Genomic DNA, 72089 nt, shown 5'->3' on the forward strand with positions numbered 1-72089 from the left:
CTTTTCTAGCTACTCTCACATGCATGGATAGGATCTCAACATCATTAGCAGTATTTCTGGAAATAAAGAAAACATTAGTAAAGGTAGTGAAGCATTAGAAATCACTACAAGAACCTGGCAATGAGCTAAGCGTCTTTAAACCTGGGCAAGTACTTCAGGTTTGGGGATTATGCTTATTGGGATTTGGGGTTTGTGCTTATTAAAAGCACATCTCCAAGAGGCCTTCCCTAAGCCCTCATTTCCTCTTCTCCCACTCCCTTCTGCATCACCCTTGCTCTTGGATTTGCACCCTTTATTTATCCCACCCTCAGCCCTACAGCACTTGTGTATATACCTGTAATTTACTTATATTAATGTCCATCTCTCCTGTAGACTGTAGGTCCTTGGGGGCAGGGAACATGTCTACCAACTCTGTTATATTGTACCCTCCCAACCACTTAGTACAGTGCTCTCCCTCTTGCATCTACACACCTGGATCTGTGACCTTTTGGCATTTGATATTCATCCCACAATGCTTACATACATACAAGTTCTATATTATAAATTATTTATATTAATGCCTGTCTCCCCCTCTAGACTGTAAGCTCGTTATGGGCAGGGAACTTGTCTATTTCTGTTATACTCTGCATATACTAAGTGCTCAATACATCCCATTAATTGATCTGCACATAGTAAGAACTCAATAAATATAATTAATTTGGGGCTTAGAATTCTCAAAATGCTCCTGCCACATAAAGCCATTCTTCTCCTAATCTCTGAAGGACCAGTTTCCCTGAGAAACAGATAGAAAAACTTTAATAACTTTTGTATAAATGTTGAGTTTATACAAAAAGCCCCAAAACATCCATGCCTGTACCTAATGTGGAGTAAAAATAAAAGTGAAAAGCCCTAGTCCTTGTTCTGAGACACCCTGTCAACATTTACAGCAAGTCAGTCACTTTAAAAAGCAGCGTGGCCTAATGGAAAGAGTATGGGCCTGAGAATCAGACCTAGATTCTAATCCTGATTCTGCCACTTGCTGGCTCTATGACCTTGGCCATGTCCCTTACCGTCTCCATGTCTGTTTCCTCATTTGTAAAATGGGGATAAAATACCTGGTCTCCTTTTCTCTTAGACTAACAACCCCATGTGGGAAATGGGCTGTGTCCAATCTGCTTATGTTGTAACTATCCCCAGCACTTAATATAGTGCTTTGTGCATAGTAAGTGCTTAAATACCACAATTAATAATATTGATGGTATTTGTTAAGCGCTTACTACATGCCATGCACTGTTCTAAACACTGGGGTAGATACAAGGTAATCAGGTTGTCCCATCTGGGGCTCACAGTCTTAATCCCCATTTTACAGAGGAGGTAACTGAAGCACAGAGAAGTTAAGTGACTTGCCCAAAGTCACACAGCTGACAAGTGGCAGAGGCAGGATTAGAACCCATGACCTCTGACTCCCAAGCCCGTGCTCTTTCCACTAAGCCACTCTGCTTCTCCTATTGAAATAGTAACAAAACCAATCCTTACTCTTGCCTGCAGGCACACAAGGAATAACAATTATAACCAAGCCTCTCATAATTTAAAATGGTGTCTTTTTTTGGACTGTCAAAACTGGAGAATGCCGATTGTAAACTCCTTGAGGGCAGGAACCAGATGTTTTGCTTCTACTGTACTTTCCCAATGGCTTAATATCATTCTCTGACCACAGTAGGCATTCAATAAAATTGTTTTTGGAAAGCACACTCCAGAGGAAATTATTCATTCTCTCTATGACTTGAAAAGAAATAATGAATAACAGACTATTAAGTTCCTTCAAAGGTTGTAATACAAGTACAGCAAATAAAACTTCAAGTATAATTTTATTAGAAACTTTCCTTTGCTAGGAAAAACAATATACAACAATTTGCACATGCACCAATAACTTATTTCACTGTACAGTAGATTTTCCACACAATGGTAAAAGATATTTAGGATTTCAATTTAGATTCAACTTTGAAAAAGATTTTGGGTGAATACAGCAATAAGTAGTGTCTGTTAAGTTTTCAAGCTTTGCAGAACAGTGCATCATGTGCATCATGTGCCTAAAATCCAAGGACATCCACCCCAGTTATTTTTGAAAGGATATTAAGAATTTTAAAAATAATTTTTTCCATACTCAGAAAGAAGAAAAATCCCACCAATTTTACCCTTGTGAAAACGTTCATTTTCTTCCTTTTTAGTGCAAATTGCATTGCATTGGAAAGACTTCTTTGTGCACTTTGCACCCAGCTTGTCAGTAATGTTCTAGGCATTAAGTTGTTAGTAAGATATTGTGCATCCACAAACACTGGGAAAGTCACACAGACATAGCTCCTATTTAACTCTTCAGTGCCTAGGCAGCCAAGAAGATAATTTTTCATGTGCTTTCTGTGTTAAAATTTAAGTACAGTACTTATAAAATGAAAAAGCATTCTTTCCTTATTATGTATGACAAAAAAAATATTTGTGGCTGAAGACTTTTCAGATTTAAAAAAGCATATTACAAAGTTTTCCATTTTTTTGTAATAAAAATCTTCTTTCTCACCTTCAGTGACAAAATGGTCTCATGAGGTATAAGCGGTATGTTATTCCTAAAGTAAGGAAACCTCCCCTAACTTTAGAAAAGCTCCTCCAAAAAGTGATAATTGAAGGCCTATCACCATTGGACGGCTCTGCCTTTCCACTTAAATAGCCAGGGCTTTAATGATTGTCTAAATTAGGATAGGGTAAGTTCATGGAAAAAAAAAATATGAAAGCACCTGACTTGGACCTCCTGTGTCATTCTTCCCACCTCCAGAGAAAATATGATCCTTTGGGAGGGGATTAAACTTCACTGTGAAGAAGCATTTTTTACAATTTAAACAAAGGTGACATCAGCTAAACACTATCCTTTGTTCAATTATAATGGGTCATCAAGTGACATTTAGTATGGTACACCAGAGTCAGGGATACCAAATACTGTTTGGCTCTTCTAGACAGACATAAGTTGAAAAACATTGATTTTAAAGTGTAACTTCATTTACTTCTTCAAAACAGTACGTCCAATGTAACTGAATGGAAAACAAAGTTCTGTACCACCCTATCAAAGGAAAAAAAATTTTCAAGATAGAAATCCACAAAAATCAATCAACCCATGGTATTTATTGAGCACTTACTGTTTGCAGAACACTGAACTAAGCACTTGGGAGAGTATAATAGAGTTGGTTGGCATATTCTCTGCCCACTAGGAGCTTAAAAGTGTTCTAACAAAATCTCCTTTAATAAATATTCTTTATACTGCTACTCCCTCGTCTTGTCCTATGCTGTCGAGTTGTTTCCGACCCTCAGCAACACCATGGACACACCTCTCTCAGAATGCCCCACTCTCCCTCTGCAGTGGTGTAGAGTTTTCTTGGTAAAAATATGGAAGGGGTTTATTTACCATTGCCTTCTTCCACGCAGGAAGTTGAGTCTCCGCTTTCGACTCTCTCCCGTGCTGCTGCCTAGCACAGGTGAGTTTGACTTTGAGCAGATTGCCTTCCACTCACTAGCCACTGCCCAAGCTAGGAATGGAATGGGTAGACACTCCCTCCCGTAGCTGAGACTGGTAGAATACGGGAAACTTTTTAGGTGTGATCCTGAGAGAAGGAACTCCCTTCCACTTGTAATTTATTTTAATGTCCGTCTTCCCCACTAGATTGTATGCTCCTTGAGCACAGGGATCATGTCTACCTACTCTACTGTATTTTCGTAAGTGCTCGGGACAATGCTCTGCACACAATAAGCACTCAAATACCATCGATTGATTGCTTAATCCTTTTTAAATTGGTCCAATGAATAAACTTCCTTTAATTTTTTGAGAACTGCAACCGTGGTTCATTTTTATCATATTGTCCTTTTTACAAAAAAAATCAGTAATATCACAATTGAAAATGGACACAACCTATTATTCTTTAGAGAAAGTGCATGTTTATGAGAAAGGGCTTTCTCTACAATAATGGCATATTCTCTATGACCCATGTGGATTGTAGTGTAGGTATTTAGATGCTTTTACTGAGCATAACACAGGGCATATGACCACTAATAATAATAGAGTTCAAACCACTAAGTTTCTTTGAGCCACATGCACAACTATAACAACATATACTTAATGTGTTTTTAAAATGACATCAGTACATCTCGTTCTTGCACACTTGTGTAGAAAGGTCTTCCAAAGATAAATGAGTGTAGACCAGGTTTGATTTTTTCAGCTAGAGCCATTATTATGTTGAGATCGCCCTCTGCTGTTAAATTCAGGTCTACCTTCAAATTACGAAGAGATTTAAAAGGCCTTTTCCCTTTTTGCCTATCGATTAAACAGAAAAAAATATTGTTACTGTACAGAAATCGATCCTAGAGAACAATATAAAAATATCTTCACCTCTCCAGGCTTTTACTTACGTGTCATCTTCTATATATTTTATTAGCGTCAAAGCTTTGCGATGAAGGACAAGCAGAAACTGTGCAAGGTAAGTACTACGCAAAGACATTCCCGGTTTCAGGTGAAAAACCTAGTAGAGATAAAGATAATTTCCTTCAGTAGATTAAGTCCACTTTATAGCATACTACTACTTTGCATGTATAAAGCTTTTCTTCCAAATAAATATAATAAGAAATATTAAGCTATAGACTACACCTCAAGCTTCTCCAGAGCAGGGATCCAGTCTACGAACTCTATTGTATTGTACTCTCCCAAGCGTTCAAGTATAGTGCTCTGTACACAGTAAACACTCAAATACCACTGACTGATTGATTCCCAACTGGTTTTTCACACACTTTCAACTGTTTAGGAAGTGTGCTTGCCTTTTTCAAAGAGCAGCCAAAACAGGGTAGTTTGCTGTTTCAATGGAAGCTAGCTAAAGATAGTTTCAATTACTTGGAATGAATCACAAAGCTGACCAGCACTACTTTTAGCATTATATGTATGTGGCCAGAGACCATAAATTAAACACACCCCAGAAACATGAAATCCTTCAACATTCACAGTTACTTTTGAAAGGCTTCCATTAATACTGCCGAAAATAAGCTTCATACCTGTTTGGAAAATTATCTGCATCAAAAAACTGAAGTTACATTTTACAAGACTGTTCTAATAAAAGTAATGCAACATGTATTAGATGATTAAACATGACATTCATTCTGAGTAATCTGAATTTATAATTATTACCTGATCCAAGAAAGCTTTTACCAATGTATCTCTGTGTAGGACATCCTGAAAAATATTCCTAGGAAGAATGAAGGGAAATATGTCAGATAGTTTTAGCAAGATAGACAATAATTCTAAGATGAGAAGCAAATAAATTCCAGTTTTAGGAATTTAATCTCAGACAACAATATTACAACTAAATCATGTCATTACTGGGTCAGACCAATGGCAATCCAGCCCAAAATTCTGTATAAGTGGTAAGAACATGCTTTGCCCAAATTAACAAGTGACCCTCCATGCAAAATAATTGCATACTTTCTAGATAACTTTCTGACCTTTCAACATAACTATTTTATACTCTTTTAATACTCTATTGTTTACCTCTCAACCACAAATGTATTCAAACATTTCTTAAATCTTTATAACTTCTGCACCCAGCATGTAAAAAAAACAAACAAAAAAAAAAAACACACTGTCTTGTGATTGCTTTGAACAAACCTTATCTCCACTTCTCATCCTAACGTGTTTACTCAACACTAGTTTTACAGCTTTCTTAATCTCATGTAACATTTCCTCCTCACTTTCCTCATTCTAGTCAGGTGGTCTCCAATTATTAATTGGGGTATTTGTAGCATTTCCTAAGTGCTTTGTATTATGTATTAAGCACTGGGGTGGATATAAGAATCAGTTTGGACACAGTCCCTGTCCCACAAGGGGCTCGGAATCTAAGGGAGAGGCACAACAGGCATTCAATCCCTATTTTACAGTGAGAAAGCAGAGGCTCAGAGAAGTGACTTGCCCAAGGTCACACAATGGGCAAGTGGCAGAGCTAGAATTAGCCCCCAGGTCTCTGACTTCACTGCTATTTTTGTTCGGTAGAGATTTTCTAGATATTCCTCACAAAGTGCCCATCTCTATATTTCCAATTTTTTTTTTTAATAGCCCAAAGACATGACAGCAAAACAACCATCAGTTTGTGTGTGCACAGAATGTTTGGGACCCTGGATGCTGCATTGGCTTTTCTGCCACAACTTAACCTCAGGTGAATTTCAATCCCAACTTCCTTCCCTGGAAGAAAGAATCAGCTGTGGAACTACCAGCCTACCAGATTTCCCAGAAACCAGTAACTCTTGGAACTGCAGTATCTACTTCGGTGGCAGCCCTGTGGTTTGTGAATCAAGTTCAGCTCAGACATCACATTTGATTGAATCAACCTTATTCAACTTGTTTTGGGTTCCTCCCCAAGTTCCCTAAATTGAATAAACTGATTCAAGTGAGTTAGGGGTCTGATCTGAATTTCATTCAAAAACACTCAGGCAAACACATAGTCACACTTGCAAGAACCCCTTTCGTTTTCTACTTTCCCTCTCTCCCACCCATTCACTTTCTGGGGAAGGCAGAGCATCTCTCTTCATCATCTTTCCCACTCCCTGAGAAGCCAGCCTATCTCCAGTGCCTAAAACCCCACCTTCTCCAAGTCTTTGCCAATTGACTCCCAACAAACCAGGACTCATCAATCCAGTCACTACCTTTAGCAGCGACATATTAATACTCTTCCTTAGTCCTGGGGACATATATAATCAAATGTGTGTTATTTATTCCAACTACTCTATTTGTAAGTATGTTTATTCTATCTTCTCCAGACATAATGGTACAGTGCTCTCACCTATGGGGTGCTCAATATATACCTTTACTGCTACTTCTAGCACAAAGAATATATGCATATACACCCCCATATATTAATTCTATAAATCAGAATGATTTAGTCTCATGTTTAATTTATGATAATCTGTGTCTACTATAGATGACAACCTACTCCACAGTGGTATTGTAGGTCAAGGGACTTGGCGAACTAAATGTGCTTAGCAATTGCCAGAACTGTGGTCTGTAGATGGTGTCAAATGCTTCTCTGTCAATTATATTTATTGTGCACTTAATGTGTGCAGAACACTGTACCAAGTACTTGGGAGAGTACAATATAACAGAGTTGGCAGATATGTTCCCTGTCTTGTCAATGAACACAGGTCTTGATATTGCTCTCTGCACTTTTCCTAATCTGTCATGCTTCAAAAATCATACCTGGAGTACTACACTTTGGTGCAAGGCACAAATGATTATTATTTACAGAATTTATTAAGCATTTAGTGTCAAGCAATATACTAGGCACTAGGGTAAAGACAAGGTCCTGTCCCACAGGGGATTCACAGTCTAGGTAAGGGAAGAAAAAACAACATAGAACAATAAGAGTAAAGTGTAAATAATAGGAGCAAATTAAGAACACTTAAAATAAGCAGCTAAACTGTATTTGGAAGGGGCAGTCCTCAGGCTTCTCAAGGCTCCATGCAAACAGTCCTTGGTTACAGACTACCTCACCCAACCCAATATAGGAAAGGTTGGAAGGGAAGCATCACTTCAGAATGCTGCAGGTAAGGAGAAAGGCTGCCCCGGCCAATGGGGTGGGGATGGGGGTGGAGGGGCAAAAAAGTCTATGGTCACACATAGGTTCTGGTGGTTGCCCGCATCCTGCTCCTAATGGAGGTGGGACTTTCCTTCCACAGTATTGTGCAGAAGCAAAGAAGCTGCCCTGGATACTTCCTAAAATCCCCGATAGTAAGGAGAGACTGGCCATGAGGGACCCAGTTTCTCCCATGCTGGAATCCTTCTGGACTAACTACTATGTTTTTCAGTAGTATGCACACAAGGATTCTGGTTAGAGTGTGGCAGCAAGGGAAATTCCCCTATAATTTCCAGTCAGCTCTCTCACCTTTCTTCTTGAGGATGGTGATTATCCTCTTCGAAGTCTTGTGACATATTTTCAGTGTCCCAAATGTTGTGGAGTTTGTCCAAACACTGTAGGATTAGGTCCTCTCCTTGCTTGCAATAATGATAATAATAATAATGATAATTGTGGTATTGGTTAAGCACTAACTGTGCGCCAGGCATTGTACTAAGTGCTGGGTAATCAGGTTGGACACAGTCCCTCTCCCACATAGGGCTCCCAGTCTCAATCCCCATTTTACAGATGAGGAAACAGAGGCACAGAGAAGTGACTTGCTCAAGGTCCCACAGCAAATGGCAGAGCAGGGATTAGAACCCAGGTCCTAACTCCCAAGCCTGTACTCTATCCCCCTACGCCCTGCTGCTTGTAAATGTCTTGCAGAAATGCCATCAGATCCAAGAGTTTTACCTAACTTTCTGATTTTGACTGGACAAGTTAGCCTCAAAAGCTGGAGCTGAAGCCATACCCTCACAACATGACTGGTTTCCAAAGCTTCCAATGGGTATGATCATTGTAGTATTTCTGCTACTTTGCAAGGTGTTGCTCAACCAATTCCTGCTTTGTTGCAAGATCTGAATCATTTTCATCAAACTGGGCTTGGTGGAGTCTCCTTGCCATATGCAGTCTTGATAGCTGCTTGCTGATCTCAAAGAGATGCCTGTTCACAACTCACGTCATTACTTATATCTAGGGTTCCTTATTCCGATATGCTTGAAATGATGATGTGAGTCACTTACAGATTTTCTTCTTAATTCTTCAAACCTTGATATTTAGCTAGTTTGATAGTTTGGATGCCATTTTCCAACATAGAAATTGTAGCGGTAGCAGAAATGCATAACTTATGAGCTGATAGTCTGACCATATATATTTTGAGACCTCATGGAAGACAATCTATATGCTGTCACTGTTTACTCATATTTCTTTCATTTGCAAGGCAGAAGGCAGCTTTGGTGAGTATGAGCTGATGTTGGAAACATTCACTGAGTGGAAGGAGACTAAACCCATTAAGATGTTTCCTGTGATTTGGCATCACTATCCACGCATGAATTGAAATGCCTTATGATGATTAGTTTATCTTCACATTTTTTCCCCTCTTTGTCATTTGTCATTTTTGGGGTATGTGTACTAATAATAGCAAAGTGATTTTTAGGGTCATCATAGTCACTTATCTCTCTGGAAAACCATACACTAAGAACTGTCCGATTGCAAATCCCACACCTTGAGTCCTCACTTGGGAGGAGGACTCTCCAGAAGAAGGTGCATTCAGTACCCATCTCTTCGACTTGTGCATCAGGCTGTCTTTATTTCCATTAGGCAGCGATTGGGATCAATACCTGGCCAGATATGAAGTCAACAAGTCCAGCCTTTACGGATGATAGGTCATTGTCAATTTGTGTTCCGATGTTCCATGACCAGTTATTCTTTCTTTTCATTAGGTTATGTGTTGGAGCATTTCAAGATTAAGGTTCACTTTGTGTGGTCTTCTGGTGAGCCTCTCTGACCCTTTCCATAATCCCACTGGAGAAAAAAGCAGGGCTGTGTGGTAGAGCCAATCCTGTTCAATTCTATTTCGTCAGATTTGAGAAGGCAAGGAGGGCTCAGGACCCTGCGGTTAGAACACATTTCTGAACTAACAGAAAACTCTTCCAACCGGCAATGATACATTTTCTTTGTGGACATGGGGATGAATTTAGGGTGGGCATTGAGGGATACAGATTGGAGGAGCAGGGTAAGAGAGTGAGGGGAGGGGAAAAGAAGGTAAAAGGGGCAGAAGGAAAAAGAGGAAGGGAAGAAAATACTTGCCTTCCACTGCCTTGTCACCTGCTCTTCTACCTCCTCCACTAGCCATGTGGCAGTGGTTCTGGTCCAGGAAGTGGCCTGGCAGTTCTGAAACCTGGCTCCACGTGGTTCACATCTTCACAGTGGCTTGGGAGTCCCAAAACTTGCCATGAACCCCGAACATCCCCAAAACTCTCTGGGCTGGCTGAAAGTGAGGGAGGGGTTTGGTTCATCTTCACTGAGCAAGAGATCCAGAGGAGAGAGAAACCCATGACCCACTTCTGGAGTCTGATGAGGATGACAGGAACTCGGCAGGTGCCAGGCTTGACAAAAAAGTAGACATGGCATTTTGACTCTACTTCTGCTCCTGCTCCAGTTCCAGAGCCAATCACAAGTGCATGATGGGCCCACTTGCCCCTGTGGAGTTAGTGTCCCTGCTTCCAACCCAACAGACTATGAGAATTAATAAAATTCCCTCAGACAGTCATTCCGGAATTACTGTATGCTGATGACTGTGCTCTTGAGGTACCTATACAAGAAGGCGATCATATGACTATAAATATCTTTGTAGAGCCAACCAGTGCTATGATCTGACAATATGCCTCAAGAAAATGGAGGTTATGTACTAACCTGCACCTGGGAACACCTTAACACAGTCAAAAATATTCACTAGCAACACAGAACTTGGTACTGTCACTGAACTCTGCTACCAGGCAGTGCACTATCCCGTGAAATACTGACAAAAAAGTAGAGAAGAAAATAAAATGGATCAGCTTGGCTTCTGGGAGACTGATAGAGTTTGATGACAACAGGGCATCAAGCTCCATACCAAGTTGGTCTTTTTTAGCTACAGTAGTGTCCAACTACCTATATGGCTTGGAAACCTGGACTCGACACAGATGACATTTCTGCAGTAGCTTCACTAGCATCCCCTAAGAGTCATATGCAACCTAAAAAAGCAAGCAAGGTTGCTAACAGTGAGGTCCTGGAATGCAGTCAGCTCAACAGCACTGAAGAAATACTCAGCGCAATAAAGCTTTGCTGTGTGGGACAAAAGGAGGAGAATGTTTGACTGCTGTATTGTCAATTGGAAGTGGGCACATACAAGCGAGGGCAAAAAAACAACAAAAAAACACCCCCCAAAAAATAAAACAATTTAAAGATGTAGGGAAGCATGGTCTCAAATGATGGGATAAAGCAGTGAACTGTTGAGAGACCACCACAGTAGACTGATTAGCCTGACAGCAAACGGGAGAGGGATTCCTCTCAAGTGGAGGCTTTGCGAAAGTTTGGGACATTTCAAAAGGTAAAGTCAGGTCCTATATGGCAGAAATGGGTCAGCACGTCAAGGAATAATCCTTAAGTATATGCTGTAGGAAAGTGTGTAGAGCAAACACATAAATACAAAGGAACTACCCATATAAAAAACACAGAAGCTACCTAATCCACCCCATGTTCTATCCAAAATGCATTATGCAAGGACGTGTGTGAGTGAGAGAGATTGATTTAACCTCCAAATAAATATCCAAGATAATGGCAGAGAAAGAAGCTATTGGGGTGGCACTTATTTTGGCCAGTGGGCCGCTTACCAACTTGTCAGATCTTTGGAAAGCTGCACACAGACTCCTCTCCTCCTAAGAGTGAGAGCTAAAGGCAAGGAGGAGAGTGTTTGAATGCAGCCACTTATGTCCCTGGAGGTTCCTACTTGGTTCCAAGTCTAATACAAATGCAGTCAGCACCGTTCATATGATGCAGCCTAGAGAGTAGCAACCGGACAGTGTTGCTGACTGCGCAGCAGCCTCGGACCTAATTAGGAACTACCAAGCTAGGAAGTGCATCAGCTTCTGCAAATCAATAGTACCCCAGTCCCCAGATCTGACCCAATACACTGGGAAGAATCAATTCCTGGGCTAGGTATGATCACCATCCTGTGTACGTGGATGAATGAAATCCAAAGACAATCCAAAAACTTCAGTTAGCCAACATTTTTAACCTCCTCAACTAGACTGTTTTCCTGGGTAATTATTAAGACAGCTGATTCAAATCATACTTCTTTTTTTCCAAGTGTTTGTGGGCATGGAATGAGCCTTATGCTCCTGTTGTTTTTTCCCCCAATCATTTTGCATAAAGTATTGCACTTGTCAGTGTTCAATAAATAGCATTACTACTTTCTCTTCAGGCATGAATGACCCCGTATCTTCCCTACCTTCCCAGCTCCCTCCCACCTCCTCATCTACTCTCATCCTTCTTGGCTATCTTTCAAGAGGAGATCTGCCTTTTTCCAAAATTTATCCCCTCCACTTGGTATCTCCAACCTTATCCCTTCTCACCTCTTAAAAGCACTTACGCTCACTCTCCTCTCCCTGACTCAGCTTCAAACACTCATTTTCTGGAGACTTCTTCCCTTATACCTTCTAACATGCCTGTGTCTTACTTAACCTAAAAACATCTTCTCTGGATTCCCCTGCACCTTCCAGCTACTAGCCCATATCCCTTCTTCCATTCCTGTCCCAAATCATACCCCTGCTGCTTCCACTTCCTCTCCTCAAGCTTCATGTTTGACCCACAACAATCCAGCTTCCATCCCCTTTACTCCACTGCGACCGCTACGTCAATGACCTCCTCCAAATCTAATGGACTTTAGTCCATCCTTCTCTCTATACCTCACTCCCTACACGTGGATGCCCCTCGAGGCTCTATTCTGGGTCCCTTTCTCTTCTCAATCTTTACTCACTTCCTTGGGAAGCTCATTCATTCCCATGGCTTCAACTACCAACTCATATTAGTAATAATAATGGTATTTGTTAAGTGCTTACTATGTGCCAGGCACTGTACTAAGCACTGGGGTGAATGTAAGCAAATCAGGTTGGTTACAGTCCCTCTCCCATGTGGGGCTCACAGTCTCCATCCCCATTTTACAGATGAGATAACTGAGGCACAGAGAAGTTAAGTGACTTGCCCAAGGTCACACAGCAGACAAGTGGAGTCGGGATTAGAACCCATGACCTTCTGACTCCCAGACCTGTGCTCTATCTACTTCTGCAGATGACGTCCAAAATTACCTTACCAGTCCTGACCCCTCTCTCTGCAATCTCAAATTTCCTCTTGCCTCCAGGACATCTCTACATAAATGTCCCACCAGCACCTCAAGCTCAACATGTTAAAAACAACTCCTCATCTTCACTCACAATTTTTCTCCTCCAAACTTTTCCATCCTAGTTTAAGGGATCTTCTCTATCTCTGAAGTTCATAGCCTTGGTGTTACCCTAGACTCCCCTCCCTCTTTCAATTGTTGTATTCAGTCTGTCGCTAAATCCTGTCAGTTCTTCCTCCACAAAATTTCCAAAATCTTCCAGAAATTTCCAGAAGCAACATGGCCTAGAGGAAAAAAAGCACAGGAGTGAAGTTAGGACAAGGATTCTAATCCCACTTCTGACATTTGCCTGCTGTGTGATCTTGGGCAACTAACAACTTTTTGGTACCTCGGTTTCCTAAGTTGTAAAATGGAGATTTAATACCTGTTCTCTTAGATTTGATTAATTCCACTTAGATTGTGAGCCCCACATGGAACAAGGACTGTACATGATCTGATTACCACATAGTACAATTCTTGGCATATAGTAAACTCTTAACCAATACCACAATCATCATCAGAACCATCCCCATCTTCATCCATATGACCACCACAGTGGACCAGGTGCTTGTCATATCCTAACTAGACCCCTGCATCAGCAGCATCCTTGTTGACTACCCTGTCTCCAGTCTCTCCCTTCTCCTTTGTTGGATGAATCACTTTTCTCAAACATTATTCTATGTGACTCCCCACTCCTCAAAAAACTTTCAATAATTGTCCATTCCATTCCGCATCATCAAGCAGGAACTCCTAACCATTGACTTTAAGGCACTCGATTAGCTCATCCTAATTAAACCCCCTACTTTTCAACTCTTCTCCCACTACACCCTATCTTGTACTCTGCACTCTTCTCAAGCTAACCCACTCACTGTGCCTCATTCTTGTCTCTCCCACCACTTCTCTTGCTCATGCTCTCCCCCATCCCATCTGATAGACCACAGCTCTCTCATCTTCAAGGCCTTTTTGAAAACACATCTTCAGTTAGCCACCCCTGATTAATATCTAATTTCCCCATGTTATAGCCTTCTCTAACAGTTCTTGTCATGGCTTTCCTGTGGGATGAACTTATTTCAAACACTCACAAAAAATTCCATAGAGTTCAACTTCCATCTAGTGAGTTTTGGTCAGTTTTGCAGTAACCAATATCTCAAGTCAAAAAAACCAAACAAAAAAAAACACCCCCTCAGGTTCATTCTTTTGTTGGTTTATCTGGTTCTTGTTCATTGGCCTCTTCTGTGTCATCCTTTTCTTGTAGCCATCCCCCAAGGCTCTATTCTAGGTCCTTTACTCATTTTACACCCACTCTCTCAGGCAATTCATCAGCTTACATAGCTTCAGCTACCACCTGTAAGTGGAGGATTCCCAAATCTCTCTCTCTAGCCCTGAGGTTCACCTGACCTGCAGTCCCACATCACCCCTTTCCTTCAGGACACCTCCACTTGCTTGCCCTGTTGGCACCACAAATACAGCATGTCAGAAACTGAACTCCCTTTAAACCTACTCTCCCTAACTTGTCCATTTCTTTTCTTCACTCCTTCCAAGCCAGTCTTCCAGCTGTACTTCCCTCTCAACTCTCCTGCCTCCAACCCCTTGCTCAGACTATTTCCTCAGCTTCACAGTACCTCCCTTCTCACATCACACAGCTCTCCCCCACATTCAAGTCCCTTCTTATACCCCACTCCAACAAGCTATTCCCAATAATCCTGTACTATCCTGAGCCATACCACCCCTTTGGTCAATTCGAGCACTGATGAACTAATATATGCCTCCTTAGCACTTGTGCTTCTATGTCTGCTATTTAAAAAAAAAACTTATTGTTAACCACTCTAGTTGTAAATATTTTTGTTTGGGTCCCCCATTAGAGCACAAGCTCCTTATAGGCAGGGAACAAGTCATTTTATTGTTCCCTACTTCCCAGGCCCCTAAAAACTGCACTGCACTAAGTGGGTGATCAATGAATGCTTTCACTTCTACAATTACTGGCTTTTAACTGAGGTTATGTATTGGTACACAACTCTCACTTTAGGGGCTAACTGACCTAATCAAGATTAACACACATGAAGATACAAAGCTCTCTTGAAGGTTAAAAATAAAATAAAAATATAGTTCTCTTAACATGAAAAGTTATTTCAACTGTTTGGCTGCTAATACTAGAGATCACATTCCTTTGATGCAGCTGACTTACTATGAATGGAGAAAAAAAAATATGAATGGAGAAGCAGAGTGGCTTTGTAGAAAGAGCATGGACTTGGGAGTCACAGAACCTGAGTTTTTACCTCAGGTCTGGTACTTGCCTCCTGTGTGACCCAAGGTAAGAGACCTCACTTCTCCATGCCCCAGTTTCCTCATCTACAATAAGGATTAAATACCTGTTCCTTCTATTTAGACTGTGAGCCCATGTGGGACCAGATTTTCTTGCATCTACCCCAGGGCTTAGTACAGTATAGGACAGTGCTTAATACCATGATGATGATGATAAAAGCTGGATCTGGATACAGATATTTTAGCACATATACAGCATGGTTACTGGTGGTAGTCTAATGGTCAGTTCTATTAATGACATGCAGTTTCCCTTGATGAACACAATTTGGAAAACATTACATACAAATCAGGAGTGAAGTTTTCATCTGTGTAGATAATAGCATCTTGAGCCATCTCTTCATCTGAAGTGGCTCTCCAAAACGCTGTCAGTTCGGACCTCATGTATCGACGCTGGTTATAGATATGTTCGTGGCATGGAGGCATCTGCTTCACTGTATTGACATCCACATCTATGTGTGTAGTGGGATATGGAGCATACATTACTTGACGGAATGGCAACACAAAGCTTCCAGTTGAATCCTGTCAGAGACAAAAATAAAAATCTCTCTCCATAATCTGTAATTTAAAAAAATGTTTAATAGGTGTTTGGTCATATTTTAAGATTAAGTAAAATATTTAGGAATAAAGTTTTGTTTGTTCTAAAATTTGTTTATAAATGAACCTAATAGAATGCTGTCCCAAGTCTTCACACAGCAAATGATGGGGTTTGTAGATTCATTATCAGAAATGAGAATAAAGGATAATTGGAATAAAAGAGAAATTTAGACATCATCCCAAATTTCAAAAAGGAAGCAGCAGAATATATGGCTATGAACATGTATCTGAAAAGAAGATGAGTTTTTCCACAAAAAAAGAAGAAAATGAAAACAAAGATTTTACTATTTACCTATTGGAATAACATCTTGAGAATTTTGTCATCCTATGTTTCTCATATGTGGAAAATCCAGAACACACAGGAGATTAAACCACTTTTTGGTCTTGCCCCTAGAAATTGAAACTTTTCCCATAACCAGAAGCAGCATGGTCTAGTGGATAGAGCACGGCCCTAGGAGTCAGAAGGACCAGGGTTCTGTTCCTGTTCTGAGACCTTGGGCAAGCCACTTAATTTCTCTGTGCCTAAATTACCACATCTGGAAACTGGGGATTAAAGACTGTGAGCCCCATGTGAGACAGCAACTATGTCCAACCTGATTAGCTTCTATCTACCCCAGTGCTTAGAACAGTGCCTGGCACATAAAAAGTGCTTAAGAACCTTTAAAAAAAAAAGCATGAGATCATTCTAAAAGACATCGTAAACAACTCCTCTTATTACAGTGCTCAGCATACAGAAGACACTAAATAAACGCTGGTGCTACTGATAAAGCACCACCCCAACAGGTGTGGCTTAAAATTTTCAAATTCATTCATTCAAACAAACGTTGGAAGCCCTGATTCTCCTATGTTGCATCCATAGTTGTGCAATGTAATTTTAAGTTTACATTTCTTAAAGAATTAACACAAAATCAACTTCCAATATTCCTCACAATGGCCTAATCTATTACCATCACTTTTTTTTAAACAGTATTTGTTAAGCACTTACTATGTGTCAAGCACCATTATTAATAATAATAATGGTATTTGTTAAGCACTTAACTATGTGCCAGGCACCGTACTAAGCACTGGGGTAGATACAAGCAGATTGGGTGCCTGTCCCATGTGGGGCTCACAGTCTCAATCCCCATTTTACAGATGAGGTCATTGAGGCCCAGAGAACTGAAGTGACGGGCCCAAAGTCACAAAGCTGACAAGTGGCGGAGCCAGGATCAGAACCCATGACCTTGTTCACATGAGCCGACTTGTTCATCCCAAGCGCTTAGTACAGTGCTCTGCACATAGTAAGCGCTCAATAAATACTATTGAATGAATGAATGAATGACCTCTGACTCCCAAGCCTGGGTTCTTTCCACTGAGCCATGCTGCTTCTCTAAGTGCTTTCAAAGTGCTGGGGTAGATACAAGATAATCAGGCTGGACACAATCCCTGTCCCACATGGGGCTCACAGTTTAAGTGAAGGGATGAGGATTTAATCCCCATTTTAGAGATGAGGTAACTGAGGCACAGAGAAGTTAAGTGACTTGCCCAAAGTCAGACAAGTGTCAGAGCTGAGATGACAATTCAGTCCCCTGATTCCCAGGCCCATGCTCTTTCTACTGGGCCACACTGCTTCTCATGAATTATAGACACTAGGCATCTCTGAGATAATCCAGCTATCATGTCCTAAAAAACATACTTTGACTTCAATATTCTTATGTTATGTTAAAATTCTTGTTTAGCCTGAGTTACCTGCACAATTTGCCTATGTACATACAGTCATTATGCAGGGTGAATAGTTTCTTACTGCATTTTAAAAATCCTATCTTTTATTCTCTTTACTTCTGCTCTGTTTACATACCAAACCTATTATAAAAGAAGTGTAGCCTAGAAAGCTGTTCAAACTAGCTATTACTTTGTATTTTCTAATAAAAACAAAAATCAAAGCAACAACAACAATGCAGTTTGTTTACTTCTTTTGAATCTCTAATTGACTATGGAATTACAATCATGGATACAAACAATGACTGTTACAGCTTTGAAATTTTATTTATGTCCTGCTGGTTTCATGCAGTCACAATAACAGGAAAGGAAAAAGATTAAAAGAGAAAAAAAAAATCTTGTACACTATACAATTTTGGAAGCAGTGGTCTAAAAAAATAGTTTAAAATTACAGCAATTTAATACTGCATAGTTCATACTGGTCTAAAAAAATAGTTTAAATTACAGCAATTTAATACTGCATAGTTCATACTGCTTCAGACTTTTATTGTAATGAAAATGTTCAATTGCCCAGGTCCTCTGACTCCCAGGCCCATGCTCTTTCCACTATACCACACTGCTTCTCACCTTACCAGTGCTTCACAGAGACTGTAAGGTAATCAAGTAGAAGCCTCATGGCCTAATGGATATAGCATGGGCCTGCGAGTCTCAAGGACCTGGGTTCCGAGCAGGGGCTTGGGAGTCAGAGGTCATGGGCTCTAATCCTGGCTCCACCGCTTGTCAGCTGTGTGACTTTGGGCAAGTCACTTAACTTCTCTGGGCCTCAGTTACCTCATCTGTAAAATGGGGATGAAGACTGTGAGCCCCACGTGGGACAACCTGATCACCTTGTATCCCCCCCAGTGCTTAGAACAGTGCTTTGCACATAGTAAGCGCTTAACAAATACCAACATTATTAATTCCTACTCTGCCACTTTAACTGTGTGACCTTGGGCAAGTCACTTCACTTCTCTGGACTTCAGAGTTACTTCAGTTGTAAAATGGGGGTGAAGACTATGAGCTCCACCTGGGACATGGACCATGTCCAAACTGGTTAGCTTCTATCTACCCCAGGGCTTAGTACAAAGTAAGCACTTAACAAATACCATTTAAAAAAAAAAAAAAAGGTTAGGCACTCACAGACTCACGAAATAACCATGCATGCTTGGCAGAGCCCTCAGAAAAATAATCCTGGCTACCCCTGACTTGACTGGGCTCACTTTAAACTTCGCTGGTGCCCTAATCCCTACACTGATAATCTTGCCCCCAAAAACGTAAGGCTCCCGGAGGCCATCTGAAGCAGGTATGCACCCAAATGTGTTGGCTTTGTAGCCAAGTAGAGCCCTCACTATCTGGAAAGAGTGGACCCAACAAATCAACAGGGCATAATAACAGCAATTTTACCATAAAGAGGGGGCTGACTTTGTGATGTTTGTTGCAGGGTCAAAAGAAACAGTTTGCGAGCACATGGGTGATGGTAGAACAAGTAAATACTACAGTAAGAGATTTCCTTCATGTGGGATTTTTCAACAAATGCAACCCCTGAATTATGAGAACCAATTGCATCTACCCCAGCACTAAGAGCAGGGCCTGGCATATAGTAGGCACTTATAAAATACCATAATTATTATTAAATATTTTCAGAATTTTCAAGCATGAAACAATGTAGTTAAATTTTGGACACAAAGTATTGGTAAATGGATTACAAGGTATTTTAAAATTGGTTTCATTTGAGGAAAGGGCAAATAAATATTTTACCTTGAGCAGACCTTGTACAAAGAGCCCTGACTCATACTTAAAGGAAGATTCGGTTTTACAAAGCCTGGAGCATTTCCGTTCTGAAGGAGTCAGAAAAAGGCACAGTGTCTTCACAATCTGTGAAATAAATATACTATTTTATAGAAGAGTAAAAAATTACATTGGTTTTCCAGAGTACCAAATCCTAACTATATTTGCTAGATATTTCATTTTGATCTACCATTCCAAAGAGAAAATTTCATTATTTTATAGCAAATTATTATAGCAAAGCCAGGAAAAACTGTGCTTATTTTACTTTCAAATACAAAATGCTTCATAGCAGGGCTGAGATATTTAAGTGTATAAGGATACTGATATGTTTGTATTTCTCTCTCTCTTCCCCTTTCCCCACTTTTCCAAGAATATTGAACAACTTCAAAAACCATAATAGCACAAATTTAAATGAGAATATATTTACTGTATTGCCTTGGTCAATACTGTACTGCCCTATCTCTGGATTCAAATTGGTATTATGGGTCAGTAAAGAACAAGCAAAGTCCATTACCAATTAACGTAATTAAATAGTAGTGGAAGTGGCAGTCACATAGGTGTTCTTTGCAATCACTTATTTCGACATACTATATAACCAAAATAAAAGGACAGGCTCGGGAGATTAATGTATTTTCACTAGGTTAAACTGAATGGAAAGATATGGGCCTAGCTCTAAAGTATGTGGCTATATCTGATGTAGAAAGGACTAAAGAATTCTGTCCAATTATATGAGGACTAGCAAAACACACCCTCCAAAAGTATTGCAAATTGCTCATGCTCTCTCAGGAGTCAAATTTTTAAGAGCAATTCAACTGAAAGAATCCCTTTACAGCCAATTTTAAATTTGTAATCAATACCCTTCTTCTGTTTCTAAGACCCATGTTTTAATAATACCAGCAATTATCACTTTAAATTGTCTAACCTTCAATTTCGGCAACTTGAACTGCATTGTTTGAGCCTACAGAGTTAAGGAATTGCATTCCCCTTGGGACACTTGCTCATTACACTGATTACAGTTCAAGAGAGACTCAGAGTTGATAGAAGTAGAAATCTTCTACAGCTATCAATTATGTGTGCTACCAAGGGCTGGAGTTATTTATCATAGATAAATCAATAAGACAATCCAAAAAATCCCATTTTAGCCAAGTGTCCACCTCTATTTCCTGAAATTAGTAAAAGTGGGAAAATTTGACTTTTACTTTCTCTCCTACTTAATGTATTCTCACGGCAAGAAGTGCTAATGAGGGTCCAAATGGAAGATAGCAGAAAGGGAGAAATAGGGAGAAAAGTATTTCACAAATTGGCCTTGGAACAATTTAGAATTGTTCGTAGTTGTCATAGCCTAGAATCTGAGCTTATTCTAAAAATCTAATGAATAGAGGGGTAATGAGGTAAATACCCCAAAGAGGAGAAATGTTTATCTGCGTTATTCATTTACGGTTCAACTCTTTTTTTAAATTCCCAGTTTAATATTAATTGGGCAAATTCTATGTTGTAATTTTCATTTGGTGAATCTGGCTAGCCAGTAATGGCCTCCACTGGCAGGATGGGCCAAACATAGGCCAGAGTTCCCTTTTATAATCCTGGCTCTTTCCTAATCCATGAGGCTGAGGAACCAAGGAAGGGTGGTAGAGATGAACTGAGCTCCACATAGGCACTGACTACTATGATTAACTGGGATAGAGGAAGGATCTCATTAGGCACACAGGGCTACCACCTCATAAGAATGGAAAGAAACTGGAGCAGCACAGTGCCAAACTTGCTCTAGTCTTCTTTTATTGGCACAGCAGCTGCTCAAATCTGTCACGGATGGAGGAAAGTGAGGAGACAGGAGGGAATGAGAGAGGAAGACAGTGCTAAAAGAGGAAATGTGGGACTAGGAAAAGCAGGTTTTAGCCAACTGCAAATATCCCAGTTCCATATAAACTGATTTATATACCGAGTAAACTAAAATTGATTGCTGGAATTCAGTTGATGTACTGCTTCTCCTACATAAAAACTAGTTTGTGCCATATAAAGCCTGTTTTCTGTCATGTCTAATGGGATTTCAATCAGATTACACTGCCGCCAAATGCTATTTCTCGATGGTAATGACAAACTCCACTGTACATGAAAATACCAGAAATTCTAATAATTTAAATCCAATGTATTAAGTTGAAAAAAATGAATTACCTTATTCACTTTTTCTGCACTGCTACCTACAATTACAGAACAGCCACATGTCTGCAGGTGTGAACTGATGGCACTGTAAAATAAAGAAGATTATAAAATATTAATCAATTATCGAGCACCTACTGTGTGCAGCACACTGTACTGGGGGATTGGGAGGATTCAAGACAGTTAGAAGACCTATTGCTTTCAAGACGTTCCACTAGTTTTCTACTTTTTACACAGACCTCTCCACCTCCCTGCAATCTCACATTTCCTCCTACCTTCAGGACATCTCTACCTGGATGTCCCACCATTACCTCAAATTCAACATGTTCAAAGCTGAACTTCTCCTCTTCCCTCCCAAACTTTTTCCTTCCCTCAATTTTCCCATCCCTGTTGACATCACCACCATTCTTCTTCTTGTTCATTCATTCATTCAATCATGTTTATCAAGTGCTTACTGTGTGCAAAGCATTGTACTAACTGCTTGGGAGAATATGCTATAACAATAAACAGACACTTTCCCTGCCTACAATGAGCTTCCAGTCCAGAGGGGGAGACAGACATTAATATAAATAATTTAGAGACTGTCCATAAGTGCTGTGGGGCTGGGAGGGGGTATGAATAAAGGGAGAAAGTCAAGGTGATGCAGAAGGAAGTGGGAGAAGGGGAAAGGAGGGCTTAATCAGGAAAGACCTTTTCGGGGAGATGTGCCTTCAATAAAGCTTGAGGAATGGGCAGCCATTGGAAGTTTTTGAGGAGTGGGGCATGTGGAGAATGACATTTTAGAAAAATGACTCAGCCCCTCAGCACAGATGCACTTATCTGTAATTTACTTTGTCTGCCTCCCCTTCTAGACTGTAAGCTGCTGGTGGGCAGAGAAAAGGTTTACCAACTCCGTTGTACTGTACTTCCCCAAGTGCTTAGTTCAGTGCTCTCCACACAGTAAGTGGTCAATAAATACCACTGACTGATTACTACTACCACTTTAAGGCACTAGCTCTGAACTCTCAACTACTTCAGTTTCAGAGCTCCTCCTGCCTTCAGGGTTCTAGTCCCAGCTCTGCTACTTGTCTGCTGTGTGACCTTGGGCAAGTCACTTCACTCCTCTGTACCTGTTACCTCATCTGTAAAATGGGATCAAGACTGTGAGCCCCACATGGGACAGGAACAGAGTCCAACCCAATTTGTTTATATCTACCCCAGTGCTTAAATACCATCATTATTATTATTATTATTATTACTATCCCTGCTCGCAGGGATCAAAATCTGAATTAATCTTTCCTTCTTAAACCATCTTTTCCTCCCTACTTTCCTTCAGTTCCACTTTTCAGCTGTGTGACCGTGGGCAAGTCACTTAACTTCTCGGTGCCTCAGTTACCTCATCTGTAAAATGGGGATTAAGACTGTGAGCCCCACGTGGGACATCCTGATTCCCGTGTCTACCCCAGCGCTTAGAACAGTGCTCGGCACATAGTAAGCGCTTAACAAATAACATTATTATTATTATTATTACAGTTTACCCAGTCAATCCATGGGTATCCACAACAAAGCTATGGGTAGGACTGGGAATGTAGTTTTTATTTTTTTTGCAGCTGTGGAGCAGGTATGAATACTTTCCATCACTGTTGAAAACACCTTACCCCACAAGTTTACAATCTTAGTGTCATCTCTGACTCCTCTATCTTTCACCGCTCATATTCTGCCTCTATAGCCTGTAGGTTTTTCTGAAATAGTTTCTGCATCCACCCCTTCCCTAATGGCCAGCAATTTGGTTCAAGATATGTCATCTTCTAATTGAAGTAATACAATAGTCTTCTTGCCTTAAGGCTCTCGCCTCTTCACCCTAACCTACATACAGCTACTCAGATCATCTTAACTGCTACCACGTTATTACAATCACTCATTCTATCCCACCTAGATTACTGCATCAGCCTCCTTGCTGGCCTCCCAAACTCCTGCCTCTCCCACTCCAGTCCATACTTTATTGCTGCCCAGATCATTTTTCTACAGAAATGTTCAGGAGATATCAACCTCTTTCTCAAAAATCTCCAGTGGTTGCCTATCCACCTCCGTATCAAACAAAAACTCCTCACCATTAGCTTTTAAGCACTCTATCACCTTGCCCCCTCCTAGCTCATCTCGCTTCTCTCCTTCTACAACCCAGCCCGCATACTTCGCTTCTCTGGTGCTAACCTTCTCACTGTGCCTTGATATCACCTGTCTTGCTGCCAACCCCTGGCCCACATCCTATCTCTGGTCTGGAACACCCTCCCTCCTCAAATCCACCAGATAAATATTCTCCCTGTCTTCAAAGTCTTACTGAAGGCACACCTCCTCCAAGAGGCCTTCCCAGACTAATTCCCACTTTTTCTCATCTCCCACTCCCTATGCATCACCTTGACTTGCTCCCTTTGCTGTTATCCCCTCTCCAAGCCCCACAGTACTTATATATATAGTTGTAATTTCAATTATTTGAATTGATGTCTGTTAATGTGTACTGATGTCTATCTCCCTCCCGCTATACTGTGAGGTCGTTGTAGGCAGAGATTGTCACTCAAATGTTATATTGAACTTTCCCAAGTACTTAGTACAGTGCTCTGCACACAGTAAACACTTAATACAATTGAATGAATTGTATAATATGCATTCATATAAATGAATGACTGACTCTCAGTAAAACCCTGTTCAGAACACATCACTTCCCTCCTCCAACTCCCCAATGGCTCACCATTAAAATCTCTACATTAAACAAAACTCTTAATTATTGGATTTAAGGCTCTCCACCTGTCTCATGTCTTTCCCTTGCATAGAACTCCCTCTTCTTAAATCCAAACCACATTTTCTCTCTGCTTTCCAAACACTCCCAAAAAGCAGCCTCCTCCATGAGGCATTTCCCAACTGGTCATGTCCTAGTCAGGTTAACCCATCAGCCATCCATAACTCTCGTGCATATTTCTGTCTATTTACACAACATTGTTTTACCATTTTTATCCATGCTCGTATGCTTTTACCTATTGTGTGTTTTTGATGTCTTCCCATCAGATTATAAATTTTAGGGCAGAAGTGTGCCTTTAACTTCTACTGTACTTTCCAAAGTACCTATAGTAGGTGCTCAATAAATACTCATGAAGCCACTGCAAAAAAGCTTTTCTTAAAAATATACCACTGAATCTTAATGGCCATGGAAAACAGAATTCCATATCAATAATTCTTTGGCAAATATGCTATGTTTAATTCTGTCATGAAAAACACATGCTCAGAATCTAAAAGAAATAATGGGGGTGGGGGAAGGGAGAAAGGGCAAAGAAAATCAGACATTGGACTTCAAATATATTCCACTTCTCTTTTCCATTCCAGTTTTGTTTAAATGAATCTGGGCTTGATCGAGAAACTGACAGGTAAAGGTGTGGTTGGCCAAATGAACTTTGTGGGCCTAATGACCTTTCAAAACTTTGCATAGCAGACCACTTAAATTAGGCTATTAAACTTCATCCTTAAGGACAATTTAACAGACATAAAGCTGTGGAAGAGCAGAGGAAACCAAGAAATCGAATGAAAAGAACATTTGACTTGAATCAGAAGACCTTATGTACTGGCTCTGCCACTGCTTGTCAATTCAGTGAAGCCACTTAACTTCTCAGTATCTTGGTTTACACTCTTAAGAATAGAAGACATTTTGCCTACCAATAATTAGTTCACAAAGACACTGAGTAAAAAGTCAGACTGTGGCTGGGTAGAGTCAAGGGCCCTATGAAGATCCATGGGAACGAATAGATTACTTTCCCTCCTACCCCCACAGGATCCCTTAATAATAATAATAATTAATAATTATGGTATTTATCAAGCACTCACTATGTGCCAAGCGCTGTACTAAGCACTGGGGTAGATACAAGCAAATCAGATTGGACACAATCCCTGTCCCATGTGGGGCTCACAGTCTCAATCCCCATTTTTCAGATGAGGGAACTGAGGCACAGAGAAGTAAGATGACTTGCCCAAGGTCACACAGCAGGCAAGTGGCAGAGCCGGAATTAAAACTAATGACCTCCTGACTCCCAGGCCCATGCTCTATCCACTATGCCATGATGCTTCTCACACCTTGCCTTCACCAAAAAAAAGTGACAAACATGGAAGTACTCTGTACTTTTATGTTGTCTTGTATGCTGTTTTGTATTTACATTATTTAATTTTTCCTCACTATGCCACCAAATCCTTCCCCACCTTAGACTGTGAGCTCTCGGGGGGGGGGGGGGCACCAGGGACCATGACTAATCCTCACCCGTGTATTCTTTCCCAATGCTTAGTACAGTGCTCTGCACACAGTAAGTGCTTAATAAATACTACTACTACTACGAAGTCTCACATGGCATTAAAATAACTTCAAAATTTTAAAAATGTAAAATCCATACTTGAGAAGGAAACCTTCATGGCAACTATCTCCAATGTCGTCATCACTAAGTACCGTATCCCTTATCTAGAACACAGAAGATAAACAATTAAATTAGTTGGTCCAGAATACAGTATGGCAGGATTTTTTTTTTAAGGAAAGATTTCTTAAACTTAATAGGTTCAAGATAAACACATATGATAGTTTAGAAACTGTTGTGCATCACAGAAATAACTTTCCAAACATCCCTTTGCAATGCAGTAACATTTTCCAAAAATCACAGAGAAAAAGCTGGCTACTTTGGTTTAATAAGAAGTTCAAGAAGCACAGCTTACTCGCAAGTGCCCATCTTTATGACTGAGTCAGACATTGTCTAAATACTATGTGGCCCACCTTCTACACTCCTGTTGCTGTGATACCACTGGGTTGAGCTGCTCTTCATAATTGAACGTAATAACTATCCATGTGAGTAGGTGTGGCTAAAAAGGAGTTATGCATGACTATCAATTCATTCCATATTGGGTGCATACAAAAATGGTCTTTCACTGGCTAAGCTGCCTCTGGGTTTCCTGATGTTCAGAGAGAATAACTCCACCTCTGATTATCATGTGCCAGACTAGTATATTTGCTGCTGTTGCCTCCCAAAGTCCACTTACAATATCACATTATGTCTATTCACCCTATTGTACTTTCCCAAGCACTTAGTATAGTGTTCTGTACACAGTAAGTGCACAATAAACACAGCCCACCATTAAGTGATTGACTGTTCTTCACTATTTCTTTATATCATTTGTTCTTCCTTCCCAGCTTGAATTCACACCACGTTCATTTCCTATACAGCAGCTGCTTGGGCATTCTGCTATCATTCATTCTCCTTACAAGCTATCTGGGGAAACTGTGTGTTACTGCTACGACAATGAATGTCTGTTCCCCTTTCCCTCAGCATAGCCATAAGCATTAGTTTGCCTTAATAGCATGAAAACAAAGCAGGATTAAACTGGCCTAAGCAAAAAAAACTTAATATTTCATTGCTTCCCCCCAGCTCAGGGTGCCGGCATCCTCAATGCTTTGTCTGGGAGTCAGAGAACCTAGGTTCTAATCCTGGCTTCTGCACTTGTCTGTCATGTGACCTTGAGAAAAATCACAACCTCTTCATGACACAGTTACTTCATCTGCAAAATGGTGATTGATACCTGTTGTCCCTCCTGCTTAGACTGTAAGCTCCATGTGGGACCTGCTAATCTCAGTATGGTGCTTGACACATAGTAAATCCTTAAATACCACAATTATTATTATTAGGTTACTACATTGATAGAGTTCTGATTTTTTCTGATGCTAATTTATCAAGGGAATATCTTGTATGCCAAGCTCCCTAAACTCAAGAGTCCTTGGCCTTCTAAATTCCTCTAGAACTAGAAGCGGCATAGGAAGCAGCCTGGCCTACCGATTAGAGATAGAGATTGGGAGTCAGAAGGACCTGGGTTCTAATCCCAGCTCCACCGCTTTGTCTGCTGTGTGACTTTGGGTCAGTCACTTCACTTCTCTGGGCCTCACCTGTAAATGGGGATTAAGCCTGTGAGCCCCACATGAGACATGAACTTTTTCCAACCTGATTAGCTTGTCTCTATCCCAGCACTTAGTACAGTGCCTGGCACAAAGTAAGCACTTAAATACTGTTTAAAAAAAGAAACAAATCTAGTTTTGCCTGTTCTATACACAATGCTATTCAACTAGGCAGTCCAATCAGCTGAGAATTTTGAACCATCACTAAATGAGACTCATTCTCCTGTTTACCTCTTAAAGGAGTAGGATGATTTGATTCTGTCAGTTTAACATGTCGGACTACTGCTTAGGAAAAGTTTCTCATCCTAAATTAGAAAAGATGGCTAGAACTTTGTAGCCACAGTTACACCTCTCGAACCAATTCAAAATAAAAAGGATATACCTGACCCTAAAAATAGTGACTGTAAGCTTGTTGAGGGCAGGGATTCTGTTTCTTACATTGTCCTCTCCCAGGTGCTTAGTACAGTGCTCTGCACACTGAGAGCTCAATATGATTGAATGAATTTTCACAAAAACATTATCTTAAAATGCTTAGCCAAGAAAATGTTCCAAGTGTACATCAAAAGAGGTGACACCAAATAAAGTCACACACAAATACAAAAACTAACCCTTTTCACAGAAAGCTCAGAAGCACTAGAATAACCCCTCTAGTCTGTAGACTGTCTTCCCCTCTAGACTGCGAACACCTTGTGGGCAGGAATTGTGTATATCACCTCTACTGTACTTTCCCAAGTGCTCTACACACAGTGAACACAGTAAACACCATTGATTCATAACCTATGAGGCTATCTGGGTTGATCAGAAATTAACAGTATTACTTCAAATTATCCTTCTAAACATTCACTTCAGAAAATTACAGAAAAAATGATAATGCTAATGGCTTCCTTTTTGAAATACAAATAAGAACTTACATCAATTTCTGCAGGAACACTATGCGATTTCATAGATGAAAGGAGTTCCATTACAGGAATAACTTCTCCAGTGAGCATTGGAATGATACTCTGACCCTGCATAATAGAACACAACAAAATATCATTTGGTTTAGGAGATTATAAGAATATTTTCTAACAATAAGTAATTCAATCTTCTTGGAGCAGTGGCAAAGATTAAAATTGGAAAATCTATTTGGAAGAAAATGAAATACCTCCTATCCCATAAACAGTACGGTCTAGTGGAAAAGCACAGGCCTGGGAGTTGAGACCTGCTTTTAATCCAGCTCCGCCATTTGCCTGCTGTGTGACTTTAGGCAAGTCAGTTCTTACCTTCTCCATGCTCCAATATTCTCATCTGAAAAATGAAGATAAAATACCTACTCTCCCTCTGCCTTAGACTGTGAGCCCTGTGAGAGATAGGCACTATGCTTGATGTATATTGCATCTACCCCAGGGCTTGTCACATAATAAGCGCTTAACCAATACCACACTCATCATCATTGTGAAAGCATAATTGTCAAGGTTCTGCATTTGTCCCCTTCCCTCTTCTCATTTCAGATGCAGGCCTGCCTCTGGTTACCAAGGCAATCCCGTGCACAACACTTCACATTGTTTCTGTAGGAGTAGCTGAAAACAAGATGAAGCTACTCCTTTAGTAGTGTTCAGTGGGTCTAATCACCTGGAGAACAAGGTAGAAAACCCCACCCAAGGGGTGATGCCACCCATTCTGATGTATTTGTCCTGCATTGTACTTTGATTAAATTAGATGCTGTACTGTTATTAAAAAAAAAAAGAGCTCTGGTTTACTGGAAACCAAGCTGGCCTTGACTAGCAGGGGGAATCTCTGCTGCTCAACCACCTCTCCCTATTAATGCTGGATGAAGCGCTAGTAATAATAAACTTGTCTCTGACATACCCTTTCAAACTCAAATGCAGAGTTAGTGAAGTTTTTCTTCCACATCGTCATTATTATTATTATATGGGCTTTGAAAGAATGTTTTCAGAGATAATGCTACTAATGTTGGAACCCTACCTATGAGCACAGATATGGCTAAAAAGACCTTTGCGCAACTGACACTTCATTCTACACTGCAAGCACAGAAAGAAAGTTCATTGCTGAGCAGCTGTTAGCTATTTGTATGGCCTGATACTCCTTTTTATGACAGTCTCTTGAATAATAATGGTACTTATTGCTTACTATGTGCCAGGTACTGTACTAAGCACTGGGGTGGATACAAACAAATCAGGTTGGACAGGGCCCTTGTCCCACAGGGAGCTCATAGTCTTAATCCCCATTTACAGATTAGGTAACTGAGGCCCAGACAAGTGAAGTAACTTGCCCAAGGTCACAAAGCAGACAAGTAGCAGAGTCAGAATTAGAACCCAAGTCCTTCAGACTCTCAGGCCCATGCTCTATCCACTCTGCTTCTCTTCTGAAAGATAGTGATTTATGCTGTTGCACCTAAATTCCTTGTGAGCAGGGATCGTGTCACTTTACTAGTCTGCATTTCCCAAGCACCTCGTACACTGCATCACACCATGTTAGCGTTCAATATAACTATCACTATGTCATTTTTCAGTGATTTGTAGATTTTTTTTGAGGAAGAGCTAGTGCAGATGTCTAAAAAGTTTCCTTTTTTGCCTGTGATATTTAAGTGCTTACTATGTGCCAAAGTAATGTGCTAAGTGCTGGGGTAGAGTCTAAATAATCGGATCGGACCCAGTTTTGTATGAAGATTTCTGGGGGAATACCATCAGATCTTACTGCTTTTCATGGCTTTGCCTAAGCAGTGGCTTCCTCAAAAGTGGAGGCTACACCTTCACATTTTGGTTAATATGCTACGCTTGAAAGGACCTCCTCTTCAGTGGTGAAAGGCACGTTCAGAATATCATTGTAATGGTCTTGCTACCTTCACAAGCTTCCCTCTTGACCTGCAATGTGGGTAGTTCCTTTCATTAGAACTCAGCAGCGCAAAAGTTCTCAGCCTGGTGCCAGTTCCGGGCCAGGCACAATCACAGGGTTACCTCATCACTCCTTGCCATAAATTATGTAAGTACTGTGTTTTACAAACAAACAGCCATGTGAACGTGTTACCTGAATACCTGAAAATCCCTGCACCTTTTATTATAGCCCAATATATCGTTCAAAAGGCTGCGGAATAGAAAGGCGCACTGTCTTTTTCCGGGAAAGGGTTGACGAAGCCAAACAGAAGCCAGTACTTCAATGGTCTACAGCCATTAGCTTAGAAGCACACAAATGGCCATGTCTGTGAGCTTGAGGAAAGTATTCCTTAACTAGACCTTATCAGAGATAGAATGTGTAATAATGAGGAAGGCTAAGACAGAACCAAACATAAACTTCCATTTTCTTTGCTATATGAACAGTACCTCTCAAGGTACAACATGTGGAAAGAGCACAGGCCTGGAGGTCAGAGGACTGGGGTTCTAATACTGGTTCTGCCACTTGCCAATTGTTTGGGTTCTAATCCTCATTCTGCCACTTGCCAGTTGTGTCATCTCGGGCAAAACACTTAACCTCTCTGTGCCTCAGTTTCCTCACTTGCAAAATGGGGCCTGAATACCTGTTCTCCCTCCCCCTTACACTGTGAACCCCATGTGGGACAGAGACATTTGAATTATCTTGAATCTACACTTGTTTCTAGTAGTGTTTGGCACATAGTAAGCACTTAAGTACCACAGTTATTGTTATACTGCATAATACATAGCTTATAGATGTTAATTATTTGACCTGATAGATCAGTGAATTTATGGTATTTGTTATTATACTGAATTATTCAAAACCTCAAGGAAAAAGGTTGGCCAGTGTAAGCCTATTGGTGCTACTACTATGAAACTGATCGTCTTCCTTTAAGTCACACAGTCTTTTTTGAAGGTAAACGGATGAGATACTTTCCCTTCAAATTTTCAGCCGAGCCTCCATTTTATCTTCACAATGTTTTTTCTCCTGTTCTTGTCATGTCACTTACTCAAGCCAAAACAATTTCTGCCTTCCAAATGTAATATGAAATGTTTCTGCTCATGAAGGCCAGCAATAAAAGTTTTGATGGTGTAACTGACCCATTTATGGACACTCTTACCTGATCTTCCATTCTCTCTGTCCCTTCCAGGACAATCTTCTGGACATTTTCTTGTCTCTCCTGAACAGGAGAAGCAGTAAATTAAAAAAAAAAAAAAGGTAAGGATTGAAGTTAACTATACATTCATTTACCGAACGTAGTTATCTCTTTTTCTTTCACTGTTCCCTGTCATAGGTTACCAGTTGAATGGGAAAATTTTCCATTTAGGAGTGGAAAGAAGTAGAAAGCATTCTTTAGATGATAAAATGGGGAAGAGCATCCCTCCTATTTAGACTTGTGAGCTCTATTTGGGACAGGGACTGCACCCAACCTGATAATCTTGCATCTTCCCCAGTTCCTAGTACAGTACTTGGCATGAGTAGTAAGTACTTTATTATAATAATTGCAGTATTTGTAAATGAAAACATTAAGAGACTCAAGTTCCAGTTGTGGATCTGCCTAAAGTTAGAATAGACTGAACATGCATTTCAGAACAGTGCTTGGCACATAGTAAGCGCTTAAAAAAACCATCATTACTATTATAACATGCTGCACCCCTGCCTGCCTACTTGCTTGTTGCAGTCCATGCCTCAGCAGGAACGTGACTGGCAACAACAAAAGGGTGCAAGTGGGCCTGTACAAACCACTAGCCCTACGATCAATTCCTCTGTGCAGGTTCTCGATCCTGAAGTCTCAGGACCAAGGCTCATTTACTGTTCCTGACAGAAAACTCCATTATCATCCTCCTCCTCTTTCTCTTCCTCCTTTAACTCGTAGAGGAGTTAACTTTATTAAGTTTCACAATGAATTCATCTGTATCTTTCCCCAAAACTTGAGTATGGGGAAATAGTTCTTCATTTTAAATCATTTTGGTGCACAGTTCGGGAACAAAGTAGATAAGGCTAAAAATATTTCTATTTAAGTCTTATTTAAATTTGCATAAAAATTTTACAACTCGAAGATCATGAAAATATGAAATTAAACATTAGAGCAACACATTTCTCTAAGTAATTCCTATGACAGATTTTGTATTATTGAAGACAACTGAGTAGCAGCATGGTCTTGTGGAAAGAGCACAGGCCTGAGAGAGCTTAATACCATAAAACACACACCAAAAAAACTTGTGGGCTACAGACTAGCTTTAGTTTACCAAAATAATTTACAATATTGCAAATTAACACCAAACACTATCTTGACAAGATAGTCTTTATTTTATTTTTAATTAAAATAAGCACTTAGTATTTTAATCACTTAGTATGTGCCAGGCACTGTACTAAGCACTGGGGTTGATACAAGCTAATCCGATTGGACACAATTCATGTCCCACAAGGGGCTCACAGTATTCATCCCCATTTCACAGGTGAGTTAACTGATGAATAGTGAAGTTAAATCACTTGCCCAAGGTCATACAGCAAACAAATGGCAGGGTCAGGATTAGAACCCAGGACCTTCTGACTCTCAGGCCTGTGCTCTAACAACTAAGTCACACACTGCTTCTCAAAGAACACTCAAATTCAGTCACTTTTAATAAGATTAAAAATCAACAGAATCCTTCAATAATTTTTCATTTCTATAACTCCTAAACTGGACTAAATTTTAAATTATGAGACTGGAATAATAATGTTGGTATTTGTTAAGCAGTTACTATGTGCAGAGCACTGTTCTAAGCGCTGGGGTAGATACAGGGTCATCAGGTTGTCCCACATGAGGCTCACAGTCTTAATCCTCATTTTACAGATGAGGTAACAGGCACAGAGAAGTTAAGTGACTTGCCCACAGTCACACAGCTGACAAGTGGAAGAGCCAGGATTAGAACCCAAGTCCTCTGACTCCTAGTCCCATGTCTTTTTCACTAGGCCATGCTGCTTCTTTTAGCTCAGTGGAAAAAGCACGGGCTTGGGAGTCAGAGGTCATGGGTTCTAATTCAAGTCTGCCACTTTTTTGTTGCGTGACCTTGGGCAAGTCATAACTTCTCTGTGCTTCAGATACCTCATCTGTAAAATGACAATTAAGATCGAGTCCTATGTGGGACAGGGACTGTGTCAACCCAATTATCTTGTATCTACCCCAGCACTTAGTACAGTGGCCTGACACAGTACCTGCTTAAATACCACTGAGGGGAGGAGGAGAAAACAAAACAAAAAAAAGGGAAAGGAAAGCTTCTCATAATGGCCATGTTACAAGAAGCAGAATATAGGGAAAGAGCTCCTTGTTAACTAAATCAACTTGCCCAGGCTTCACAGTCATACTGAGAAGCAGCGTGGCGCAGTGGAAAGAGCATGGGCTTTGGAGTCAGGGCTCATGAGTTCGAATCCCAGCTCTGCCACTTGTCAGCTGTGTGACTTTGGGCAAGTCACTTAACTTCTCTGTGCCTCAGTTCCCTCATCTGTAAAATGGGGATTAAGTGTGAGCCCCACGTGGGACAACCTGATTCCCCTGTGTTTACCCCAGCGCTTAGAACAGTGCTCGGCACATAGTAAGCGCTTAACAAATACCAACATTATTACTAATAATTTAGCAATTCTATTGCTCTACGAAAATTTTACACACATTCTAATTATGGAGCTATTGAAGACTAACAATTGAAATGTTAAAGATTCTACAACAGGACTTTTGAGAAAAAACATTGGATAATTTTCTCCAAGCTCAGCTCCAAATGCATGGGGATTCTGCATCAGCATTTTCAAAAAGGGATGCCATATCTTTGCTTTCATAAAATAACCACTTGTGGACACTATCAAATTATTTTGAGACTGTGTTTATCAACAAAAAAACCCAAACCAAAAAAAGTGTCTATTGTGTGCAGAGCACCACAGTAAGGTCTTGAGAGGGCATAACAGAATTAGTAGTAATCTGTTATCCCTGCCTCAAGGAGCTTAAAAATCTAGCAGGGGAAGGCAGACACTGAAATACATCAGAAAGGAGGAAATAATAGATAAGTGCATAAGTACTCCAATGGCTTGAGTCTTACAGAATTGCTGAAATGGCAGTAAGGGATAACATTAAGTGGGGAGATTAGAAATTAATCAAGGAAGGCTACCTGAAGGAGGTATGATTTCAGAAAGGCTTTAAAGAAGGTGTGAGCAGTGGTCTGTTTGACGTGAAGGGTATTTCCAGATGCGCATGTGGTCTTTGCCCCGGGTTGCCAGTTACGGCAGAATCAGGACTAGAACCCTAGTCTCTTGATTCCCAGCAAAGTGCTCTTTCCACTAAAACAATAGCAGGTCTCATTTTATGTGTCGGCTGGGTCAGTAAGGAAAAGTATCAAAATTCCACTAAAAGGACGGGTATTATTTCTAAATAGAGAGAAATGAATGATTTTAAACAAAATCTTGAAACCTTCCTTCAAAAAAGCAGGCCTGTCTGCATTTTTTTTTTATCCTGAGTAGGGCCATATATACAGATATCAAATTAATAAATGATAAAATTCTAACAAAAGTAAATGCCCACTATGAGACTTTAGTGTATGTACATATAGGTTGTGAAGTAATGCCTTTTGGATTCATTATAACACCTCTAGCCTTGTATGATCTGTGCAGTTCCTATTACCATAAATGAGACACTTTAGAAATATGAGCTAAAGAAGTTTATATGTACTTTTCAGGATAATCTGAACAGCACAGAGTAAAACAGGCTTTCCACCAGATTCAGTTGCAATGTTAAGATCAATAAGCCCACTTGAAATGTCAAAATAACTTGCTAATCAACTGTATTTATTAAGCACTTACCATGTGCTCAAGCACTGTATTAAGTTCTTAGGAGAGTATAACATAAGACACACTCCCTGCCCACAATGAGCTTAATGTCCAAATGTAGATATTGAATAATTTTTAAAAGAACTATGTCTTCACTTTCATTAATTTTTTAAATGTGTGCTTTTTTTTTTTTTTTTTTTTTTACAGTCTCTAAGTTCTTCCCCTAAAATCAGTTAATACATTCTAAAAGGTTCTACTTTTATTTTGGAAAATTATTTTCCTCTCATTAGGAATATATACTCATTTTGGATATTTTAGGCTTTTTGGTTTTAAGAAATCTTATTCTAGCATTTACTGATGCAACTAATTACTTTCCCTGCTTTGAGGGGAAAAAAATGCTGAGAGAAGGGATAAATACACAAAAGCTTTAAAAACTTTTTTAAAAATTAGTTGACTCACTTGTTTACTTTCTTTATTCTCTTGAAGTACCAGTTTTCATTGACTACGAGTGCTGTGGGGGCATACGCTTAGAAGGAAAATGTAAAATGTCAGTAAGGGTTGTATCAAAACTCAACTCACCTTATGCATCCAGATCCTTCCTTTCCTGATGATGTGTGTTAATCTATCAACACACACTCTGTGCAGGGGGAGGTAGAAGCTGAGTTCAGCCTGGGGAAGTATTATTGACAATCCATATGTACTCCTGTCACCATTCCAGTTTCCATCAAAAATCAACGAAACAATAATCACTCCTTTTTCCGATAAAACAAAAAATTTCACATCTATGGCTCCACTCTCTGCATTCCGAAGGATTTCCCCATTTAGAGTGTGGTTAGCAAGAAACGTGATTTCGCCATCACTGAGAAGCAGCTGTTCAGTCTTTGGAGCCCAGATATGTCTTACTCTGGGGCCAAGAATATTATCCCAATATGCAAAAGTAGCTGCTAATAATGGTGAATATCCATTTAAAGCAATCTCTGTCTTGGCAACAGCAGGAGATGGTGGTGGACAGAGGGCAGACATGACTGCATTCTAATAGTCACATTATCAAAATGCTCCAGGAGTAACCTAGAGAATGACAAAGAAAATTACAGGGATTAGCTTTTTATTTTTCAACTGAGGATGTTGAAAGAGGAAGAGAAAGTAAAGCCCCTACAACATTTACATCATGCTTGGCATTGCTTCATTTTTTTTTTAAATCTCCAAAGAGGAGATTAATATGTTTACTATTTAACCACTTACAATGCACACAGCTTTATACTAAGTCTTTGGGAGAGTATGATAGAGGTAAAAACCATTACTCTCCAAGGCGCTTACAATCTAAAGCACTTTGATACTCACCCCAGCCCCATAGCACTTATGTACGTATCCTTATACTCTACTATCTCCCCTTTCTGTAATTGATTTTAAAATCTGTCTCCCACTGTAGGCTATAAGTGCCTTTGTGGACAAGGACTATATCAGCTGCCAGACTGCACTTTCCCAAACATTTAATAGAGTGCTCTGAATAGAGTAAATGCTCAATATCACTGATTGGTAAGGGGAAAGATGGACACAAAATTTTCAAATGGGGGTAGAGGGGAAAGGATTAGACAGATATGTGCTGAAATAGTAGACCACTTCTATGTCCAATAGTGCTCTGGGTGCCTGTGAGTGCTTCAGCCCTGAAGTGATAGCTGGGAGAACTGGACCTGATAAAAGCATCTTGGAGAAGATGAGATGTCTAGAGATCTTTGGAGATGGGGAGCACTGTGGTCTGATAGTTTGAGTAGGGAGACAGTTCCATGAAGGAGCAAGGAAGACACAGGTGGGTCAATAACAGGGTACAGTGAGGTTTGTTTGGGAGGAAAGAAGAGTAATAGCGGGGGTGTAGGAGGAGAAGACATCTAACAGCAAGGCACAGAGGAACTGGTCAGGTTTTGCTTGGTGGAAGAGGAATGGATATACATTGACAATTTGTGAGCGGGGAAAACGTGCTGGTGCAGAATGCCTCAGAAAAATGATCTGGGTGGCAGAGGGAAGCAAGGACTGCAGAAGGGAACAGCTGGAGTCTGAGAGGCCAGCAAGGAGGCTGATAAAATAATCGAGACAGAATACGATGAACGTCTGGACTAGGGTGATGGGCTTTCTAGTAAATGTGCCATCAACCCCTCTCCAATATTCACTAAAAGGAAATTGGGGGGGGACTGTACATTTGTCATCCTGAGAACAGCAAACTTTCTGTGGGTTAATTTTATTTTTAAAGTCACATCTCAGGGATTTTCCCTGCTGAATTATTACCCCCATAGAAAATACCTATAAATCCCTTTTAAATGAACAAAAACACACTGTGGAAAGCCATGCTTCCTTACCTTAATAGTTATAATAATAATAATGATGATGATGGCATTTGTTAAGCGATTACTATGCGTCAAGCACTGTTCTAAGTGCTGAGGTAGATGCAAGGTAATTAGGTTGATACAAAGTAATTAGGTTGTCCCACATGGGGCTCAGTCTTAATTATAGATTAGGTAACTGAGGCATAGAGAAGTCAAGTGACTTGCCCAAAGTCAGATAGCTGATCAGTGGCAGAGCCGGGATTAGAACTCATAACCTCTGACTACAAAGCCTCTGGTCTTTCCACTGAGCCACACTGCTTCTCTTCATAGTTACAATATGCTGTCACCCTAGCTGAGCGTATAACAAGACTACAGGCCGACCTCTGACGTAGGCTCAGTCTATCAGTGGTATTTATTGAGTGCCTATTTTAGTACAGAGGACTGTGTTAAGCACTTGGGAGAGTACTACGAAATTTGTTTTCACTATTCTTGCCCCCAAAGAGCTTAGGACAATCTCATGGGAAAGGCAGCAAGATCTGAGATCTCAATAACTTTTAATAGTCTTCTTGCAAATATTCTTAGCGCATTAATTAGTAATGAACAAAGGGAATTCCAGTCCAAACTGCCTTTCTGTAGATCTAAACAGACGCAGCATGGCTTAATGAGAAGCAGTGTGGCTTAAGTGGATAGAGCACAGGTTTGGGAGTCAGAAGGGCCTGGTTCTAATCCCACCTCTGTCATTTGTCTGCTGTGTGATCTTGGGCAACTCATTTCACTTCTCTGGGCCTCAGTTACCTCGTCTGTAAAATGGGGATAAAGACTGTGAGCCCCATGTGGGACAGGAACTGTGTCCAACCTGATTAACTTGTATCTACCCCAGTGCTTAGCATAGTGCTTGACACAAAGTAAGTGCTTAATGAGCACCATTAGTATTAGTATTATAGGCTAGAAGCAGCATGGCCTAATGGATAGAGCACAGGTCTGGGAGTCCAGAAGGACATGGGTTCTCATCCCAGCTCTACCACCTATCTGTTGTGTGACCTTGGCAAGTCAATTAACTTCTCTGTGCCTCAGTTACTTCATCTGTAAAATGGATTATGACCGTGAGCCCATGTGGGACATGGACTATGTCCAACCTGATCAGTTTGTATCTACCCCAGTACTCAGTACAGTGCCCGGCACATAGTAAGCCATTAAATACCATAAAAAAAGGCACTCTGCAAAGCACTGGAATAGAAACAAGACAGTCCAATCAATTCCTTTTTACCACAGGCCTCACAGTTCAAAAGGCAGAGGAAGAATATTATTTTATATTTTTTATACCCATTTTACAGGATGAGAAAATTGAGGCCCAGAGAGGTCAAGTGATTTGCCCAAGGTCACACAGCAGATCAGTGACAGCTGGGATTAGAAAGAGTCTAGGAGAAGCAGTATGGCCTAGTGGAAAGGGGACCGGCCTGGGACACAGGGAACTTGTATTTTCTAATCCCAGCTCCATCACTTGCCCGCTGGGTGATCTTGAGGCAAGTCACAACTTCTCATGTGTTTCCTCATGTGTAAAATGGGGATTCAATGCCTCTTCTTTCTCCCTCCTAGACTGTGCCCCATGTGGGATAGGACCTGTGACTGGCCTAGTTTGTACCAACCCCAGCACTTGGTACAGAACTTGGAAAGCACTTAGTGAATATCACAAATATTATTAGGTTCCTAATTTCCATTCCAATGCCCCTTCTCCTGGGTCATTAGGCCTTCTCTGTCCAAGGTCAACAGAATTCATACCACCTACTCCTGTCAACCTGCCATTCCAGAATGATTTACCTCTTGGAGGATCCTGAGTTAAAACTAAGCAACTCTGGGACTTATCCTCCCACAGTCAAGATTCCAGCCCACACTGGTTGAGACTTTTAGTATAACAATATTTATATTTAAGAGATTTTGTACTTCCTATTAAGTCCCCCAACAAGAGTTTGAGAATATCCTTTTAAAATACACATTTTTGGTTCAATAATGTCATTAGAGAAGTTGTTTATTTTCAGTGATAAAAGTGATGCTTTAATGCAAATGAGTGTGTGGGTTAACTTTCCTTCAATCTTTAGAAATCAGAAAGAGTCAACTTAAATCAGTAAAACATCAATGACAAATGATACACTTACTCATATTTACTGAGAGCTATGTGCAGGGCACTGTACTAAGCACTTGGGAGGGTACAATGCATCAGAATTAGCAGACTCGTTCCCTGCCCATAACGAGTTTACACCACTCAAGCTTTGACAGGAAATTGCATATGAATCCATGTGACTAAAAAATCCCCACACACAAGATTTAAACTGACATCAGAGCATGATGTAATGAAAAGCATACATTGACCAATTTCAATGTGACTCAAAACAGAAAGATTTGCACTTGGCCAATGTCCTGAAATATGCACTGGCCCCTATATGTGGCAATTAAATGGAAGTCTGAAAATTTTTTTCCCCCCATCTTTTTTGGTAAGCGAATGAACAGAAAATCATATATTAGAATACCCCAATATCTAACAATTTTTAACAAAAAACTATTCTCAAAAAGCATATTTTATGAAGTTAAATGGTCCTTTCCTCCAGCAAAACCTGAACAAATGAAAGGAAAACATGTTGTCCATTCATGAAATGCTTACTATGAATAAACCACTAATTACATTCATTAACAGACATACACACTATAATTAGGAGGAAAGGGGAGGGTGAGGTTCCTATTAAAATGCTTACCATTTAAGTCCTGCCAGAAACAAAATCATAAAAGCCAATCAAAAAGCAGAGAAGAATGTGAGTGGGAGGATGGTGGTGTCATCCATCACAGTGGAAGATATTGGTTGATAGCTAGTTTGTCTATAAGTAACTTCAAAGTGATGGAGCCAATAAAGCAGCATGGCCTAGTGGAAAGAGCATGGATCTGGGAGTCAGAAGGACCTGGGTTCTAATATGGGCTCCCACCCTTTGGGTAAGTCACTTAGCTTCTCTATGCCTCAGTTCCCTCATCTGTAAAATGGGGATTAAGACGGTGAGCCCTATGTGGGATGTAATGGACTGTGTCCAACCTGATTAGCTTTTTATTTACTTTTTAATGGTATTTGTTAAGCACTTACTATGTGCCAGACACTATACTAAGTGCTGGGGTAGATACAAGATCATCAGCTTGGACACAGTTCAAGTCCCACATGGGGCTCACATTCTTGTTCCCCTTTTTAAAGATGGGGTAACAGGCACAGAGAATTAAATGACTTGGCCAACATCACAAAGCAGACACATGAAGGAGACAGGGTTAGAACCCAGGTCTTTCCGACTCCCACGCCCATGCTCTATCCACTAGGCCATGTTGCTTCTTGTATCTACCGCAGCACTTAGTACAGTGCCTGGCACTTAGCACAAATATCATAAAAAAATTACGATATAGCACTTTTGGGGACTGTGGGGATTGTGGGTGCACCCATGGGGTGTCTCTCAGTCCGCAGCTCTCTTCACTTAGAGAAGCAACGTGGCTCAGTGAAACGAGCACGGGCTGAGGAGTCAGAGGTCATGGGTTCTACTTCCGGCTCCGCTTGTCAGCTGGGTGACTTTTGGCAAGTCACTTTACTTCTCTGTGCCTCAGTTACCTCAATGGTAAAATGGGCATTTAGACTGTGAGCCTCACATGGGACAACCTGATCACCTTGTATCTACCCCAGCGCTTAGAACAGTGCTTTGCACATAGTAAGTGCTTAACATATATCATTATTATTACTATTCACATTCAAACCCCTCCAACAAACTTTCCCCACTAGTATCTCGGTGCTCTGGGCCACATGAATCAATCATATTTATTGAACACTTACTGTGTGCAGAGCACTGTACTCTCTCAAGCGCTTAGTACAATACCACAAAAAGCAGACCTTCCCTGCACATTACACCCTCAGCCAACTCTCACTTAGGAATTTATTTATGCCCTAAGACCCATGTATATATGTCTGCTCTATTTAATTTTGACCACACCAGGTGCAAATATTTTGTCTCCCCCTCAGAGTTTAAGCTCCCTGTGGGCGGGGAACTTGTTATTCCGCTGTTCTGAAGGGCCCAGTACAGTGTTCATTGCACTAAGTGGGTGCTCAATAAGTGCTGCTACAATTACTAAGAGGAGGTTAATAAGTTTTTCAAGAAAGCGGAGCTAAAGATCATTACAGTTCATCTTTCCTAACCTATTAATTTTCTCTATATGCCAGCATTCCCATATATGCAATGAACACACCCTCCGACCCCCCTTAAAAATAAGCCTGTTACATATTGAGATAGGTTTTTCAGGTATCTAGACTGTCTCCTCGAGCTCACTGTCTCAGGGGACTAAGGGAGGGTTAGCTACTTTTGATGGGGAAATGCATCATGCTTTTCTTTGAAGGGTAAGGCTTAGAAACCACTAATATGTTTCAACATGTTTAGGAGCCTTGAGAAACTGATTGCGAAGTCTATAGCGGACATTTCTCCAGAAAGAGGAAAATGACCCCTTTCTTCTTGAGGCGTACATCAAGAAATCTGATTCCTCTCAATAAAGCACAGCTTGGCCACTTCATGTGCACTTGGTTGTGGACGACTGTGTCCAAGGTCGCTCCGGTTTCCACAATCACTGTCTCATCACAACTGGATGCTCCATAATACCATTATTATTTTCTTCTTGAAAGGTAATTTTCCATTTGTCTGGGCATCACTGGATGAGTTAAATCTGGTGAGCCTCGCTTGCTGGATGCAGGAAATTTAAAGCACTATTCCGATCCCTTTCTCGGGAAGGGGAAGCAATAGTAATCCTAAATAGGACTGCACAGATCCAACACATCAACTCGCTCTGCAAAATCCCCAAACCGCATGGCCTAGTGGAAAGAGTAGGAGCCTAGGAGTCAGGAGACAAGGGTTCTCAATTCAGCTCTAGTCCTTGCCTGCTGTGCCTCAGTTTCCCCATCTGTAAAATGGGGGGCTAAATCCCTGTTCTCCCCCTTAGATTGGGTGCCCCACGTGGGCCAGGGACTGCGTCCTACCCGATTAATATGCATCCACCCCAGCGATCAGCCCAGTGCTTGCCACGTAATAAGCACTTAAACACCATCATCACTACACATTGGGCACATACCGGCAAGATGAGTTCAAAGACGCTTCCGCCCCCACCACCCAGGTCCTGCCCATCTGCAGTAAGCAGGGGCCTCATCGTTCAACTCTTCCCTGTAAGAGATCGCAGTCGCGATGGGAGCCTGTCGCGCGACAGGAGGGCACATTCTCCTTGAAGCCACCTGGGGCTGGAGAAGCGGGCGGAAAGGCGACAAATCCTGCAAAACCACCCCGGCTTGTCTAGGCCACCTCCACTCACAACATGCCAAAGGAAAAGTCCCCCAGAATCGCTTGGGGCATATAATAATAATGATAATAATAATGTTGGTATTTGTTAAGTGCTTACTATGTGCAGAGCACTGTTCTAAGCGCTGGGGTCATCAGGTTGTCCCTTGCTCTCTGCACCCCCAATTCGGTAGGAACGGGAATAAATACGAGATCGATGAGTAAATTGCGGGGGGAAACTAGAAAGAAAAGCAAGTCTCCCGGCCCACCCACCTCCTCCTGCCCGATCTCTCCCACGCGCCGCCGCCAGCCACTCCGAAGGTAAGCTGGAGATCAGGGCAAATTCATTCATTCAATCGTATTGATTGAGCACTTACTGGGTGCAGGGCACTGTACCGAGCGCTCGGAAAGTACAATTCAACAACAGAGACAATCCCTACCCAACAACGGGCTGACGGTCTAGAAGGGGGAGACAGACAATCAAACAAGTAGACAGGCATCGATACCATCAAAACAGTTATCTACACTGTGATATTTACACATCATTAATAAGTAGAATAATAAATATGTACAACTATAGGCCAGTGCCGTGGGGCGGGGGGGGGTAGAGTAGAGGGAGGAAGTCGGGGCGATGGAGGGGGGAGGAGGAGCAGAGGGGAAAGGGGGGGTTCAGTCTGGGAAGGCCTCCTGGAGGAGGTGAGCTCTCAGGAGGGCTTTTGGGGGGGGAGAGCGCTAGTTTGGCGATTCCTCCCCATTTGGGGAAGGGAAGGGTTCCCCTCACCCCCCGCAAAAAAAAAAAAGATTTTAAATCCAGATCCTGCTGGCGAAGGCGTGGGAATTCCTATAGGCGGAGGAGCCCATTCTAAGGCCCCTGCCCCCCTTCCATCCCTCCACCCCCCCACCACCGTCGGAAAGCGACACTCACCCTCCGCGTGCGGCTTCCAGCCCGCCTCCCGGCGGTCTCGGCGTTGGCGGCCTCCCGGCGGCCCCGGTGGCCCCGTTGTTGGCGGCCTCCCGGCGGTGCCGGCAGCGGCCCCTCCCTCTCCGTCCCCTCCTCCCACGCTCCCTCCTCCTGCCCGCACCCTCGAAACCAACCCCGCCGCCCAACACGCTGTTTACTTGGATGGTTTTGGTGGTTTTTTTTTTTTCCTCCCTCCTACAAATTTCGTCAATGAACTTTATTGACACTCGTTCCACCCGAGCCGCGTACTGGGCGCTAGGCCTCCTCCCTCTCCATCTGCGTCCCCGCCCCACGTCGAGCTACGGAACTCGTTCGCCATCTTGAGTCTTGGCGGAACACGCTTTCCCCCCGCCGCCCACTCTCCCTTTGAAAGCGCAGGCAGTACGTTTGCGAATCGTGATATAGTAATGTAAAAAAAAAACAAAAAACAAAAACAGCCACAAAGTGGTTGGTTTGAAAGGGACCTCAGACACCGTCCCTTTGATGGAAGGAGATGTGCCAGCTATAAAATGGTGTTTCAGATCCATAATAAAATCTCGCTACTATAAGTGTGGGTAGCAAATAGCAGCTCATACACTGTTGTAATGAACATTTATAGTCATTTATTAAGCATTTACTCTGTGTCAAATGCTGAGGTGATTGGTACTGGGTTACAGAATCCCTCTTCTACAATCTATCCCTGTTTTACAGATGAAGAAGATGAAGCCCAAAGAGATTAAAGGTATTTGCCGAAAGTCGGTGGCAGAGCTGGAACTCGAACCCAGAACTTCCGACTCACTGTGACATGCTCTTTTCCTGCTCCATGCTCGCTTTTTTGGGAACCTTGAAGGAGCTCCATAAGTCTTAAAACCATCGCCCCTGCCCTCCTACCTTCCTTAACTTCTATTTTTAACCACTCAATCTCCAAGGGCTCCTTCCCCTCTGCCTTCAAACATGCCCACGTCTCCCCCATCCTAAAAAAACCCGCTCTCGACCCCACTTCCCCCTCCAGTTATCGCCCTATCTCCCTACTACCCTTCCTTTCCAAAATCCTAGAACGAGTCGTCTACAATCGATGCTTAGAATTCCTTAACTCCCATTCTCTCCTAGACCCCCTCCAATCTGGCTTCCGTCCTCTCCACTCTACCGAGACTGCTCTCTCTAAGGTCACCCATGACCTCCTTCTTGTCAAATCCAATGGCTCCTACTCCATTCTAATCCTCCTTGACCTCTCTGCTGCCTTTGACACTGTCGACCATCCCCTCCTCCTCCATACCTTATCTCACCTTGGCTTCACGGACTCTGTCCTCTCCTGGTTCTCCTCTTACCTCTCTGGCCGGTCATTCTCGGTCTCCTTCGCTGGAGCCTCCTCCCCCTCCCATCCTTTAACTGTTGGAGTTCCTCAAGGGTCAGTTCTTGGCCCTCTTCTGTTCTCCATTTACACTCACTCCCTCGGTGAACTCATTCGCTCTCACGACTTCGACTACCATCTCTACGCAGATGACATGCAGATCTACATCTCCGCCCCTTTCCTCTCCCCCTCCCTTCAGGCTCGCATCTCCTCCTGCCTCCAGGACGTCTCCACCTGGATGTCGGCCCGCCACCTAAAACTCAACATGAGCAAGACTGAGCTCCTCATCTTCCCTCCCAAACCCGGTCCTCTCCCAGACTTCCCTATCACCATGGATGGCACGACCATCCTTCCCGTCTCTCAGGCCCGCAATCTCGGTGTCATCCTTGACTCGTCTCTCTCGTTCACCCCACACATCCTATCCGTTACCAAGACCTGCCGGTTTCACCTCTACAATATCGCCAAGATCCGCCCTTTCCTCTCCACCCAAACGGCTACCTTACTGTTACGGGCTCTCGTTATATCCCGGCTAGACTACTGTGTCAGCCTTCTCTCTGACCTCCCTTCCTCCTCTCTCGCCCCGCTCCAGTCTATTCTTCACTCCGCTGCCCGGCTCATCTTCCTGCAGAAACGATCTGGGCATGTCACTCCCCTTCTTAAACAACTCCAATGGTTGCCTAACAACCTCCGCTCCAAACAAAAACTCCTCACTCTAGGCTTCAAGGCTCTTCATCACCTTGCCCCTTCCTACCTCTCCTCCCTTCTCTCTTTCTACCGCCCACCCCGCACTCTCCGCTCCTCTGCCGCCCACCTCCTCACCGTCCCTCGGTCTCGCCTATCCCGCCGTCAACCCCCGGGTCACGTCCTCCCGCGGTCCTGGAACGCCCTCCCTCCTCACCTCCGCCAAACTGATTCTCTTTCCCTCTTCAAAACCCTACTTAAAACTCACCTCCTCCAAGAGGCGTTCCCAGACTGAGCTCCTCTTCTCCCTCTGCCACCCCCCCTTTACCTCTCCACAGCTAAACCCTCATTTTCCCCTTTTCCCTCTGCTCTTCCACCTCTCCCTTCCCATCCCCACAGCACTGTACTCGTCCGCTCAACTGTATATATTTTCATTACCCTATTTATTTTGTTAATGAAATGTACATTGCCTTGATTCTATTTAGTTGCCATTGTTTTTACAAGATGTTCTTCCCCTTGACTCTATTTATTGCCATTGTTCTTGTCTGTCTGTCTCCCCCGATTAGACTGTAAGCCCATCAAATGGCAGGGACTGTCTCTATCCGTTGCCGACTTGTTCATTCCAAGCACTTAGTACAGTGCTCTGCACATAGTAAGCGCTCAATAAATACTATTGAATGAGTGAATGAATGAATAGGATTCACTGAATTCTAAAAGTCAGAAAAATCAATCCTTAACAGCATGAGAGAGCAAGATTCAGGCAACACAATTTATATTATGGTTCAGCTTTGCAGAGTTTTTAAAAGTCATGAAATCCGCAAAAATTATAAGGCCCGAGAACTGAACCTACACACGTTTCCCAATACCATCTCCTTTCTCCATAAATCACTCAAGTTATCTCCCATGAAAATCCAATGAAAGTAAAAGTATACGGAAGTTACGTTCAATAGAGTAATGTTTCAGGACTAAAGATCGATCCCTTTAAATCCACTTAGGTTGCTTTTAGGCTCTGTTTTAGTCAGGTTGGATTATTGAATCCTATCATCAAGTACTTTGGAAGCAATTAAGCAAAACATTTCTTATTTTAATTGCTTCCAAAATACTTGATAATAGCTAGAATTCAATAAAGCAGCCAATCCTGATGCTTAGTCTTTTCTACCTTTCATTCATTCATTCAATAGTATTTATTGAGCGCTTACTATGTGCAGAGCACTGTACTAAGCGCTTGGGATGAACAAGTCGGCAACAGATAGAGACAGTCCCTGCCGTTTGACGGGCTTACAGTCTAATCGGGGGAGACGGACAGACAAGAACAATGGCACTAAACAGCGTCAAGGGGAAGAACATCTCGTAAAAACAATGGCAACTAAATAGAATCAAGGCGATGTACAATTCATTAACAAAATAAATAGGGTAACGAAAATATATACAGTTGAGCGGACGGGTACAGTGCTGTGGGGATGGGAAGGGAGAGGTGGAGGAGCAGAGGGAAAAGGGGAAAATGAGGCTTTAGCTGCCCTGTACATGTACATGCCCTTTACCTGTACATGGTAAGGAATGTGTGTTTTCTGTACTCTCCCAAGCGTGTGCTCTGCACACGGTAAGCACTCGATAAATACAACTGACTGACTGGTAAAGGGCCATATAGTTTTTGACTATAAAGGCACCACACAAGTAACAGGGCACATGACATGGGGTAGATTAAGAGGCAGGGAAGGTGAGAGTGAATGAAGGGGGTTGGGTGCCACCTTCTCCGTGTTATTGTTCTACTCAAATTTTAAGGCTTAAAGCTAATAAAATTAAGGCCAAAACAGTTTCATCTTCACAGTACCCTTCCAGCTGCATAGATGTGTGGTTGTCGATTATTTTCAAGAATTCCATGCCCATCCTTCTTTCCAAGTTTGAGACAAATATAGCTTCTTAAAATATTTCAAAAATATGATTTGTACAGCTTCTGAGCCTGGGCTGAATACATGTTGATAAACTGCCATTTACCAGGATCACTGCAAATTGGATTTAACTCCGACTGGCATGTGAATGATCAAATGTTGGACATGGATGAGGGGTATTACAGCATAAGCCATAATGCATTTAATTTCCTTTAAGTAATGAGTTTTTTTTGTGGTGCCTCTGCCACTGGGGACTTATTAATGCAAGTTATGGTACATTGCCTTTATTTTTGAATAAGAACTAGCCAGCACTCACTACTGATGCAGCAACTGAGACGAAGTACACTATTGTTCACCTACTGTGGCATCAGGGGAGAAGAGCAGGGTCAATGAGAGCTTCAAGAATAAAAGATAGGAGAGGAGGGGGCAGATATGGCCATTAGAAAAAAATACTTAGATATTAGCCCCATTTGGGACAGGGACTGTATACAACCTGATTACCTTGCATCTACCCCAGTGCTTAGAACAGTGCTTGACACATAGTAAAGACTTAAATACCATCATTATTATTTAAACACGTAGTTTAGCCACTCTATCAAACCATACTATGTTGATGGCTAGCTTTGGTTGCCACGTGAAGAAAGATGAAATAGAAACTAAAGAATGTATGGAGACAGGTAACTCAAAAGATTGTGGTAATGAAGCAGATACTGCTTAAGGATAAACCAAAAAGATTAAGATACCGATTAGGAGAGAAAAAGGCTGACTGCAGGCATGACTGCATTTTACAAAATCATGAAGGGTATGGTCAGGGCATAGACAGAATAGTAGTTCACCAAATCTTACAATTCCATGAGCTAGAGAGGTAAACTTGATGATGGTAGCCTCTAAACAAACACGGGTAAACACGGCACTTAATCGATGAGAAGTGTGTGAAATTCAGGAAACTCTACAGACCCAAAATAACAGCATGCTTAAGGGTGGTTCAAATAAATTCATGGATGAGTGACTGGAGAGAATAGTTTGGAGGATTAGATGGTGATCTCTAACCATTAGGAACAGCTGTCAAGAAGGGCAATCAATATACTTTCTCTAAGCATCTTGTTGTCATAATGAGAGACAGAATACTGGGCTGAATGCACCATTGGTCTGATCCATTAAATGTCTTTGTTTATGTTCTAGTTTAATAGGTGTGAACAGGCCTCCTAACTAATCTTTGAATTTCCCCAACTGACAGTCACTGTATGGGAGACTCTTTGGTTCAGCCCACTGCCAGCCTGTCTGTACTCTGAATGGCAGTAGGAAAAAAGAGTTGGCAGCTGAAAACAGACTGACCTATAAATCGGTCAATCAGATTGACATGCAAAATTCAGGATTATTGGGACAGGCTCTTACTGGGACTAGAAGTACCTGGTTTCAAATTATCTAGAATTGGGTCCTAAAAGGAATTTTCCACTAGAAGTTTCACTGAGACACAGCCATTCCTGGCAGGATAGTAAAACCAGTAGATATGATAATTTAAAGGGGTACTAATTTTACATCATGGACTCCTAGAACAAACACAAAACACTTATGAGGCCATTCAGCCTAGTGTTTGTCAGAGAGTATAGTTGGTGTCCGGTTGGTGGGCTGTGAGGGACCTCTAGGTGGTCTATGGCTACCCCTTAACCACTGCTCCCAATAGAGTTTTTCATTTCCAGAAAGGTGTATCCCCTTCGGCTCTTGGCCCTCCAAGATATGTCCCACACTCTTATAAGAATGGGCTAGCTGCCACTCCATTCTATTTTTAAAATTACCTGCACAAGAAAACAGCAGGAGTTGAGGTCTAACAATTCTTCCCCCCACCCCTCCCTTTTGATAGTGGCTCATGGGCCTTTGAGACTTTGAGGACCACTGTCTACCTCTTAGAACAGTGTTTGGCACATAGTAAGTGCTTAACAAATGCTATAATTATTACCTCTAGTGCTTGTAGTGTTCTACTTGCAGTCATTTAAGTTAATTGTGGTAATTAAAGCACTATGTGCAAAGTACTGTACTGCATGCTAGGGCTGATCCAAAATAAGCACCTTGTCCCTGTCCCATATGCAGCTCACAGTCTGAAGGGAAGCGAGAATGGGTATTTAATCCTCATTTTACAGATGAGGAAACAGGGAAAGTGAAGTTGTGACTTGTCTGCTGTGTGACTTTGAGCAAATGGTGGAGCCAGGTTAAGAACCCAGATCTCCTGCCTCCTAAGCCCACGATCTTTCTACTAGGCCACTCTGCTTCACATGCAGTTAATTCTACTGAATCCTTTGGGAAACCAACTTGGACAGATGAGAATCCACCTATTTTCAAAGACCACTGGAAAATGAGATTTCACAACCTAGACAGCTATTTCTAATATTCGACTACCCATTCTTTTTTATTGTTGTTGTGCTAGTCTTAGTGGAGATGGAGAAAATGAGTTGGTCACAGTTCTCTGGAAAATAATAAATGAAGTAGGAAATAGTGTCTTTTGGTTGGGTATTCTAAATAACAGACTCAACAGCTTGTCAGAACAGTATGACACTTGTTTACAGGAGAGGAAGCTAAAGTTCTGCAAATCACATGACTTGACATTATAGGAAGTTGGTAGCAGAGTCATTAGTAGAAGAGGAATGTCCCTTCCACTAAGTCACCTCCTAGCCACAAAGAACATTGTTTGGCAGCATTCGAAATCTGAGAGAATTTTCACTGAGCAACATCATCATGCAGCCTGGGGGAAGTGGAAGCAGGCCTTCAGAGCTGCTAGACAGAGGGTAAATGCCACATGAACCCAATCAATCACAGAGTGCAGAAGAAATAGGATCAGGTAGTAGTCTTGCAAGTCACACTCTCAAAGTTCTTGGTTGATTTATTACTCTAAACCCAGAAATTACATTGCTGAGTTTATAAAAGGATGGCAGGGCAGGGAACATTGTAAACAAGAGGCAAGTGCATAGTTGGGCAGCAAAAGCATGGTCTGTAATTTACATATTTGGTCTTGGGTCAAATGGCTGATTTAAAGCTGATTTAAATGAGCTGATTGAGTCTCAAAGCCAATGGTAAGGAGTTTTTGTTTTATGGGACCTGATTATATCTACCCCAGTTTGTTAGTATAATCTTTGGCACATAGTAAGTTCCTTACAAATATCATAATAGTAATAATGATAATTATGTGGAAGTGGATGTGCAGTCACTGAAGATTAAGGAGTGGGGAAGTGTGGGGGAAAAAAGAAAAAGGGTCCAGGAAGGAGTCAACTTATTGCCTGGAGAAGGGGAGACCGGAGGCAGGGAGGTCAGCAAGGAGGTGATGCCGTACCCAAGGCAGAATTTGATAAAGGTTTGGATCAGTGTAGTATCAGTTTGGATTGAGGGAAAGGGTGGGTTTTAGCAATGTTACAAAGATTCCTCTTCAAAGCTGAATCTAGTCCAAATCCTTTTTTTATGTAGAAGATTTCACAATTCTGCATAATCCTTAATCCTGACAAAATTTCAAGTCATTTCATTAATTTATATCCCAACACACTATCATTCCTTCAGCATACTCAGCACATGAGAAGAATCATCAAAACTTTATTATTCTTCTTAAAGGAAATAGTGACAGGATTTCTCAAGGAAATACATCTTGATATCTTTGCTGAAAGCAATATGCAGAAACCTCATCTCACACTCAAGGCTACAAGGGCACAGCACAACAAGTTTCTCCATTCCAATTTTGTGAAAAGATACACATATAGGACTGAGAACTTCTTCATAGACCTAATAATGTACAATACAAATCCTTCAATTCATTTGGTCAGTTTCACACTGAGGATGATCTCATCCATCTTCCCAGGGCAGCACTCCTTATCAGCAATGGATAGAATGACAGTCCTGTGGGAGAGAATATTCTTGCCCTCCAAGATACAACCTTTGTCTTGGGGGAAGGCACTGCATGTGTCTACCAACTCTGCTATATTGTACTCTCCCAAGTGTTTAATACAGTGCTCTGCACACACTCGAGAAACACAATTGACTGATTTACTTGGTAACCCTGAAAGTGCTCATGCCAAGTAGCACTGATGGTGACATTTGTTTTAGAGAGGTCCAAGACCTTTTTGGATTAGTACATGAAATAGGCAACAAGATTCCATTTTTTTCTTTAATCACAGCCTATTATTGCTTCTGTTTTTTCTAGTCAACATCAGGCAGGCAGGGCAGTTTCATAAGAGGAAAGATCCAGTGTTTTTTTTATTCTGGTTTTTCAGAGATATTCCCATGAGGCCTGGGAGGTGGCAATCAAGAAAGGCTGGGTCTCCTATACCAATGTCACAGGGCAGGCACAAGCTAGATATCTTGCCTCACTAGGCAAAAGGAGGGATGTGGAAGACAGTGAGGCAGCTGAACAATGGCATAAGAAGCACAAGTCAGAGAGGGGTATCCCTAGCCACATAACATCTGAGGCAACTGGCCAGTGGAACTGCAGCAGGCAGGTTTAATAAGACAGAACCTGATGTCCTCCTCAAGTAGTCCCATCAAGAGTCCCAGTTCTAGCCAGGTTAGCTAGAGAGAACCTATCAGCAGTCACTGCTGCTGCCTCCACTGTCACTGTGGTTGAATTATTCTTTCTGGCTGAATTTTTGTCAGAACCAGGGGGGAAAAAAAAAAAACAGTCATCAGCTTGTACCAAGAACTCCTCTCATTGACCTAGAAGGGCCAACTTGCGTGTTGGCAAGCAACCGGGGCACTGTGTCAATTGATGCTGGCCTCTGGCTACCACTACAACCTATTGCCACTGCCCAAAACTCACCAGCAAGGCTCCTTATGGCCATCTACTCCTAAGCCCTGTCAGCAGGAAACACTAGGTCTTAGGCAACCATCCTACCCAGAGTATGACCTGGAGAACAGTGTTGAAAGGACATAGGGGGTAGCAGCAAACACTGGCTGACAGGAGAGAGTCAGGTGCAGGACAAAGTGTAGGTCTATCTACAGATTTATCATCCTCCCCCTCAATTCCCTGTTGTCTTCTTTGTTCATCCAACACTCACTTCTGTCCTTCTACCCCTCCCCCCCACACACCTTTTCTTAAATGACCTGTGTTAAGTACTTACTATGTGCCCAGCAATGCCCTAGATACAATATAATCAGGTTGGACCCAGTCCCTCTCCCACAAGGGAGTCACATCTTAATCCCAATTCATCCATGCAGTAACAGGCACAGAAAAGTTAAGTGATTTGCCCAGGGTCACTCAACAGACAAGCGGCGGAGCCAACATTCAAAGCCAGGTCCTCTGACTGCCAGGTCCATAATTTCCACTAGGCCACACAGCTTAGTCTTTGTTTTTTTCTTTCCCCAAGCAGTTTTCTTCCACTCTTTTCTGCTTTACCAGCTCCAGCCTCCCCCCACCCACCCTCTTCTTGGAATTCCCCAAAATCTGTTCATCTTGGAGCCACTGCTGAAGTGGGAATATATGATCTCTTCTCAAAAAGAGTGATCTTGTATGACAAATGCCCCTCTGTCCAGGTGACCTTTACATGACTAAACCTCCTTTCTAATCAATCAACAACACGTATTGAGTACTCACTGTGTACAGAGTACTGTATTAAGCACTTGGGAGAGTACAGTACAATAGAGTTGGTAGACATGACCCCCTGCTCTAGAGAAATTTATACTCTTTCAGGGCAGTCTGCTAACATAAGTCTCCCTTTTGGGGGTGGGAATCTGGCTTTGGGACCAACCATCCTATAAGTAGAAAAGTTTATGAGCAAAAAAAGAAAATAATAATAAACTTACAATTTGAATTCACCTGGAAGCAGCCTCTTCATTCTCTTCTTCTTCGCTCAGATTAACTCCCAGACCCCACTCCTACCATTCCTTTTTATATACTCCTTTCAGCTGCCTCCTATTAGTGGGAAGACTGCTTAATAGCCTAAATGTTGACCTGAAGGTCCATCTGTTTCCACTGGCACACAGAGATTAGGCAACATCTTGATACTAAGAGGAAGAATTGAAAACAGCCCCAAGCACTGTAAATGACAAAGGCTACAGCAGAGCATTGAACAATCATCACCTGTGTACAGTGTTGCTTACCTAATGGAACAAGAGTGCTTGTCCCTAAACCCCCTCATAATAATAATAGTAATGGTATTTGTTAAGTGCTTACTATGTGTCAGGCACTGTTCTAAGCAATGGGGTAGATACAAGCAAATTGGGGTGAACACAGTCCCTGTCCCTTGTTGGGCTCACAGTCTAAATCCCCATTTTACAGATGAGGTAACTGAGGCACAGACAAGTGAAGTGACTTGCCCAGTGTCACACAGCAGATAAGTGGCAGAGCCAAAATGAGACCCCATGACGTTCTGACCTCCCAGCCCATGCTGTATCCACTATGCCATGCTGCCTCTTACAGGCACCAGGTAGACTCACTTCAGCAGACATGGGGCATCCACCACAGCTATCTCGACAGTTTCGCTCCCTCCTCCTGCTCCGGCTCCTGACCTGACCGCTATTCTGGGCTAAAAATACCCCTTAAATTGCTAGGGCAGAGAGGATATGGTGGAGGCAGAGGTGACGTCATGCTCTGCAGAAGGTGGGATGGAGGTGAACTTTACCTGTAGGAGGCAGAGACTCAGAGCATAATAACCCATACCTGCAGAGTCACTTCATGGAAGGAACTGTTGGTGGCATATTGGCCTATTCAACAATTGACATGACCTATGTTTGCTATCAGCAGCATCATCTTCAAACCTGAAGCACAGCTAAATTCAGCAGGCTTCTGGGCAAATATTTCAGTTCCCAATGGAAATGCTCCATGTAAAAAATTAATTAAAAGTTGCCATCTGGATGGCATTGAATGTCAAGATGATTACAGTTCAAGTTTAGTTCAGTTTAATTTTCATCCTGTCCAGGGCAGTTTTGACTTTTTCCAACCCAGTTGGCTAAGTTCTAGTTAATAGCAATTATGGTCCAGTAAAGCACTGCACAGCAGCATAGCAGCTCTCTTTCTCGCTACATAAAGTGTTCCCAGAAAATATGCTTAGAGAGACAAATGTAAATTGAAGCATGAGATAATTTTGTACTTTGGGAATAATCTATATTTTCTCTATATACTGGAAGTAGCTCATTATTATTCATAAAGCAGAACAAGCTCCAAAGCCAATCTTCCTCTGATCTGATGAGCGTTCTCTTCATAGCCCCACCATCACTAAATTCCCCAATGGATGGGCTCATTCTTACTTTATCCACCGTAAAATCTGCTTCCTGATATTTCCAGTTTAAATATGACAACTTTATCTAAACTGCTTCCTGTTAGCCTTCAGAATGATCTTTTTTAACTCTTCAACCTTGCAACATTAATGAACTTGGATAGGAGAACTAAGCTTTCCTCTGAATGTTACTTTATGGGGGATCACTGGCAACAACACGGCTTAGTGGAAAGAGCAAGGGCTTGGGAGTCAGAGGTCGTGGGTTCTAATCCTGACTCCCCCACTTTGTTGTGTCACCTTGGGCATTCCACTTAACTTCTCTGTGCCTCAGTTACCTCATCTATAAAATGGGGACTAAGACTGTGAGCCCCATGTGGGACAACCTGATTACCTTGTATCTACTCCAGAATAGAATAGTGTTTGGAACATAGTAAGCACTTAACAAATGCCATCATTATTATTATTATAACATAAAAATGTTGAAGACCAATAAGTAAATTCAGCTTTATTCCTGATATAAAAACTGGTTGTACCAAAACACTGAGTCTCTGAAGTAACCAGACTGTCTAGATTAAGCAAGTGTATGGTCTAAAAGCGAGCTCAATTCCCTCAGTAAGTGTTTAGTACAGTACACTGCCCATAGAAAGTGCTAAATGCATACCACTGATTGATTGATTGAGAGAGCTCCCTGACTGGACATAAAGTCTTTTTATATCAATCAATCAATTAATTAATTCAATCATATTTATTGAGTGCTTACTGTGTGCACAGCACTGTACTAAGCACTTGGGATAGTACAATACAGCAATAAAGAGAGACAATTCCTGCCCACAACGGGCTCACAGTCTAGATTGGTGGGTCAATTATTCAACCAATGGTATTTATTGAGCACTTACGGTGTGCAGAGGACTGTACTATTAATAATAATGCTGGTATTTGTTAAGCGCTTACTACATGCAGAGCACTGTTCTAAGCGCTGGAGTAGATACAGGGTAATCAGGTTGTCCCACTTGAGGCTCACAGTTAATTCCCATTTGACAGATAAGGTAACTGAGTCACCAAGAAGTTAAGTGACTTGCTCACAGTCACACAGCTGACAATTGGCAGAGCAGGGATTCAAACCCATGACCTCTGACTCTCAAGCCCAGGCTCTTTCCACTGAGCCATGCTGCTTCTCAAAGCGCTGGGAGAGTACAATGCAATAGAATTAGCTGACACGTTGCTTACAGCCTAGATGGGGAGACCGACATTAATATAAATAAATAATATAATATCAGTTCCAGTTAATTCACTGGGGGTGCTCCATGTGTTTGGGAGCCAGCACAGGTTTCAGCAGTGGAACTGGAGCTACATCACAAATTGTTTCAGGAAGGTGTTTCACAATGATGCTTTTTGCCATAGCAAGGGCTTTATTATCCAGCCAAACCAAATAACTAGTGGCTAATTAAGACAGCTGAAACTCTGTCAGCTTTGGCTCTCATCCTTATGTTTGTATCTCAAGATAACTGAACAGTGGAGATGGAGCTTGCCAAAATGTCAGCTGTATATCAGCTACATGGAACAGTGACTAATTCCCCATAGCTCCAGAACTTATCTAGACTGCCATGTGTGCACTCAAGTGCACCCTGAAAACCCTGTGCCTATTTTTATTGAAATTCCTCTTGCCATTTCTTTTCTAGGTCCTGGGCATATGCTGCATTGAATGCATTGATTTGGTGGACATATACACATGTGCATGACCTTGGTTTTCCAAAAGTGATGTCTAGCTGTATGTGGATGTGGCTCAAAAGACCTATGTACAGTGGGCTCACAATTCCATATTGTGAGCACTGGAAGATACTTCTTTGCTGTACTCTTATTGTTGTTGAGACTACCTCTTGGTATTTCAATCTTCCTGTAGTCTCTCCTTGGGGAGAGCAAGCCTCTCCTGGCTGTTGTTTTCCCATCTGGTTTGCCCTGCTGCTTTTATCTATCAGTCTCATTTTTTGAGGCTGTGCACTGCTGTTTTTGAAACCTCCTCTCCCAATCCATCTGGGACAGGAACTGTATCCAATCCGATTATGTTGTGTCTACCTTAGTTCTTAGCACAGTGCTTGGCACATAGTAAATACTGAATACATACCATCATTATCATTCTGTGTTGCACCCAGTGACTCAGTGATGCAATGAGCACTGACTTAATACTAACTGCTTGCCGGTGTTCCAGATTCCAGTGTTTGTAATTCTTCCTTGCCATTTAATGTGGGGTCACAAGCAAAGAGGATTAAAAAAAAACATGTTAAAAATACAATGAAGCATAACTTCAAATGATGTAGCACAGCTGTGAACAGCTGGGAGACAATATCTGATGACTGTTGTATAGTGATAAATTGGAAAGAATTTAAGATTGGACCTGGAAAAACTTGTTAACCAACATCAGTTGGAGTAAAAAAAGGAGAAAAACCATCAAAACACATCCTTACAACAACTGTTGACTAAAGAAGCCTCCATTCAACTGATTAAAGCTGATGCCTTTATCCTGACCTATGCTTCCTCTACACATTTTGTTTGGACAGAGTCTAGCTGGGAGAATCAGGAGAAGCAGTGTGGCCTAATGGATAAATCATAGACCTGGGAGTCAGAGGGAACTGGGATCTAATCCCAGCTCCATCACTTGTCTGCTGTGTGACCTTGGATAAGTCACTTAACTTCTTTGTGTCTCAGTTGCCTCATCTGTAAAATGGGGATTACGACTGTGAGCCCCATGTGGAACAGGGACTGGGTCCAACTGGATTAGTTTGTATCTACCCCAGTGCTTAGTACAATGTCCAGCACAGAGTAAGCGCTTAATAAATATCATTAAGAAAAAGAAAAAAAAAGAGTTAGGCCCTGTTCTTCCTTACCCCAGTCTTTCCCCCATTCACATCCTTCATTTCCTCCCCATTCAGTCTCATCGCCTTTCCCCCAGTCCCTTTTCTCTCGCTGTTTATCCATCTCCTCTTCCCCATGACTCCCTCCTTCCTTATATGGTAATAATAGTATTTATTGAGTGCTTCATTGTGTGAGAAGCACTGGGAAAAAACATACCTGAGTAAGAATTAGACACGGTTCCTGGCTCACAATGGGCTCACAAGCTAAGAGTAAAGGGTGTGAGGGGACTGTTAACAAACATATAAGGAAAAATGAAACAATAAAAAACAAAAACAACATAATAGACAAGGACTATGATAAGTCCTTGTATTGTATTGTCCCAAGCACTAAGTACAGCTCTGCACACAGTAAGTGCTCAGTAAATCCCACTGATTGATTGTTTGATCTTTTGTTCAGTCTTTTCAGCCACACTTGCACCTGTGGGCAAAATTCCACTGTCAGTGGTAATATCTTCAAACCCTAAAATCAATCTATATTACAGATAGTAGTTCTGTAGTTCTAAAGACAATATTCCACATCAATAGTGATATCATTGTCTGAGATTAAATCAACGGTTGTGAATTTTCTTGCTGCTTGTTCTTTGGAAATTGCCATTTATATGGAAATTTGGGTCTTGAAAAAAACAGATTCATGATTTAAGAAAACATCAAGATTGATAGATGTAAAGGGTAAATATTGACTTTAGTTAATACAACTATTAACTATAGAAACTCTACTACTGTCAGTATTTAAATGAAAGAATAATAAATCTCCATTTTTACTTAAAAAAACTCCATAAACAAACCAAAATCATTTTGAGTTCTCTCTCTACCTTAGGCATCTGGATATCATCCCATAGTGATAATTGTGAATTTCAAAAGCATTATGATTTTTTTTTTGAAGCTAATTCTCTTTCAGGTTATTAGATGGCAAGGAATATAATTAGCATAACATGTTGTTGATTATTTCACATGGTGGGGGAGTTGTTCATTCATTCATTCATTCAATAGTATTTATTGAGCGCTTACTATGTGCAGAGCACTGTACTAAGCGCTTGGGATGAACAAGTCGGCAACAGATAGAGACAGTCCCTGCCGTTTGACGGGCTTACAGTCTAATCGGGGGAGACGGACAGACAAGAACAATGGCAATGAACAGAGTCAAGGGGAAGAACATCTCGTAAAAACAATGGCAACTAAATAGAATCGAGGCAATGTACAATTCATTAACAAAATAAATAGGGTAACGAAAATATATACAGTTGAGCGGACGAGTACAGTGCTGTGGGGATGGGAAGGGAGAGGTGGAGGAGCAGAGGGAAAAGGGGAAAATGAGGGTTTAGCTGTGGAGAGGTAAAGGGGGGATGGCAGAGGGAGTAGGGGGAGAAGAGGAGCTCAGTCTGGGAACGCCTCTTGGAGGAGGTGAGTTTTAAGTAGGGTTTTGAAGAGGGGAAGAGAATCAGTTTGGCGGAGGTGAGGAGGGAGGGCGTTCCAGGATCGCGGGAGGATGTGACCCAGGGGTCGACGGCGGGATAGGCGAGACCGAGGGACGGTGAGGAGGTGGGCGGCAGAGGAGCGGAGCGTGCGGGGTGGGCGGTAGAAAGAGAGAAGGGAGGAGAGGTAGGAAGGGGCAAGGTGATGGAGAGCCTTGAAGCCTAGAGTGAGGAGTTTTTGTTTGGAGCGGAGGTTGATAGGCAACCACTGGAGTTGTTTAAGAAGGGGAGTGACAGGCCCAGATCGTTTCTGCAGAAAGATGAGCCGGGCAGCAGAGTGAAGAATAGACTGGAGCGGGGCGAGAGAGGAGGAAGGGAGGTCAGAGAGAAGGCTGACACAGTAGTCTAGCCGGGATATAACGAGAGCCCGTAACAGTAAGGTAGCCGTCTGGGTGGAGAGGAAAGGGCGGATCTTGGCGATATTGTAGAGGTGAAACCGGCAGGTCTTGGTAACGGATAGGATGTGTGGGGTGAACGAGAGAGACGAGTCAAGGATGACACCGAGATTGCGGGCCCGAGAGACGGGAAGGATGGTCGTGCCATCAACGGTGATAGAGAAGTCTGGGAGAGGACCGGGTATATAAAGCCTATATATAAGTTGTATATAAAGCAACATTCTGTCATTGTGACCTAACTTTTAAAATGACAGAGGAAAGCAATCAACATACGTGAGAACTGGACTCTCTCTAGTCAGCAGAGTGCGATACTAGTCAGTAGGAGTAGTATATTCGGAATGCTCCAGACTCTTCGGGCTATGGTTTATAACTGTTTTCCCCTATTGTAGTTAGACATTCTATTCTAGTCATACCTTTTCCCTCACTATACTTTCTCAAGCCCTTTAGCATTTTGTGCTGCACGTAGTAGGTGCTCAAAATTGCTTGGTTACTCATCTTTCCTCCTAAACCCTGTCCTTCTCCTCCTAGCTTTTCCCTCTCTTTCAGTAACACCACCATCACCCCTTTCCTACCTCGGTGTTGTCCTTGACTCCTCACTACCTTTCAGCTCTCATATTCAGTCTATTACCAAATCCTGCCCATTCTTCCTACCCATCATTTCCCACATCTGCCCACTCCTCTCATTAACCATCCTGATTCAAGCTCAGATCATGTCACGGCTAGACTAATGCATCGGCCTTTTTGCTAACCTCCCTCCCTACAAACTTCGGCCTTCTCGCTAACCTCCCTGCCTACAAACTCTTCCTACTCCAATCTATACTACACAGGGTTGCACAGACCCACTTCCAGAAGTGCTAAGCAAACATCCCTCCACCTTCGAAAAACCTCCATTGGCTTCCGATTTCCCTATAATCAGCCAAAAGCATTTTGCAATTGGCTGTGAGGCACCAACAATCCTCATCCTACATATCTCCTCTCTTCATCTCTTCATCTGTCATCTCTTTATTCGCCCTAAGCTAATCTTCCAACTATACCTCACTCTTGAATCACCACCTCCACTCTCCCACACTGCTCCTGAAAATCTAAAAATGTGACAGATCACGGCTTTCCCTATTTTTAAAGTTCTCTTAAAATCCCACCTCCAACAAGCCATCCCCAATTAATTCCCAACATCCCCAGTCAAATCACTTCATCAGCACTTCTGTACTTCGTTCCATCCTCAGCATTTGTGTATACTTTTTAAAGATTATTTCTGCTGATTATTGAAAATATTTACATCTCTCTCCCCTTTAGAGTGTAAACTCTTTGTGGGCAGGAGATGTGCCTCTTGATTCTGTTGTACCTCCCAAATGCTTAGTATAGGATACTGCCTCCAGTAGGCACTCAATAAATACTACTACTCACTCATTCACTTGGATGCTAAAAGACATTAAAATTGTGGCAAGTGGAGACCATATGAGGCATAGAGGTGATGACTTGAATGACTCTAAATTCCATTACTAGATATGAAGGGAATCAATTAGTGGACATAATTTGGAAACACTGGCAGATATTTGCAAGATCAATCAGTGGTATTTATTGAGCACTTACTGTGTGCAGAGCATTGTACTGAGCACTTAGGAGAGTACAGTGAGTCCCTTGAGAGTCAGGGACCGTGTTTGATTCCTTCCTGTGTATTCTCTCCCAGTGCTTAGTATAGAGCTCTGCACACAGTAAATGCTTAATAAATACTGTCACTACTACTATTATGATGACAATGTAATTGAGTTGGGTATACTAAAGTTTAAGCTGTGTCAGGTGAAGCCTTTGGCTACTATAGAGAGTCCCTTAAACTAAAGGTTTGGGTCCAGAAGGCACTCTGGGTGAAATTTATATCAGCCTGTTGGCATTTCTAGCAATAATAAGGCAGACTCAGCTGACTGGAATTAAAAATTGCTGGGTAAATCTAATCTGGAGTCCCAGCACTAGTCTCTGATGGTACACCTCTCTGGGAGGGGCAAGGTGGGGAGCAGGGGAGATTGAAAAGAAACTTCAGAGGAAGTATTACAAGAATTTTTAAGTTTTATAAGAAATGCTAGACAAATGGCCCTTCTACCACACTATTCTGGTCCTGACAGTGTGGCTCAGTGGAAAGAGCACGGGCTTTGGAGTCAGGGGTCATGAGTTTGAATCCCAGCTCTGCCACTTGTCAGCTGTGTGACTGTGGGCAAGTCACTTAACTTCTCTGTGCCTCAGTTACCTCATCTGTAAAATGGGGATTAAGACTGTGAGCCCCACGTAGGACAACCTGATTCCCCTGTGTCTACCCCAGTGCTTAGAACAGTGCTCTGCACATAGTAAGCACTTAACAAATATCAACATTATTATCGCCAAAGGATACTTGGAAGAACAGTGTGATGGTCATCCTCTTTGCCATCCTAAGAAAACAGATAAGGAAGCCCAAAAGGTTGCCAAAGTTGTCTATTCTATTGTGTGAAGAAGAATTTGACAGGAACCTATTTTACATAAGGTTAAGGGAAGGAACTATGAATCTTCAGGTTACTTACCATAAATTGTTCCATTATAGTTTGACAATAACTGTATATTTTTTATAAGGCACTTCCCTAAGAAGCCACATAATAATGGTTTCATCTATATTAATCTCCTGTTTTTATGCCCTGCATCTACTATTGTGCCCATTCACCCTGATCCTGCAATAAGAAACTAGCTATTGTTGCCCTTCCTGCTCCAAATGGCTTAGCTCCCACAGTCACAGTTCCAATGTGGTGATCTGCCCCTTTGTTCTTTCTAGAAAGAAGAGGTGTTGAGAAGACTGGGACATCAAGAAGCAGTGTAGAGTTGAGTTCTGTGATGAGCTTAAAGTGGAAAATGCACTAACGTTAACAGCCTTTATGAAGAGTCCATTGAATCCTTCTGAAATCCAACCTATTCCAGGAAATTTTCTTCGGTTAAATGTTTTTTCCCCTCCAGGTTACATTCTAATTATCATCTCAGCACTTTAGCACTCACAGCCTTTCATTATGCTTTTGTACATATCAATTTCCATACTCTAAACATTTTTTTTAAAATAGTATTTGTCAACTCCTTATTTGGTGCCAGAAACTGTTCTAAGCACTGGGGTAGATATAAGATAATCAGGTTGGACACAATCCCTGTCCCACACTGGGCTCCTGGCCTTAATCTCCATTTTACAGATGAGGTAACTGAGGCACAGAAAAGTTAAGTGACTTGCTTAAGGTCACACAGCAGACAAGTGGCAGAGCTGAGATTAGAACCTAGGTCTTTCTGACTGCCTGGTCCATGCTCTTTCCATTAGGTTATGCTTCTTTTTCCTATCTCCTCTGCAAGACTGTTGTTAAAAACAGCATTCTGAGCATAGCAGCTCTTGATCTAAATGACTCTGTTTTTGTTTCAGGAAGTCCCCCATTTCAGGTGGAATGTATATCACATCCACAAATTCCAAATTCCGGGGGACAGGAGATTGCTTCTTACCCAAAACAGTTAAGGCCTGCTTGAAGAGTCTCTTTTGTCATTGAAGAAAACACACTTGTCCAAGTTCTTTTGTGATTGGCTACTTCTCCTATATGTTGCAAATAAAGGCACAGCCAAACAGGAGAGGGGTACCTCTCTGGAGGTGAACGGGCACTCGGTCATATTCCTCCCTTTTCTGATCTATCCAGCACTGTCTTTGAGTGTTACTTTTTCTTGCTTGTGTCACCACCTTGGGTTCGAATCCTCACTGCTTTTTTAGTTCCATTCTCTTTTCGAGTACAGTTTCTTGGTAACCATGAAGGGATCCTCGTGCCGTGACCAACTTCAATGCAGAATGGATCAGAGAGGGGACGGTGAATCCACCTAGCGCGCAATCGTAAGTCTAAGGGATCCACTTTTAGGGTCCAGATCCTCCCTCCGTCCTTTGACCTGGTTCTGCTTAATTAGGAGCACCCGTCAGAGAGCGGGTAAACGATGTTGTTTTCCCAGAAATAGGGAAAGGGTTCTCCTCCCGGTGTAGGGTTGGAGGGTTTCTAGTGAAAGACGTTTCACTAGGATCTGGGAGACGTCCCAGGGTCTGGGAGACGTCCTAGGGTAGGGTCTGGGAGACATCCCAGGATCCTAATTATTTAGGCGGGACCGTTGATCAGTATGGGGTCAGGTCACAGTAAGCCTAATGAGTGTTTAACTAAACTGCAGAAGTTGTGGGACGAGGGTGTCCTTCCGGTACAAAAAGGAATGACGAAAAATTCTTGCAGTGTCATAAAGTATGGACCCAGTTTCAAGATCAAACCGGCCATTATATCTGGCCTGAAGGAGGTTTGTTTGATCCGCAAATTCTCAAAAGACTCCGGGAGATCCTATGTGTCTCTTGTGCCAGGGATATGTGTTACTGGTATTTATGGGCTGAGGCGGGAACAAGAGAAAATCCTGCCAGTGTTCCCAAAGCACTAGCCACCCCTAAAACGCCTATTTTTGGGTGCAGTTCTCCTCAGCCACCTGGACTATATCCTCAGTTGCCCATTGCCCCCTCACTTAGCCATTCCCCACCGTCCTATCTCCCACCGGTGCATCCACCTCCCGCAGTCATGGCCCTGGTACAGGTATCTCATCAACAGATCCCTGTTGAGGGTGGACAGTTAATCGTTACTTCCCTTTGCTCCCATATCCCATTCCAGCCCCAGACACTGTTGTTGTGGCAACAGAATACTCCTCCCTTTGCCCAAAATCCTATGGAGGTCCATAGACGATTTTTGGGCATCTTTAGGACCCATTCTCCAATCTGGGCAGATGTAGAGGAGCTGTTGGAACTTTTTTACTAGAGATGAGAGGCAGCGTATACACGCCCAGACCGTAAAATTAGAAGGTGAAGGCTAGGCCCATGTGGCTTGGCCAGTTGTGGATCCTAATTGGAACTTGAATGTAGAAGGAGACTGGCAGCGCCTTACACAGGCTCGTCAGACCCTATAAATCGCCATTCAGGAGATAGGTAGAAAACCTCCTGATTGGGATTCCTTTAATGGGCTGAGGCAGAAGGACATAGAGACCTCAGATGAATTCTTTAATCAATTAAGTGAAGCGGCTGAGACTTTAGTACAGTTGAATTTGGATAATGACCGGGACGTCGGGGCTCTGGCTACTGCCTTTGTTAAACAAGGGAAATTTTCTAATTATTTTGATAAATTTATTCCCGGATAGAGTTCTAAGCCCCTTACCGAACTCAGAGGGATTGCTCGTCATGAGTTCTAAGCCCCTTACCGAACTCAGAGGGATTGCTCGTCATGTAGAGACTATGAAACAGCACAATGCAGCTAAGGTCCTGGTAGCCCAGGCACCCAGAAACTCCCCGAGGACCCCCCCTGAACTTGGAGAATTAACTGATTCTCTATGGAGCACAAGACCCTCAGCAATTTAACTGAGAATCCTGGAATTTGTGCCCTAGGGGCTATTGTGCCAGGACTGTCTGTACATCAAAACCTCTCCTTTTCTGGATGGCATGCCTTTGCTCTTGACCTTTTTCCCCAATGTGGGCATGGAAAGTCTCTCTCACTCCCTTTTCAATCTCTCTGCTGAGCTCCGTCTGTTAGCCAACTACACAGGAGACGCCATCACCGCCCTTCAGTCGGAGGTGAGTTCCCTGTCCCGTGTAGCCCTACAGAACCCAATGGCCTTAGACCTAGTCCTCGCCAATCAGGGAAGGGTCTGCGTGGTCCTAAACCAGTCCTGTTGTTTCTACCGGGATGAGTCTAGTCGCATAGAGACTGACGTTCAGAAAATCACAACTCAAATGGGTCGCCTGCCTTTCCAGCGCGACTACGCTTCTGGGTCCTGGTGGGATTGTTGGGACTCTCGAACATGCCTGCTTGGCTGGGAAATTTGACCAGTGGACTAATTGCCTTTGTCCTCCCTATTGTATGTGCCCTTTTCCTGGTTTGCTGTGTCATTCATCTTCTAAAGCTGTGTTTCCAAAAGGCAGCCCAATCGATCGTGCTGTTGCGCCCGTCAGGAGCACCCCTCACATGGGAAGACCTTCTCGAGATCACCCAGTGCTTGGACAAGACCTACAGCTCCCCATAGGAAGACCTATGGAAGACCTTTGTACCTCGAGGAGGTACATGTGATCTCCGCAGGGTCTGGGCCCTGCTGGGATCAAAAGGGGGGATTGTTAAAAACAGCATTCTGAGCATAGCGGCTCTTGATCTAAATGACTCTGTTTTTGTTTCAGGAAGTCCCCCATTTCAGGTGGAATGTATATCACATCCACAAATTCCAAATTCTGGGGGACAGGAGATTGCTTCTTACCCAAAACAGTTAAGGCCTGCTTGAAGAGTCTCTTTTGTCATTGAAGAAAACACACTTGTCCAAGTTCTTTTGTGATTGGCTACTTCTCCTATATGTTGCAAATAAAGGCACAGCCAAACAGGAGAGGGGTACCTCTCTGGAGGTGAACGGGCACTCGGTCATATTCCTCTCTTTCCTGATCTATCCAGCACTGTCTCTGAGTGTTACTTTTTCTTGCTTGTGTCACCACCTTGGGTTCGAATCCTCACTGCTTTTTTAGTTCCATTCTCTTTTCGAGTACACTGTAAAGACCTTGTAAACCAGGATCAATTCTGCTACATGTATTGAACTCCTCCAAGCCTTAGGTACAGTGCTCTGCACATGATAGTTTCTCAATAAATGCTACTGGTTGACTGATACAAAGTTCCTAGTGTACAATACAGACCACAGTAAGAAGAAAGCTTTTATACCACCCTAAGTCTAGTAGCAGATTGTTGCTGGCTAAAATTATTAATTCAGGGGATAGACTGAGATAACGGTTTCTCTGAATTCTTTGATAATCATAGAGTCTCAGGAATAGCCGGGACCTTGAAAGGACTTTCTAATAGGACCACATTAAAAACTCACCAAATTGGGGAAATTCTAGGCTATTTTTAAAGTTCTTCCCCAAGGGGATTACATGACCTAGTCAATGTTTAACCATAGCTACCATCCAAAACTTCTCCTTTCTATCTAACCTATTCTCATGGTAAACCTTAAACCCACTTCCTCAGGTTCTTACCTCAGTGGAGATGGATACCAGCTGTTTATAGGAGGATTTTATATACTTGAAGAATCCCAGTTACTTTCAACTTTCCTTCTAGGTTCTTTTTTCCCATCCTTTTGTGCCTCTTCTCTTAACCCTCAACAAGTTCTACCCATTCTTTTTATGTTGATTCCTATTTTGTTGTAGAATCTAGAGTTTAACTGGAAAATTGTCTTCAGTGAAGGCTAAGTTTTGTTTGTCAGGTTGTGTCCTTTTGTATTGGAGTCTCAGCACATGTAAAAGTGGTTAAAAATTCCCTTTCATCACTAAATTGTAGACCTTAGCAGTATTGATAAGGTAAATCAAGAAAGTCAGGTCACTATTCTTCTCATGGTGAGGAAATCATACAAATGCCCTTTCCAAAATATCCTCTCAACTCTTTTTCATCTTTCACTTTAATTTGGGATCCTGTTTCCTGCTGGTTTTCCTCTGCCTCTCAGACATCACATTTTCTTGTTAAGGGAAAGAATGCCTGATGAAATTGTACTTCTAAGAAGTTTGTCAGACATTTCACTGAATTTTGACTTCATCAAAAATTTCACTGACTATAGTCTCCATTGAAGACTATATTGCTTTAGGAATTATTGGTATGGAAAGCTTAAATGTGCTGGAGTCAGATTCAGCTTGCGGCCAATCCATTTCAAAATTTACAGGTTTGTGAGGGTTAGTTGGCATGCCATTTTGCAGTCAAAACCCCCAGTTCTTTCTAAATAAATTCCCAATGGGACGTGACATTTGTTGTCGAGTTTAGAGAGAGAGTTTACTGCACCACCCATTGTACTTACCCATCACTTTTAAGGTCCCTCTTAGAAACCCTATCATTAAGTATTAAAATAAAATCTTCGATAATATGGGAATATTTTTCTCTTAGGCTTTTTAGGTCATCCTCTATGAGTAGAGTGCTGGTGAAATGACATTGGTTTTGTAAGAATTTTCAGACATTTTAATGCTATTGAATACTAAAACTTTGAACCAAGATTTTGCTAGGACTCTTTAATATGATTAGTTATCATTTCCTTCTGGAGCTTTAGAATTAGCTACTTCAAAGAAAGGAACTGTGTAAGTGGATTATTAGCTTTATTTCACTTTGAATTTATGCAGCATTTTGCAAAGAGCTTCAGAATTACTTTTAGTAGTTAGCCCTCTCAACAATCCCATAAATTCTCTGAGCATCTAGGAAAATCAGGATAATAATACTATCTCTATCATCTCATACAATTATTGTGATGATGAAATCAATTCCATTGCTTTGAGTTGCCCAGAGAAAAATGTTAAACATTCCCAAATTGCAGAGATGAGATAAGTAGCAATTACTCACTTCATAATCCTCTTTAAATGCACTTTGTGACAATTACATTCTGAGAAAACACATTGGGTGGAGCAGAGAAGGTCAAAGCGGAGAAGACTGTAATTTCAGAGGAATTGATTCTTACTGGCGATTGTTGCTTAATAATTTAAGAATCTTTCAAAAGTTACAGTGAAAGAAGAGAACACTATTTAATGTTCATCAGAAGAATGCTGTTATAGTAGAGAGAGCATTATCTGAAAACTATCCTCTCCCTCCTTCTCAATTTATCTTCTCTCCTCTCTACGCCTTCCACCTTTTGTAAACTTAGATTTTTCAGTACAGTATTAGATGGTGGCAAAGAACACATTTGGCCTAAGGCCAAGGCTAACAGGATGAGAAACTCTGCTATTATCCATGTCAGGTTATTGAGCTGAGTAATTCTTGATCTACTATTTAGAAATTCTAGTAACTGTTTAGTCTCTTTGAGTATGATGATTAGTTTATATAATTTTGTTCATTAGTATCAAAGTAAAAGATACACATTCCCATGAAGGAAATGCTGTTTTGTGCAGGGAGTTTAATCTGTTGATTATAGTAATCATAATCATCATGATTCCCCATATTCAGTATTTTTCCTCTGGGTAGTATTGCAGAAGAAGAGAGGAGGACTTTTACATGCACTTAGTTTTGAAATTTAACCATACTACAAACCGATGTTGAGTATATGCATCTGGATAATTAAGGTAAAAGTGCACTTGGGCTTGAAATACTAGATAATTATGTTTTTGTACTATGCTTTCTAGGGGGATACAGGCTCCTTTGGTTTAATACATTTATTTGCAACGTGATATAAAATCCAAATACAAAGGGTGAAATCAATTTAGGGAAAAACCAAGATGACTAAACAAGTCCAAGTCACAAAAACAGTGCTTAATGCTTTACATAATAATGAGTAGTCACCCCAAGATTACTCCATGGGGCTGAAAACTCAGGTCAGAGGGATAATGGCAGTGCACGCAATGGGGGAATATTGTCTCCCAGAAGTTTTAGTCTTGAAGTCCAACACTGTAAGCTTCTTGAGGGCAATGATCATTATCTATTTACTCAGCTGTACTCTACCAAATACTTAGTACAGTGTTGTGTGCACACAATAGATGCTCAGTAATTACTATTGACTGCTTGATCATCATCTTCAAACCACAATTTAAGAACAAGGATCTGAGTAAGCACTGGGCAAAGCAAAGTGAACAGATATGTGTATTCTCTCCCAGCACTTAATACAGTGCTTAGCACACAGTAAGCACTTAACAAATACTATTACTACTACTCTATGCACTTTAAAAAGGACGACCCTCCAAATTATAAACCAGTGAAACTAATAAGAGTTAATGGCTTTAAATTGAAGCAGAAGAGATTTTGGTTGACAAAAGGAAGAACATCTTGACTATCAGGGTCTAAATAGGAGTCACAACCTTTAAGTGTGACAACTCATTTTCCAGCCATCATCCCTAGATATCTTTGTTGTCATCCTTGTCTGTGTGTTTGTGTTTTCATTGTTTCATCTTGCCTTATGTGTCTGTCACCTACACTCTTTCCTCTTTCTAGACTGTAAGTTTCTTTGGAGCAGGTAACATGTCTACCAACTCTGTTATGTTGTACTCTGCCAAGTGCTTAGTACAGAGGTCTGCGCACAGTAAACGCTCAATAAATACAGTTAGTTGATTATTCTTAGATTGTGAGCCCCTTGGAGACCAGGAACTATATCTAATTCTCATCTCTGCTTTTTTCCCAGGGCTTAATACCATACTTTGCACACTGTAGGTGCTTAATAAATACTATTATTACTGCTACTACTCAAAACTATCTATCCCAGACAGCTTAGTTGTGTAAGCATGCACATTTGGGCCCATCAGAGGAGAAATGTGTCTGTCTAATAAAAGTGAATTTAAAGTGATCAGAATTCACATTTTATGGGGACCCTAAGTGGGTTAAACGTTCTCTATTTAAAGCCCCTGGACTTAATTTTGTCTAAGATTGATTCTCCACCACAGGTTAGAGTGGAATAGAGGCTATGTGGGGAAAGTGGAATCATCATCTCTTTTCCAAATGACTAGGAAAACTTTGGAGTGGAGGTAGGAGCTCATTTAAATGATAGACCATAAGCTTATTTTAGACAGGGAATGTGTCTACCAACTCTGTTTACTGTATATTATTATACTGTATTCTCCCAAGTACAGTGCTCTGTACACAGTAAGTGCTCACTAAATACAATTTATTTATTGACTGATGGATTGATAGACAGAAATGAGCTTGCTGAGCTGGGAGGGGAAGTTCATATGTTTCACTCCATGCAGGAAGGATATCTTTATGAATTAGTGGCTCATTGAATAAGTTGATTCCCTAATGTCACATCAGGAATGTAGTAAATAATATTTGGTTGAGTGAAAGACATCCTCTTTCACTTATAACACAAATGGTCAGTGTTTAGAACAGTGCTCAGTGCTTAGAACAGTGATTGGCACATAGCAAGCACTTAACAAATACCATAATTATTATAAAAGACAGAGTGTCAGAAGTATATGCACAAATACCATAATGTTGAAGCGGGCCTAAGAAAAAGATCCTATTTTAAAAAGAGGCAGAAAGAAAGAAGATTGACTTCTCTTATTGCCATGATGTAGTCTTGTAAATACCAATTGTCAGCATTCCACTGGTGGCTTCTATTTATTTGTTAGACAGAATGCGCTGACAACATAGACATCAAACCCTGCCTGCTTTGTCAGAAAAGGAAGCAATCAATCAATCAGTCGATTGTATTTATTGAGCACTTACTGTTTTCAGAACACTGTACTAAGTGCATGGGAGAGTACATCTGTAAAATGGGGATTAAGTCTGTGAGCCCCTCGTGGGACAACCTGTTTACCTTGTATCTACCCCAGTACTTAGAACAGTGCTTGGCACATAGTAAGCGCTTAACAAATACCATCATTAATAGAAACAAGTATTTGTCTCTTTTTGTAAGGCAGAGGCTCCCTTTAACAATATTTGGTATTTCATCTTTCAGGCCCATCCTTGCATGAAGGTTAAATAATAGCAGCTCTCTATGTTTGTTATCTCACCTGTAAAATGCACTTGGAAAATAATAATTATGGTACCTGTTAAACGCTTACTATGTGCCAAGCACTGGGGTAGTTGCAAGTTAATCAGGTTGGACACAATCCCTGTCCCACAAGGGGCTCACATTCTCTTAGTTCCTAATCTACAGATGAGGTAACTGAGGCCCAGAGAAGTTAAGTGACTTGCCCAAGGTCACACAGCAGACATGTGCTGGAGTGGGGATTAGAACCCAGGTCCTTCTGACTGCCAGGCCGATGCTCTGTCCACTAAACCAACTAATCCACATGTGTCGGCAAAATAGGTTTAGAAGCAGCCTACTTAATTTATACTTTTTGGATATTTTTCCAGTGAATTACTATGAATATTTTTTCCCCCTTCCCAAATAGCATTTATTTGGGCACACCACTGGGAAGCTGAGAGTTCTCATTCACAAACTGGGTCACCAGCTGACAAAAAAATGTAGAGTGGAAAAATATTTGGCCATTTACACCATCTTGCCCTAGGTGGAATGTGCTTTAGCTTGGTTTGATAGTCAGGTTGAAGTGATTGATTTGCTTTGGTTTTTTGGTTTGATATTTGTCTCAAAGTGATCAATTTTGAGTTTTGGTTCGATATTCATCCCTAAATGATTTATTTTGGTTTAGATTTGATATTCGCCTTTAAATGATTTTTTTCCCAGTGCTTTGCCAGCACTAATGATGATTTATTTCATCAAGACTATCCAGGCTTGTTTAGAGGTCTGTTTGACATTAGGCTACCCTGGACATGTTCACAAGGCATGGTACAAGTTACTCAATTGTAAATAATCAAATTAAATGGAAGGGTGAGAAAGGCTAAGAAAGAAAAAAAAATGGAAGGCAGGCTTAAAATGATTTTACCCATAAGATTTTGAAAAATCATGCTTTTACCTCCATAAAAGTAGGCTAATTATGCCATTATTGGATTACTCAAGCTTTGCTAAAATATATACAACGTGTCTGAAGTTCTCTGTCAAGCTTGGTGGCATTGTTTTAAAAGTAATATT

The 72089-nt window shown here is 41.6% G+C and overlaps 1 protein-coding gene across 5 annotated transcripts; it reads right to left on the reverse strand.

Moving 5' to 3' along the window:
• Nucleotides 1-3721: 3721 nt before the first annotated feature.
• Nucleotides 3722-53455, reverse strand: C9orf72 (C9orf72-SMCR8 complex subunit). Of its 5 annotated transcripts, none has more exons than XM_001505231.3 (11): nt 53395-53455; nt 35690-36178; nt 31437-31496; nt 28318-28413; nt 25866-25930; nt 21475-21547; nt 19273-19389; nt 15467-15702; nt 5192-5249; nt 4426-4535; nt 3722-4330 (listed from the first exon to the last, which is right to left on the reverse strand). In XM_001505231.3, the coding sequence occupies exons 2-11, from the start codon at nt 36131-36133 to the stop codon at nt 4144-4146; spliced, it is 1446 nt and encodes a 481-aa protein (XP_001505281.1). In that variant the 5' UTR covers nt 36134-36178; nt 53395-53455; the 3' UTR covers nt 3722-4143. The 5 variants fall into 5 exon arrangements, 4 of the variants coding, with proteins under 4 accessions (XP_001505281.1, XP_028911516.1, XP_028911518.1 ...); XM_029055683.2 differs by lacking the exon at nt 53395-53455 and adding an exon at nt 43684-43961; XR_005659666.1 differs by lacking the exons at nt 3722-4330; nt 4426-4535; nt 53395-53455 and adding exons at nt 7935-8044; nt 43684-43965 and having other exon boundaries at nt 5190-5249.
• Nucleotides 53456-72089: the final 18634 nt, after the last annotated feature.

The sequence above is a fragment of the Ornithorhynchus anatinus genome, chromosome X5, assembly GCF_004115215.2.
Source record: "Ornithorhynchus anatinus isolate Pmale09 chromosome X5, mOrnAna1.pri.v4, whole genome shotgun sequence".
NCBI classification, from domain to species: Eukaryota; Metazoa; Chordata; class Mammalia; order Monotremata; family Ornithorhynchidae; genus Ornithorhynchus; species Ornithorhynchus anatinus.

What these genes read in the sequence shown, in the direction of transcription:
- C9orf72 (XM_001505231.3), bottom strand. Translation starts at nt 36,133, where the DNA reads ATGTCTGCCCTCTGTCCACCACCATCTCCTGCTGTTGCCAAGACAGAG. An exon ending in TTGTACAAGGTCTGCTCAAG is followed by an intron (nt 15,703 to 19,272) that starts GTAAAATATTTA and finishes TGTCTCTGACAG; the next exon opens with GATTCAACTGGAAGCTTTGT. An exon ending in GAAAACTTCACTCCTGATTT is followed by an intron (nt 5,250 to 15,466) that starts GTATGTAATGTT and finishes CATTCTTCCTAG; the next exon opens with GAATATTTTTCAGGATGTCC.